The sequence below is a fragment of the Arachis stenosperma genome, chromosome 2 (assembly GCF_014773155.1).
Source record: "Arachis stenosperma cultivar V10309 chromosome 2, arast.V10309.gnm1.PFL2, whole genome shotgun sequence".
In the NCBI taxonomy this organism is placed as follows: domain Eukaryota; kingdom Viridiplantae; phylum Streptophyta; class Magnoliopsida; order Fabales; family Fabaceae; genus Arachis; species Arachis stenosperma.
This window is the reverse complement of record NC_080378.1, coordinates 98,445,468-98,517,556: the sequence shown is the minus strand read 5'-3', so window position 1 is coordinate 98,517,556 and position 72,089 is coordinate 98,445,468. Positions and strand designations below refer to the sequence as shown.

The window sequence follows — 72,089 nt, the reverse complement described above, 5'->3', positions numbered from 1 at the left end:
CGGGTCCCCATGGGGGCGGAGACATGCCCCTCACCTCCGCCCCTGCTTCCATTATCCGTCTCCGTTCTTGTTCCGTTCCTGCAACGAGTAATGAGGATCTCGTATCCGTCGGTGATCTAGGTCTCTACGGATATCCGCAGATTTTTATAAAAAATAATAAAAATTAAAAAATTAAGATAATCTTCAATTATCATTACAAACATAATTTTCATAATTTTTCAAGACTTAATAGCAATAACCAACAAACACAAACATCCAAACATATTCATAAACTATCAAATATTTCATAAACAACCATATAAAAATCAAACAAAGTTCACCACATTGTAAAAACATATTTTCAATCTTCCTTTCATCCGGTAGTGATAGTAAATCCTGATTTACTTGAATCCTACATCGAAAAGAAAATAAATTAAAATTAAAATCGTATAATAACTGAATAATAAGTCAATAATATTAAAAAATGGTATTGTATATAATTTAGTTTTTTACTTACATCAATATTTTCTTCAATGTTATGAATTGTATAGCACTCAAATGCTTAACCAAAGATTCAAAATCAAAGTAAAATAATAAGAATTCCAGAATAATTATAACAAATGTTTAACCAAATCACAGTAATTATAACAAAAAAAGTAAACAAAGATAATGAAGATAATAACAAATGCTTAATTATAATCATATAAATTATACTTAACCTAACTCAGTAATTATAACAAATGCTTAACAAAATCACAATCATAAACACAAAAAATTTCAGAATAACATCATAAATATATAATATAACAATTCTTGAAAATTACAATAAATAATAAAAAATTCATAGCCAAAGAAACCAGAATCAACAACTCAGAAAAATAATCATATAAATTATACAATCAACAACTCATGAAAATTATAACAAATGCTTAATTATAATCATATAAACTATACTTAAAGTAAATCATGAAAAAACGGAGTTCTATGACTTACCCAATTACTCGACGGCGAAGAGGTGACAACTGGCGAAAGCGTGACGACCAGAGAAGAGGTGACGACTGGTATGCGAAATTGTGATCATCAATGGCGCCATCAACATGGTACGCTCATTGCAATCTCAACTCTTTATCACAATTCCGCACAACTAACCAGCAAGTGCACTGGGTCGTCCAAGTAATAAACTGATGAGCGGATAATTTGTACGCTTTTTGGCATTGTTTTTAGTATGTTTTTAGTAGTTTTAGTTGAGTTCTTAGTATATTTTTATTAGTTTTTAGTTAAAATTCACTTTTCTGGACTTTACTATGAGTTTGTGTGTTTTTCTGTGATTTCAGGTATTTTCTGGCTGAAATTGAGGGATCTGAGCAAAAATCTGATCCAGAGACTCAAAAGGACTGCAGATGCTGTTGGATTCTGACCTCCCTGCACTCGAAGTGGATTTTCTGGAGCTACAGAAGCCCAATTGGCGCGCTCTCAACGGCGTTGGAAAGTAGACATCCTGGGCTTTCCAGCAATATATGATAGTCCATACTTTGCCCAAGATTTGATGGCCCAAACCGGCGTTCAAAGTCACCTCAAGAAATTCCAGCGTTAAACGCCGGAACTGGCACCAAAATGGGAGTTAAACGCCCAAACTAGCATAAAAGCTGGCGTTTAACTCCAAGGAGAGTCTCTACACGAAAATGCTTCATTGCTCAGCCCAAGCACACACCAAGTGGGCCCGGAAGTGGATTTTTATGTCATTTACTCATCTTTGTACACCCTAGGCTACTAGTTTTCTATAAGTAAGACCTTTTACTATTGTATTTTAGACATCTGGGTAGCTATCTTCTAATTTTATGCTATCTTAGATCACTTTGGGGAGGCTGGCCATTCGGCCATGCCTAGACCTTGTTCTTATGTATTTTCAACGGTGGAGTTTCTACACACCATAGATTAAGGTGTGGAGCTCTGCTGTACCTCGAGTATTAATGCAATTACTATTGTTCTTCTATTCAATTCCACTTGTTCTTGTTCCAAGATATCACTTGTTCTTCAACTTGATGAAGGTGATGATTGACACTCATCATCATTCTCACCTATGAACATGGTGACTGACAACCACTTGTGTTCTACAAGTAACCAAGGCTCTAGTGAATATCTCTTGGATTCTTTAAAAGGAATCTTCGTGGTATAGGCGAGAACTGATGGCGGCATTCAAGAGAATCCGGAAGGTCTAAACCTTGTCTGTGGTATTCTGAGTAGGATTCAATGATTGAATGACTGTGACGTGCTTCAAACTCCTGAGGGCGGGGCGTTAGTGACAGACGCAAAAGAATCACTGGATTCTATTCCGGCCTGATTGAGAACCGACAGATGGATAGCCTATGCTGTGACAGAGCATCAGGGACGTATTTCCAATGAGAGGATGGGAGGTAGCCACTGACAACGGTGAAACCCTACACAAGCTTGCCATGGAAAGGAGTAAGAAGGATTGAAGATGAAGACAGTAGGAAAGCAGAGAGACGGAAGGGAAGGCATCTTCATACGCTTGTCTGAAGCTCTTACACCAATGATATACATAAGTATCTCTATCTTTATCTTTTATGTTATTTTCGTTCATCACTATACCCATTTGAGTCTGCCTGACTGAGATTTACAAGGTGACCATAGCTTGCTTCATACCACCAATCTCCGTGGGATCAACCCTTACTCGCGTAAGGTTTATTACTTGGACGACCCAGTGCACTTGCTGGTTAGTTGTGCGAAGTTGTGTTTATGCCATGGTATTGAGCACCAAGTCTTTGGAGCCATTACTAGGGATTGTTTATGTTTTGAAAAGTATTGATCACAATTTCGTGCACCAAGTTTTTGGCGCCGTTGCCGGGGATTGTTCTTGTGTATGGACAACTGACGGATCATCTTGTTGCTTAGATTAGGCATTTATTTTTCTTCAGAGTTCTTAAGAATGAATTCTAGTGTTTTAAGGTGATGTTCTTATCATCACCAAAGCTGATTGATCATCATCAATTTAGCTCTTGAATGCAATGTCCTGCTGAAGCTTAGCTAGCTATGTCTAATTCCTTTAGACTAAAGCTTTAGACTAACATTGCATGATTCCTGGAATTCTCATTAAGAATTTTGATACCTTTATTTTCCTTTTCACTTAATTTTCGAAAAAAGCACAAAAAAATTTTAGAAAATCATAAAAACCAAAAATATTTGATGTTTCTTGCTTGAGTCTAGTGTCTCATTTTAAGTTTGGTGTCAATTACATGCATTCATTCATGTGTCTTATGGATCTTCAAGTAATTCTTGATGATTTCTTACTCTGATCTTTGAATTCTCTTGACTTGAGTGTTTATGTGTCTCATATGCATTCTTATTAGTGTCAGTAGTATACAAACTTCTAAGTTTGGTGTCTTGCATGCATTGTTATTTGATTCTTGTTGCATTTTGATTATTTAAAATTCCAAAAATATTTTTAATTTGTGTCTTTTCAAGTCAATAATACAGAGAATTGAAGATTCAGAACATACTGCAGAGGAATTATACAGAAAAAGCTGGGCATTCGAAAATGCCCAGTGAAGAAGGCAGACTGGCGTTTAAACGCCAGCCAGGGTACCTGGTTGGGCGTTTAACGCCCAAAAAGGGTGCATTTTGGGCGTTAAACGCCAGAATGGATACCATTCTGGGCGTTTAACGCTAGGATGGCAAAGGGGGAAGATTTTGTTTTCAAAATCAATTTTTTTTCAAGTTTTCAAAGTTTTTCAAAATCAAATCTTTTTCAAATCATATCTTTTCAATCAAATGTTTTCAAAATCAATTTCTTTCCTTTTTCAAAGATACTTACTAACAATTAATGATTTGATTGAACATTTTTTGCCTTTTCTGTTGAGGAAGGTTTTATGTTTGAATCATATCTTTTCTTGTTAGGCAAGTCATTAATTTTTAAAATCAAATCTTTTTAAATTGTTTTCAAATCAAATCTTTTTAAAATGTTTTTCAAATCATATCTTCTCAATTACATCTTTTTAAAACCAATCATATCTTCTTAACCACATCTTTTTCAAAATAAGTTTTCAATCAAATCTTTTTAATTTCTAATTCCAAAATCTTTTTCAAAAATCAATTTACTTCTTTCCCACTTTTGTTTTCGAAAATCAATTGGTGTTTTTCAAAATGTTTTCAAAATCTTTTACTTAATTTTCGAAAATTACTTCCCTTCTTCTCACATCCTTCTATTTTTGGACTAACACTATCCCTTAATGCAAAATTCGAACTCCATCTTCTTTGATAAGTTCGAATTTTCTACCTCTGTCTTCCATTTTTCTTCCTCTGACACCTCAAGGAATCTCTATACTGTGACATAGAGGATTCCATATTTTCTTGTTCTCTTCTCTTTCATATGAGCAGGAACAAAGACAAAGGCATTCTTGTTGAAGCTGACCCTGAACCTGAAAGGACCTTAAAGCAAAAACTAAGAGAAGCTAAAGCACAACTCTCTGTAGAGGACCTAACCGAATTCTTCAAAGAAGAAGAAGACATGGCAGCCGAAAACAACAACAATGCAAACAATGCAAGGAAGGTGCTGGGTGACTTTACTGCACCTACTCCCGACTTCTATGGGAGAAGCATCTCTATCCCTGCCATTGGAGCAAACAACTTTGAGCTTAAGCCTCAATTAGTTTCTCTAATGCAACAGAATTGCAAGTTCCATGGACTTCCATTGGAAGATCCTCATCAGTTCTTAGCTGAGTTCTTGCAAATCTGTGACACAGTCAAGACTAATGGGGTAGACCCTGAGGTCTATAGACTAATGCTATTCCCTTTTGCTGTAAGAGACAGAGCTAGGACATGGTTGGACTCACAACCTAAAGAAAGTCTAGACTCATGGGAAAAGCTAGTCAATGCCTTCTTGGCAAAGTACTTTCCACCTCAAAAATTGAGTAAGCTTAGAGTGGAAGTCCAAACCTTCAGACAGAAGGATGGAGAGTCCCTCTATGAAGCTTGGGAAAGATACAAACAATTAATCAGAAAATGTCCCTCAGACATGCTTTCTGAATGGAGCATCATAGGTATTTTCTATGATGGTCTCTCTGAACTGTCCAAGATGTCTTTGGATAGCTCTGCTGGAGGATCTCTTCATCTGAAGAAGACGCCTACAGAGGCTCAAGAACTAATTGAAATGGTTGCAAATAACCAATTCATGTACACTTCTGAAAGGAATCCTGTGAACAATGGGACTAGTCAGAAGAAAGGAGTTCTTGAGATTGACACTCTGAACGCCATTTTGGCTCAGAACAAGATATTGACTCAACAAGTCAATTTGATTTCTCAGAGTCTGTCTGGAATGCAAAATGCACCAAGCAGTACTAAGGAGGTTTCATCTGAGGAAGAAGCTTATGATCCTGAGAACCCTTCAATGGAAGAGGTGAAGTACCTAGGAGACCCCTATGGTAACACCTATAATTCTTCATGGAGAAATCACCCAAATCTCTCATGGAAGAATCAAGAGAGACCTCAACAAGGTTTCAATAATAATGGTGGAAGAAACAGGTTTAACAATGGCAAACCTTTTCCATCATCTTCTCAACAACAGACAGAGAATCCTAAGCAGAACCCCTCTGACTTAGCAACCATGGTCTCTAATCTAATTAAAACCACTCAAAGTTTCATGAATGAAACAAGGTCTTCCATTAGGAATTTGGAAGGACAAGTGGGACAGTTGAGCAAGAAAGTTACTGAACTCCCTCCAAGTACTCTCCCAAGCAACACAGAAGAAAATCCAAAAGGAGAGTGCAAAGCCATAAACATGGCCGAATTTGGAGAGGAAGGGGAGGAAGTGAACGCCACTGAGGAAGACCTCAATGGGCGTGCACTAGCCTCCAATGAGTTCCCCAATGAGGAACCATGGGAATCTGGGACTCAAAATGAGACCATAGAGATTCCATTGGACTTACTTCTGCCTTTCATGAGCTCTGATGAGTATTCTTCCTCTGAAGAGGATGAGTATGTCACTGAAGAGCAAGTTGCTAAGTACCTTGGAGCAATCATGAAGCTAAATGACAAGTTATTTGGAAATGAGACTTGGGAGAATGAACCTCCTTTGCTCACCAAAGAGCTGGATGACTTGTCTAGGCAGAAATTACCTCAAAAGAGACAAGATTCTGGGAAGTTTTCCATACCTTGTACCATAGGCACCATGACCTTCAAGAAGGCTCTGTGTGACTTAGGGTCAAGTGTAAACCTCATGCCTCTCTCAGTAATGGAGAAGCTAGGGATCTTTGAGGTACAAGCTGCCAAAATCTCACTAGAGATGGCAGACAACTCAAGAAAACAAGCTCATGGACTTGTAGAGAATGTTTTGGTAAAGGTTGAAGACCATTACATTCCTACTGATTTCATAGTCCTAGAGACTGGGAAGTGCATGGATGAAACCATCATCCTTGGCAGACCTTTCCTAGCCACAGCAAAGGCTGTGATTGATGTTGATGGAGGTGAACTGATCATTCAAGTGAATGAAGAATCCCTTGTGTTTAAGGCTCAAGGATATCCCTCTGTCACCATAGAGATGAAGCATGAAGAGCTTCTCTCAAATCAGAGTCAAGAAGAGCCCCCACAGTCAAACTCTAAGTTTGGTGTTGGGAGGCCACAACCAAACTCTAAGTTTGGTGTTGAACCCCCACATTCAAACTCTAAGTTTGGTGTTGGGAGGTTCCAACATTGCTCTGAGTATCTGTGAGGCTCCATGAGAGCCCTCTGTCAAGCTACTGACATTAAAGAAGCGCTTGTTGGGAGGCAACCCAATGTTATATTTTATATATTTTCCTTTGTCATTTTATCTTATTTTGTAGGTTGATGATCATGAGAAGTCACAAAATCAATTGAAAAAGCAAAAACAGAATGAAAAACAGGAAGAAAAACAGCACACCCTGGAGGAAGAACCCACTGGCGTTTAAACGCCAGTGAGGCTAGCAGTTGGGCGTTTAACGCCTAGTCTGGCACCATTCTGGGCGTTTAACGCCAGAAAGGGGCACCAGACTGGCGTTAAACGCCAGAAAGGGGCAAGAACCTGGCGTTAAACGCCAGGAATGGGCACCAGCCCGGCGTTTAACGCCAGAAATGGCTCAAAACGTGATTTTGAGTGCCATTTGGTGCAGGAATGACTTTTCCTTGACACCACAGGATCTGTGGACCCCACAGGATCCCCACCAACCCACCACACTCTCTCTTCTTCTTCACCCATTCACCAAACACCTCAATACCTCTTCCCCATAAACCCTTCTTCACCCCTTCATTTTCACACCACCTAAACACCACTTCTCCCCCTCTTTGGCCGAACATAAAGCCATTCCCTTCTTCCTCATTTCTTCTTCTTCTACTCTCTTCTTTCTTCTTTTGCTCGAGGACGAGCAAAACTTCTAAGTTTGGTGTGGTAAAAGCATTGCTTTTTGTCTTTCCATAACCATTTATGGCATCAAGACCACTTCTATGAAGTTGTGGCCATGGAGAAGGGTCAACTTTGATCAAAAGGTTGGACCAAGTCCTCATAGATATCTGTGAAGAGGACGCCCAATGGAAGAGAAATTCAAGAGGGAAGCCGGTTCAACTGAGAAGGCATGACCTCAAGCCCATCACTAAGAAAAGGATGGAGCAAACAAGAGACCCCTCTCATCATGAGAGAGGAGCAACAAAGACAAGGAAGAGACATTGAGGAGCTCAAGCACTCCGTAAGACCTTCAAGAGGAAGAACAAGCCGCCATCACTAAGGTGGACCCGTTCTTTAATCTCCTTGTTCTTTAATTTTCTGTTTTTCGAATTTTAGTGCTTTATGTTTGTCCATGTTTGTGTCTTGTGATCATTAGTGTCTTAGTGTCTATGCCTTGAAGCTATGAATATGAATCCATCACCTTTCTTAAATGAAAACTGTTTTAATCACAAAAGAACAAGAAGTACAGGATTTCAAATTCATCTTTAAAACTAGCTTAATTAGTTTGATGTGGTGACAATACTTTTTGTTTTCTGAATGTATGCTTGAACAGTGCATATGTCTTTTGAATTTGTGGTTCATGAATGTTAAAATTGTTGGCTCTTGAAAGAATGATGAAAAAGGAGACATGTTACTGAGGATCTGAAAAATCATAAAAATGATTCTTGAAGCAAGAAAAAGCAGTGAAAAAAAAAGAGAAGCAGAAAAACGAAAAGGGGAGAAAGAAAAAGAAAAGAAAAAGAAAGAAATAAAGTTGTGATCCAAGGCAAAAAGAGTGTGCTTAAGAACCCTGGACACCTCTAATTGGGGACTTTAGCAAAGCTGAGTCACAATCTGAAAAGGTTCACCCAATTATGTGTCTGTGGCATGTATGTATCCGGTGGTAATACTGGAAGACAGAGTGCTTTGGGCCACAGCCAAGACTCAATAAGCAGCTGTGTTCAAGAATCATCATACTTAACTAGGAGAATCAATAACACTATCTGGATTCTGAGTTCCTAAAGAAGCCAATCATTCTGAATTTCAAAGGATAAAGTGAGATGCCAAAACTGTTCGGAGGCAAAAAAGCTACTAGTCCCGCTCATCTAATTTGGAGCTTAGTTTCATTGATAATTTGGAGTCTATAGTATATTCTCTTCTTTTTATCTTATTTGATTTTCAGTTGCTTGGGGACAAGCAACAATTTAAGTTTGGTGTTGTGATGAGCGGATAATTTGTACGCTTTTTGGCATTGTTTTTAGTATGTTTTTAGTAGTTTTAGTTGAGTTCTTAGTATATTTTTATTAGTTTTTAGTTAAAATTCACTTTTTTGGACTTTACTATGAGTTTGTGTGTTTTTCTGTGATTTCAGGTATTTTCTGGCTGAAATTGAGGGATCTGAGCAAAAATCTGATCCAGAGACTCAAAAGGACTGCAGATGCTGTTGGATTCTGACCTCCCTGCACTCGAAGTGGATTTTCTGGAGCTACAGAAGCCCAATTGGCGAGCTCTCAACGGCGTTGGAAAGTAGACATCCTGGGCTTTCCAGCAATATATGATAGTCCATACTTTGCCCAAGATTTGATGGCCCAAACCGGCGTTCAAAGTCACCTCAAGAAATTCCAGCGTTAAACGCCGGAACTGGCACCAAAATGGGAGTTAAACGCCCAAACTGGCATAAAAGCTGGCGTTTAACTCCAAGGAGAGTCTCTACACAAAAATGCTTCATTGCTCAGCCCAAGCACACACCAAGTGGGTCCAGAAGTGGATTTTTATGTCATTTACTCATCTTTGTACACCCTAGGCTACTAGTTTTCTATAAGTAGGACCTTTTACTATTGTATTTTAGACATCTGGGTAGCTATCTTCTAATTTTATGCTATCTTAGATCACTTTGGGGAGGCTGGCCATTCGGCCATGCCTAGACCTTGTTCTTATGTATTTTCAACGGTGGAGTTTCTACACACCATAGATTAAGGTGTGGAGCTCTGCTGTACCTCGAGTATTAATGCAATTACTATTGTTCTTCTATTCAATTCCACTTGTTCTTGTTCCAAGATATCACTTGTTCTTCAACTTGATGAAGGTGATGATTGACACTCATCATCATTCTCACCTATGAACATGGTGACTGACAACCACTTGTGTTCTACAAGTAACCAAGGCTCTAGTGAATATCTCTTGGATTCTTTAAAAGGAATCTTCGTGGTATAGGCGAGAACTGATGGCGGCATTCAAGAGAATCCGGAAGGTCTAAACCTTGTCTGTGGTATTCTGAGTAGGATTCAATGATTGAATGACTGTGACGTGCTTCAAACTCCTGAGGGCGGGGCGTTAGTGACAGACGCAAAAGAATCACTGGATTCTATTCCGGCCTGATTGAGAACCGACAGATGGATAGCCTATGCTGTGACAGAGCATCAGGGACGTATTTCCAATGAGAGGATGGGAGGTAGCCACTGACAACGGTGAAACCCTACACAAGCTTGCCATGGAAAGGAGTAAGAAGGATTGAAGATGAAGACAGTAGGAAAGCAGAGAGACGGAAGGGAAGGCATCTTCATACGCTTGTCTGAAGCTCTTACACCAATGATATATATAAGTATCTCTATCTTTATCTTTTATGTTATTTTCGTTCATCACTATACCCATTTGAGTCTGCCTGACTGATATTTACAAGGTGACCATAGCTTGCTTCATACCACCAATCTCCGTGGGATCGACCCTTACTCGCGTAAGGTTTATTACTTGGACGACCCAGTGCACTTGCTGGTTAGTTGTGCGAAGTTGTGTTTATGCCATGGTATTGAGCACCAAGTCTTTGGAGCCATTACTAGGGATTGTTTATGTTTTGAAAAGTATTGATCACAATTTCGTGCAACATAAACCTTACGCGAGTAAGGGTCGATCCCACGGAGATTGTTGGTATGAAGCAAGCTATGGTCACCTTGTAAATCTTAGTCAGGCAGACTCAGATGGTTATAGATGAAATATGAATAAAAGATAAAGATAGAGATACTTATGCAATTCATTGGTAAGAACTTCAGATAAGCGAATGGAGATGCTTTGTCCCTTCCGTCTCTCTACTTTTCTACTGTCTTCATCCAATCCTTCTTACTCCTTTCCATGGCAAGCTTATGCAAGGGTTTCACCGTTGTCAGTGGCTACCTCCCATCCTCTCAGTGGAAATGTTCAACGCACCCTGTCACGGCACGGCTATCCAGCTGTCGGTTCTCGATCATGTTGGAATAGAATCCAGTGATTCTTTTGCGTCTGTCACTAACGCCCCACAATCGCGAGTTTGAAGCACGTCACAGTCATTCAATCATTGAATCCTACTCAGAATACCACAGACAAGGTTAGACCTTCCGGATTCTCTTGAATGCCGCCATCAGTTCTGGCCTATACCACGAAGACTCTGATCTCACGGAATGGCTGGCTCGTTTGTCAGGCGAGCGCTCGGTTGTCAGGCGATCAACCATGCATCGTGTATCAGGAATCCAAGAGATATTCACCCAATCTAAGGTAGAACGGAGGTGGTTGTCAGTCACACGTTCATAGGTGAGAATGATGATAAGTGTCACGGATCATCACATTCATCAAGTTGAAGAACAAGTGATATCTTGGAACAAGAACAAGCAGAATTGAATAGAAGAACAATAGTAATTGCATTAATACTCGAGGTACAGAAGAGCTCCACACCTTAATCTATGGTGTGTAGAAACTCCACCGTTGAAGATATATAAGAACAAAAGTGATCATTGGCTTCGGTCCCAGAGAGGGAACCAGAAAAACCAAGATGAAAATACAATAGTAAAAGGTCCTATTTATAGGGAACTAGTAGCTTAAGAATTACAAAGATGAGTAAATGACATAAAAATCCACTTCCGGGCCCACTTGGTGTGTGCTTGGGCTGAGCATTGAAGCATTTTCGTGTAGAGACTCTTCTTGGAGTTAAACGCCAGCTTTTGTGCCAGTTTGGGCGTTTAACTCCCACTTTGGTGCCAGTTCCGGCGTTTAACGCTGGGAATTCTGAAGGTGACTTTGAACGCCGGTTTGGGCCATCAAATCTTGGGCAAAGTATGAACTATCATATATTGCTGGAAAGCCCAGGATGTCTACTTTCCAACGCCGTTAAGAGCGCGCCAATTGGGCTTCTGTAGCTCCAGAAAATCCACTTCGAGTGCAGGGAGGTCAGAATCCAACAGCATCTGCAGTCCTTTTCAGTCTCTGAATCAGATTTTTGCTCAGGTCCCTCAATTTCAGCCAGAAAATACCTGAAATCACAGAAAAATACACAAACTCATAGTAAAGTCCAGAAAAGTAAATTTTAACTAAAAACTAATAAAAATATACTAAAAACTAACTAAATCATACTAAAAACATACTAAAAACAATGCCAAAAAGCGTACAAATTATCCGCTCATCACAACACCAAACTTAAATTGTTGCTTGTCCCCAAGCAACTGAAAATCAAATAAGATAAAAAGAAGAGAATATGCAATGAACTCCAAAAACATCTATGAAGATCAGTATTAATTAGATGAGCGGGGCTTTTAGCTTTTTGCCTCTGAACAGTTTTGGCATCTCACTTTATCCTTTGAAATTTAGAATGATTGGCTTCTTTAGGAACTCAGAATCCAGATAGTGTTATTGATTCTTCTAGTTAAGTATGATGATTCTTGAACACAGCTACTTTATGAGTCTTGGCCGTGGCCCAAAGCACTCTGTCTTCCAGTATTACCACCGAATACATACATGCCACAGACACATAATTGGGTGAACCTTTTCAGATTGTGACTCAGCTTTGCTAGAGTCCTCAATTAGAGGTGTCCAGGGTTCTTAAGCACACTCTTTTTGCCTTGGATCACAACTTTATTTCTTTCTTTTTTTCTTTCTTTTTCTCTTCCTTTTTTTTTTCGTTTTTCTCCTTCTCTTTTTTTTTTTTTTTGTATTCACTGCTTTTTCTTGCTTCAAGAATCATTTTTATGATTTTTCAGATCCTCAGTAACATGTCTCCTTTTTCATCATTCTTTCAAGAGCCAACATTCATGAACCACAAATTCAAAAGACATATGCACTGTTCAAGCATACATTCAGAAAACAAAAGTGTTGCCACCACATCAAAATAATTAATCTGTTATAAAATTCAAAATTCATGCAATTCTTCTCTTTTTCAATTAAGAACATTGTTTATTTAAGAAAGGTGATGGATTCATAGGACATTCATAACTTTAAGGCATAGACACTAAGACACTAATGATCATAAGACACAAACATGGATAAACATAAGCATGAAAATTCGAAAAACAAGAAAATAAAGAACAAGGAGATTAAAGAACGGGTCCACCTCAGTGATGGCGGCTTGTTCTTCCTCTTGAAGATCTTATGGAGTGCTTGAGCTCCTCAATGTCTCTTCCTTGTCTTTGTTGCTCCTCTCTCATGATTCTTTGATCTTCTCTAATTTCATGGAGGAGGATGGAATGTTCTTGGTGCTCCACCCTTAGTTGTCCCATGTTGGAACTCAATTCTCCTAGGGAGGTGTTAATTTGCTCCCAATAGTCTTGTGGAGGAAAGTGCATCCCTTGAGGCATCTCAGGGATTTCATGATGAGGGGGGTCTCTTGTTTGCTCCATCCTTTTCTTAGTGATGGGCTTGTCCTCATCAATGAGGATGTCTCCTTCTATGTCAACTCCTACTGAATAACAGAGGTGACAAATGAGATGAGGAAAGGCCAACCTTGCCAAGGTAGAGGACTTGTCCGCCACCTTATAGAGTTCTTGGGCTATAACCCCATGAACTTCTACTTCTTCTCCAATCATGATGCTATGGATCATGATTGCCCGGTCTAGAGTAACTTTAGACCGGTTGCTAGTGGGAATGATTGAGCGTTGGATAAACTCCAACCATCCTCTAGCCACGGGCTTGAGGTCATGCCTTCTTAATTGAACCGGCTTCCCTCTTGAATCTCTCTTCCATTGGGCGCCCTCTTCACAAATGTCAGTGAGGACTTGGTCCAACCTTTGATCAAAGTTGACCCTTCTTGTGTAAGGATGTTCATCTCCTTGCATCATGGGCAAGTTGAATGCCAACCTCACATTTTCTGGACTAAAATCTAAGTATTTCCCCCGAACCATTGTAAGCCAATTCTTTGGGTTCGGGTTCACACTTTGATCATGGCTCTTGGTGATCCATGCATTGGCATAGAACTCTTGAACAATTAAGATTCCGACTTGTTGAATGGGGTTGGTGAGAACTTCCCAACCTCTTCTTCGAATCTCATGTCGGATCTCCGGATATTCACTCTTTTTGAGTTTGAAAGGGACCTCGGGGATCACCTTCTTCAAGGCCACAACTTCATAGGAGTGGTCTTGATGCACCCTTGAGATGAATCTCTCCATCTCCCATGACTCGGAGGTGGAAGCTTTTGCCTTCCCTTTCCTCTTTCTAGAGGTTTCTCCGGCCTTGGATGCCATAAATGGTTATGGAAAAACAAAACGCAACGCTTTTACCACACCAAACTTAAAAGGTTTGCTCGTCCTCGAGCAAAAGAAGAAAGAATAGAGTAGAAGAAGAAGAAAATGGAGGAGATGGAGGAGGCTGTGTGGTTCGGCCAAAGGGGGAAGAAGTAGTGTTTAGGGTGTGTGAAAATGAAGGAGTGAAGATGGGTTTATATAGGGGTGAGGGGAGGGGTAGGGTTCGGCCATTATGGGTGGGTTTGGGAGGGAAAGTGGTTTGAATTTCGAATGGTGAGGTAGGTGGGGTTTTATGAAGGATGGATGTGAGTGGTGAAGAGAAAGATGGGATTTGATAGGTGAAGGGTTTTTGGGGAAGAGGTATTGAGGTGATTGGTGAATGGGTGAAGAAGAAAGAGGGTGGTGGGGTTGGTGGGGATCCTGTGGGGTCCACAGATCCTGAGGTGTCAAGGAAAAGTCATCCCTGCACCAAGTGGCATGCAAAAATGCGTTTTGAGCCAATTCTGGCGTTAAACGCCGGGCTGGTGCCCATTTCTGGCGTTTAACGCCAAGTGCTTGCCCATATCTGGCGTTTAACGCCAGTCTGGTGCCCCTTTCTGGCGTTAAACGCCCAGAATGGTGCCAGACTGGGCGTTAAACGCCCATCTGCTAGCCTTACTGGCGTTTAAACGCCAGTAGGTTCTTCCTCCAGGGTGTGCTATTTTTCTTCCTGTTTTTCATTCTGTTTTTGCTTTTTCAATTGATTTTGTGACTTCTCATGATCATCAACCTACAGAAAACATAAAATAACAAAGGAAAATAGGTAAAATATAACATTGGGTTGCCTCTCAACAAGCGCTTCTTTAATGTCAGTAGCTTGACATAGGGCTCTCATGGAGCCTCACAGATACTTAGAGCAATGTTGGAACCTCCCAACACCAAACTTAGAGTTTGAATGTGGGGGTTCAACACCAAACTTAGAGTTTGGTTGTGGCCTCCCAACACCAAACTTAGAGTTTGACTGTGGGGGCTCTGTTTGACTCTGCTTTGAGAGAAGCTCTTCATGCTTCCTCTCCATGGTGACAGAGGGATATCCTTGAGCCTTAAACACAAAGGATCCTTCATTCACTTGAATGATCAATTCTCCTCTGTCAACATCAATCACAGCCTTTGCTGTGGCTAGGAAGGGTCTGCCAAGGATGATGGACTCATCCATGCACTTCCCAGTCTCTAGGACTATGAAATCAGCAGGGATGTAATGGTCTTCAATCTTTACCAAAACATCCTCTACAAGTCCATAAGCTTGTTTTCTTGAATTGTCTGCCATCTCTAGTGAGATTCTTGCAGCTTGTACCTCAAAGATCCCTAGCTTCTCCATTATAGAGAGAGGCATGAGGTTTACACTTGACCCTAGGTCACACAGAGTCTTCTTGAAGGTCATGGTGCCTATGGTGCAAGGTATTGAAAACTTCCCAGGATCTTGTCTCTTTTGAGGTAATTTCTGCCTAGACAAGTCATCCAGTTCTTTGGTGAGCAAAGGGGGTTCATCCTCCCAAGTCTCATTACCAAACAACTTGTCATTTAGCTTCATGATTGCTCCAAGGTATTTAGCCACTTGCTCTTCAGTGACATACTCATCCTCTTCAAAGGAAGAATACTCATCAGAGCTCATGAATGGCAGAAGTAAGTCCAGTGGAATCTCTTTGGTCTCATTTTGAGCCTCAGATTCTCATGGTTCCTCATTGGGGAACTCATTGGAGGCCAGTGGACGTCCATTGAGGTCTTCTTCAATGGCGTTCACTGCCTCTTCCTCCTCTCCAAATTCGGCCATATTGATGGCCTTGCACTCTCCTTTTGGATTTTCTTCTGTATTGCTTGGAAGAGTACTAGGAGGGAGTTCAGTAACTTTCTTGCTCAACTTTCCCACTTGTGCCTCCAAGTTCCTAATGGAGGACCTTGTTTTAGTCATGAAACTTTGAGTAGTTTTGATTAGATCAGAGACCATGGTTGCTAAGTCAGAGTGATTTTGCTTAGAATTCTCTGTCTGTTGCTGAGAAGATGATGGAAAAGGCTTGCTATTGCTAAACCTGTTTCTTCCACCATTATTGTTGTTGAAACCTTGTTGAGGTCTCTGTTGATCCTTTCATGAGAAATTTGGGTGATTTCTCCATGAAGAATTATAGGTGTTTCCATAGGGTTCTCCCATGTAATTCACCTCTTCCATTGAAGGGTTCTCAGGATCATAAGCTTCTTCTTTAGATGGAGCATCCTTAGTACTGTTTGGTGCATTTTGCATTCCAGACAGACTTTGAGAAATCAAATTGACTTGCTGAGTCAATATCTTGTTCTGAGCCAATATGGCATTCAGAGTATCAATCTCAAGAACTCCTTTCTTCTGATTTGTCCCATTGTTCACAGGATTCCTTTTAGAAGTGTACATGAATTGGTTATTTGCAACCATTTCAATGAGCTCTTGAGCTTCTGTAGGCGTCTTTTTCAGATGAAGAGATCCTCCAGCAGAGCTATCCAAAGACATCTTGGACAGTTCAGACAGACCATCATAGAAAATACCTATGGTGCTCCATTCAGAAAGCATGTCAGAAGGACACTTTCTGATCAATTGTTTGTATCTTTCCCAAGCTTCATAGAGGGATTCTCCTTCCTTCTATCTGAAGGTCTGGACTTCCACTCTAAGCTTACTCAATTTTTGAGGTGGAAAGAACTTTGCCAAGAAGGCATTGACTAGCTTTTCCCAAGAGTTCAGGCTTTCTTTAGGTTGTGAGTCCAACCATGTCCTAGCTCTGTCTCTTACAGCAAAAGGGAATAGCATAAGTCTGTAGACCTCAGGGTCAACCCCATTAGTCTTGACAGTGTCACAGATTTGCAAGAATTCAGCTAAAAACTGATGAGGATCTTCCAATGGAAGTCCATGGAACTTGCAATTCTGTTGCATTAGAGAAACTAATTGAGGCTTAAGCTCAAAGTTGTTTGCTCCAATGGCAGGGATAGAGATGCTTCTCCCATAGAAGTCGGGAGTAGGTGCAGTAAAGTCACCCAGCACCTTCCTTGCATTGTTGGCATTGTTGTTGTTTTCGGCTGCCATGGGTTCTTCTTCTTTGAAGATTTCTGTCAGGTCCTCTATAGAGAGTTGTGCCTTAGCTTCTCTTAGCTTTCGCTTCAAGGTCCTTTCAGGTTCAGGGTCAGCCTCAACAAGAATGCTTTTGTCTTTGCTCCTGCTCATATGAAAGAGAAGAGAACAAGAAAATGTGGAATCCTCTATGTCACAGTATAGAGATTCCTTGAGGTGTCAGAGGAACAAAAAAATAGAAGGAAGAGGTAGAAGAATTCGAACTTAGTGAGATAGAGTTCGAATTGTGCATTGAGGAGGAGTGGTACTCCATAAATAGAAGGATGTGAGAAGAGGGGAAGAGATTTTTCGAAAATTAAGTAAAAGATTTTAAAAACATTTTGAAAAAGATTTTGAAGAAGATATGATTGAAAACTTTTTTTTGAAAAAGATGTGATTTAAAAGTTATGGTTTTAAAAAGATGTGATTGAGAAGATATGATTTGAAAAACAATTTAAAAAGATTTGATTTAAAAAATTAATGACTTGCCTAACAAGAAAAGATATGATTCAAACATTAAACCTCTCTCAGCAGAAAAGGCAACATACTTAAAATGTTCAATCAAATCATTAATTGTTAGCAAGTATCTTTGAAAAAGGAAAGAAATTGATTTTGAAAAAGATTTGATTGAAAAGATATGATTTGAAAAAGATTTGATTTTGAAAAACTTTGAAAACTTGAAAAAAATTTGCATTAAAAACAGAATCTTCCCTCTTGTGCCATCCTGGCGTTAAACGCCCAGAATGGTATCCATTCTGGCGTTTAACGCCCAAAATGCTACCTTTTTGGGCGTTAAACGCCCAGCCAGGCACCCTGGCTGGCGTTTAAACGCCAGTTAATCCTTCTTCACTGGGCGTTTTGAACACCCAGCTTTTCTGTATAATTCCTCTGTTGCATGTACTGAATCTTCAGTTCCCTGTATTATTGACTTGAAAATAGAACCAAGATCAAATAAACAATGCATGCAAGACACCAAACTTAATATAAGACACTAGACTCAACAAGAAACATAAAATATTTTTGGTTTTTTATGATTTTGTAATTTTTTTGGTTTTTTCGAGAATTAAGTGAAAAAGAAAATAAAGGTATCAAAATTCTTAATGAGAATTCCAGGAATCATGCAATGTTAGTCTAAAGCTTCAGTCTAAAGGAATTAGACATGAATAGCCAAGCTTCAGCAAGACATTGCATTCAAGAGCTAAAAACTTGGTGCACGAAATTGTGATCACTACTTTTCACAACTCAAATAATCCCTAGTAATGGCCCCAAAAACTTGGTGCTCAATACCATGGCATAAACACAATTCCGCACAACTAACCAGCAAGTGCACTGGGTCGTCCAAGTAATAAATCTTACGCGAGTAAGGGTCGATCCCACAGAGATTGTTGGTATGAAGCAAGCTATGGTCACCTTGTAAATCTTAGTCAGGCAGACTCAGATGGTTATAGATGAAATATGAATAAAAGATAAAGATAGAGATACTTATGCAATTCATTGGTAAGAACTTCAGATAAGCGAATGGAGATGCTTTGTCCCTTCCGTCTCTCTGCTTTCCTACTGTCTTCATCCAATCCTTCTTACTTCTTTCCATGGCAAGCTTATGCAAGGGTTTCACTGTTGTCAGCGGCTACCTCCCATCCTCTCAGTGGAAATGTTCAACGCACCCTGTCACGGCACGGCTATCCAGCTGTCGGTTCTTGATCATGTCGGAATAGAATCCAGTGATTCTTTTGCGTCTGTCACTAACGCCCCACAATCGCGAGTTTGAAGCACGTCACAGTCATTCAATCATTGAATCCTACTCAGAATACCACAGACAAGGTTAGACCTTCCGGATTCTCTTGAATGCCGCCATCAGTTCTGGTCTATACCACGAAGACTCTGATCTCACGGAATGGCTGGCTCGTTTGTCAGGCGAGCGCTCGGTTGTCAGGCGATCAACCATGCATCGTGTATCAGGAATCCAAGAGATATTCACCCAATCTAAGGTAGAACAGAGGTGGTTGTCAGTCACACGTTCATAGGTGAGAATGATGATGAGTGTCACGGATCATCACATTCATCAAGTTGAAGAACAAGTGATATCTTGGAACAAGAACAAGCGGAATTGAATAGAAGAACAATAGTAATTGCATTAATACTCGAGGTACAGCAGAGCTCCACACCTTAATCTATGGTGTGTAGAAACTCCACCGTTGAAGATACATAAGAACAAAAGTGATCATTGGCTTCGGTCCCAGAGAGGGAACCAGAAAAACCAAGATGAAAATACAATAGTAAAAGGTCCTATTTATAGGGAACTAGTAGCTTAAGAATTACAAAGATGAGTAAATGACATAAAAATCCACTTCCGGGCCCATTTGGTGTGTGCTTGGGCTGAGCATTGAAGCATTTTCGTGTAGAGACTCTTCTTGGAGTTAAACGCCAGCTTTTGTGCCAGTTTGGGCATTTAACTCCCATTCTTGTGCCAGTTCCGGCGTTAAACGCCAGAATTCTTGAGCTGACTTGGAACGCCTGTTTGGGCCATCAAATCTCGGGTAAAGTATGGACTATTATACATTGCTGCAAAGCCCAGGATGTCTACTTTTCAACGCAATTAAGAGCGAGCCAATTGGGCTTCTGTAGCTCCAGAAAATCCACTTCGAGTGCAGGGAGGTCAGAATCCAACAGCATCTGCAGTCCTTTTCAGTCTCTGAATCAGATTTTTGCTCAGGTCCCTCAATTTCAGCCAGAAAATACCTGAAATCACAGAAAAACACACAAACTCATAGTAAAGTCCAGAAAAGTGAATTTTAACTAAAAACTAATAAAAATATACTAAAAACTAACTAAATCATACTAAAAACATACTAAAAACAATGCCAAAAAGCGTACAAATTATCCGCTCATCAACGACCGGCAAAGACGCGAAGACAGTGAAGATGACGGACTCCCTGCTGCGGTGTGCATGATGTATCATGACCTGACTGACCTCCACTCCACAGTGCGTGAGAGGTGGCGGTGACGGACCGAGGGGGTGAGAGGTAGGGCCGTAGTGGTGAAGGACTGAGAGGGTGGGAGGTGGCAGTCGGTGGTGGTGATGGTGCGACCGTGCGTGGTTCAGAGAGGGCGAGAGACTGAGGTTTGAGGGTGGTGAAGAGTTCAGAGACTAGGTTGAGGATTGTGGATTGTAAGTGTGACGGATAGGGTTTGCACTTTCCTTCATATGATATATATATATATATATATATATATATATATATATAAACAGATTTAAACGGATCTCCACGAGGCAGGGACCTCTATCCCCGCTCCCGCCCCGTTTAATATACAGGGCCCGTCTCCCGACTCCCGTCCCCACGGATACAAAATCGTCCCCATATCCATCCCGTGACGGGTAAATCCCCGTGGGTACCTTTCCCGCTGGAGATTTTTGCCATCCCTAGGCAATACGCACCCTACGTGTTGAACCAGCACAGATTTTTTGCATGGTTATGAGATATCTTTAGTCGTGATTTCTAACTACGTGTCACAACACGTATCCTGTGTGTTGGAAGAGCAGAAATTTTTCACATGGTTCCAAGACACTTTTATTAGTGTCTCTATACCACATGTCAACTCTCGAGCAACATGCATCCTGCATGTTGATCACTTGTGCAACTGGTCTCCATGCATCTATCATACATGCTCCAAGAATTCTAATATACTAATGTGTTGGTGCCTTTAAAGGGAAGGGAAGAGAGAACGGCCTTGCATGCTTTATTAAGGAAACTTCATTTTTCACTCTTCATTTCAAAAGGCTTTTAAGAGAATTTGAGAGGGAAAAAAGTGATCTTTGGTGAGGATGAGAGTAAGTAGTGTGTTACTTGAAAAAATGGTACATAATTATATGTCTACAAGGCTGCGTTTGTTTTGTATATGTATTAAGACATAAACATTGAGGCATAGACACTTAAGACATAGACATAAAATATTTGTATTTATGTATGCTGTTTGGATATGATAGACATGTTATTAGTATAATGTCTAATATTATGTTTGGTTTACAAAGAACTGGACACTACCTAAATAAAAATGATCGTTTTGTCCTCTTAATTTAAATTAAAAATTAAATAATTAAAAGAAAAAAAGGCAAAAGCTATTCAGATTCCCACTTTTTTTTCAAATTGGTTCGAGGGTTCCCCCCTGTACCCCTAAAAATCTCTCTTCTTCCTAGTTGGTGTTGTTGAGTTAAGAAATTAACTAAATTAATTAGTGATAACAAACATTATTTTTGGGCAAAATAAATAATTAGTGTTGAGTTCTAATAATTATATGTTGCTAATTATTTATAAAATGTTCCAGGCCAAAATTCAATTTTATAGCCCAAATGGAATGAAAAGTAAATAGAAAGAATGGTGGGCTGAAAACAAAAATAGAAGCCTAAAGAAAAACAAAGAAAGAAATTAGATGGGCCAAAACTGGTTGCATGAATTAAACCCGATCCAAGCTCGATTGCCTATCTCATTCAAATCTCTCCATTTTGCTCTCACCCAAAAGCAACGTTCATCTGTTCCATCATGGTCAGAAATCAGAAGTGAGAGAGAGAGAACTTCTTCCCTACGCTACTCACAGAAGAAGAAAGAAAGAGAAGATTAGGCAAGAAAGGCTGAGGTCAAATCAACAAGTTCAGACCAAATCAAGCTTAGGTTAAAGGTAACTCATTTCCTTATACATGCATCACACTTTCTTCTCGTCATCTTCAACTCTCTGCCACTCTGTTTTGAGCTATATGGAAAAGAGGATTTCTGTTCTTCTCTGCTGTAAATCCACGGTCTCAAACATGTCTTGGGGACCAAGTTGGTTTTCAAGGGTTTAGATTCAGTTTACCGTTGGAAGATTTTTGTGGTTGCTATTTTATGGCTTTCGGTCAAGATGGAGAAGTCAGAAGCAAACTACTCTGAGGTTTAATGAGAAAAAGTGAGTTTGTGGGTTGGTGAAGCTCAAGGCTCAAGAAGTTGACCCAGGGAGAGCAACCAAGCAACATGCAAGGAGATAAAAGAGGTTTGCTGTTCATTCAGAAACCAAGGAGAGAAAACCAGAGTTTGGTGAGTTATGTTCTGTGAAGAGTTCCCTGTGAAGTTCATCTACTTGGATAATGCTCTCTATCAAAGAAGCATTTGGCCAACACTGAAGAACTAAATCAGAGGCTTGCAAAGCTGGTTTATCACATAGCAAAGAGGCTGTTGATGAAGTCAATCTCCTTCATATTTTACAGATTGTGATGTACTTTTCTATGTTTATCTTTCTGTAATTTCTTGTGAGAAAAGGCATAGTGAGAAAGCTCAAGTAAAAGCCATGAGTGGAAAAAGGCTGAGTGATACACTTGAGAGAAAAGTCTAGAGTTATTTTCTGATTTCTTTAGGTATGTCAATGTCTTGTATCTTGTACCTGTGAGGTATCCCTTTCTTAGTTGGGTTAGCATTAAGAGTGAATAGTTAGGTATTAGCATAGCCAATGTCAAGTTAGGTTAGAACTTGAGTATGAAAGGATTGTGTCAATCCTGTGAAATTGGTGTATGTAATACTTTTAACTATAGTGGAAATTCCTCTATTGTTGTGGAGGAGACTGGACGTAGATTGCATAGCACAAGGCAACCAAACCAGGATACATGCTGGTGTTAGCTTTTCTCTTCTCTGCAGTATCCTATTTTCTGATATTCATGAGACAAAAATAAATTGTCTCATAAATTTCCGCTACTGAGTACAAACAGAATCAAAATTGAAAGTTTGTTTTAAAAGGGTCATAACATCAACCAAAAAGGAAGGCATAAATTCAACCCCCTTCTCTAAGCCTACCACAACCTTCAATTGGTATCAAGAGCTAGGGTCTCAAGAATCAAGCTTAACCGCTTGGAGCAAAGATCCAATGGTAAACAACTTGGGCACAACCACAGTTGCCTACACTCTCATTGAAGGTCAATCAAACAACCGGCCACCTTTCTTCAACGGGAAGAACTATGCCTACTGGAAAGAAAGGATAAAGATCTTCATCCAATCCATTGACTACAACATATGGAAGATTGTTGTGAGCGGTCCCAAGATCCCAACAAAAACAAGTGCTGATGGAGTGGTGACTCCAAAAGAAAAGCTGAATGGAATGAAGATGATAAGAAAAAGATGGAGCTGAATGCTAAAGCAATCAACCTTCTTCACTGTGCTATCAGCTTTGAAGAGTACCGAAAGGTGTTTAGATGCAAGACAGCCAAAGAAATCTAGGAAAAACTCCAGGTTACACACGAAGGCACTAAACAAGTCAAAGAAACGAGGATTGATATGCTGCGAAAAGAGTACGAGATGTTTAACATGAAGGATGGAGAAAGCATTGATGAAGTGTTTGAGAGATTCTCAATCATAATCAACAACCTTGATGCTATGGGTACAAACTATGCAGAACAAACCTTGGTGAGAAAACTCCTTAGAAGCCTCACAAAAGAAAACCACTGCCACTGTGCTAACTGAGAGCAACAACCTAAGTCCCATAACCTATGATGAGTTGAGAGAAAAATTCCTTTCCTATGAAACCACATATACAAACCCAGACTCAAAGAAAAAGGGAATATCCCTCAAGTCAAAAGTAGAACCAAAAGAGAGTGAGTCTAGTGATGGTATTTCAAATGATAGACTCTTGTTTTTTGCTAGGAGATTTAGAAGGATGATGAAGAACAAGGGCAAATACAAGGGTTCAAGCTCAAAGGAACACAAGATGGACTTAAGCAAGGTGACGTGTCATCGTTGCAAGGAGGCTGGACACTTCAAGCTAAACTGTCCAAAGCTCAAGAAGGAGGACAAAGGAAAGAAAGAAATGAAAAGAGTTGATGAGCGGATAATTTATACGCTTTTTGGCATTGTTTTTAGTATGTTATCAGCATCTTTTAGTTAGTTTTCATTATATTTTTATTAGTTTTTAGTTAAAATTCACCTTTCTGGACTTTACTATGAGTTGTGTGTTTTTCTGTGATTTCAGGTATTTTCTGGCTGAAATTGAGGGACCTGAGCAAAAATATGATTCAGAGGCTGAAAAGGACTGCAGATGCTGTTGGATTCTGACCTCCCTGCACTCGAAGTGGATTTTCTGGAGCTACAGAAGCCCAATTGGCTCGCTCTTAATTGCGTTGAAAAGTAGACATCCTGGGCTTTGCAGCAATGTATAATAGTCCATACTTTACCCGAGATTTGATGGCCCAAACAGGCGTTCCAAGTCAGCTCAAGAATTCTGGCGTTTAACGCCGGAACTGGCACAAGAATGGGAGTTAAATGCCCAAACTGGCACAAAAGCTGGCGTTTAACTCCAAGAAAAGTCTCTACACATGAAAGCATCAATGCTCAGCCCAAGCACACACCAAGTGGGCCCGGAAGTGGATTTTTATGTCATTTACTCATCTTTGTAAACCCTAAGCTACTAGTTCTCTACATATAGGACCTTTTACTATTGTATTTTCATCTTGGTTCTTCTGGTTCCCTCTCTGAGGCCGAAGCCAATGATCACCATTATCACTTATGTATTTTCAACGGTGGAGTTTTTACACACCATAGATTAAGATATCACTTGTTCCTCAACTTGATGAATGTGATGATCCGTGACACTCATCATCATTCTCACCTATGAACGTGTGCCTGACAACCACCTCCGTTCTACCTTAGATTGAGTGAATATCTCTTGGATTCCTTAATCAGAATCTTCGTGGTATAAGCTAGAATTGATGGCAGCATTCAAGAGAATCCAGAAAGTCTAAACCTTGTCTGTGGTATTCTGAATAGGATTCAAGGATTGAATGACTGTGACGAGCTTCAAACTCGCGATTGTGGGGCGTCAGTGACAGACACAAAAGAATCAATGGATTCTATTCCGACATGATCGAGAACCGACAGCTGAATAGCCGTGTTGTGACAGAGCGTGTTGAACATTTTCACTGAGAGGATGGGAGGTAGCCATTGACAACGGTAAAACCCTACATACAGCTTGCCAAGGAAAGGAGAAAGAAGGATTGGATGAAGACAGTAGGAAAGCAGAGAGACGGAAGGGACAGAGCATCTCCATACGCTTATCTGAAATTCTCACCAATGAATTACATAAGTATCTCTATCTTTATTTTATGCTTTATTCATAAATCATCCATAACCATTTGAATCTGCCTGACTGAGATTTACAAGATGACCATAGCTTGCTTCATACCAACAATCTCCGTGGGATCGACCCTTACTCGCGTAAGGTTTATTACTTGGACGACCCAGTGCACTTGCTGGTTAGTTGTGCGAAGTTGTGATAAAGATTTGAGATTGCAATTGAGCGTACCATGTTGATGGCGCCATTGCTAATGCAACAGAATTGCAAGTTCCATGGACTTCCATTGGAAGATCCTCATCAGTTTTTAGCTGAATTCTTGCAAATCTGTGACACTGTCAAGACCAATGGGGTTGACCCTGAGGTCTACAGACTTATGCTATTCCCTTTTGCTGTAAGAGACAGAGCTAGAATCTGGTTGGACTCACAACCTAAAGAAAGCCTGAACTCTTGGGAAAAGCTAGTCAATGCCTTCTTGGCAAAGTTCTTTCCACCTCAAAAATTGAGTAAGCTTAGAGTGGAAGTCCAAACCTTCAAACAGAAGGAAGGTGAATCCCTCTATGAAGCTTGGAAAAGATACAAACAATTGATCAGAAAGTGTCCTTCTGACATGCTTTCTGAATGGAGCATCATAGGTATCTTCTATGATGGTCTATCTGAACTGTCCAAGATGTCATTGGATAGCTCTGCTGGAGGATCTCTTCATCTGAAGAAGACGCCTGCAGAAGCTCAAGAACTCATTGAAATGGTTGCAAATAACCAATTCATGTACACTTCTGAAAGGAATCTTGTGAACAAAGGGACGAATCAGAAGAAAGGAGTTCTTGAGATTGATACTCTGAATGACATATTGGCTCAAAACAAAATATTGACTCAGCAAGTCAATATGATTTCTCAAAGTCTGTCTAGAATGCAAGCTGCACCAGGCAATATTAAGGACGCTTCATCTGAAGAAGAAGCTTATGATCCTGAGAACCCTTCAATGGAAGAGGTGAATTACATGGGAGAACCCTATGGAAACACCTATAATCCTTCATGGAGAAATCATCCAAATCTCTCATGGAAGGATCAACAGAGACCTCAACAGGGTTTCAACAACAATAATGGTGGAAGAAACAGGTTTGGCAATGGCAAGCCTTTTCCATCATCTTCTCAGCAACAGACAGAGAATTCTAAGCAGAGCCACTCTGACTTAGCAACCATGGTCTCTGATCTAATCAAAACCACTCAAAGTTTCATGACTGAAACAAGGTCCTCCATTAGGAATTTGGAGGCACAAGTGGGACAGCTGAGCAAGAAAATTACTGAACTCCCTCCTAGTACTCTTCCAAGCAATACAGAAGAGAATCCAAAAGGAGAATGCAAGGCCATTAACATGACCCACATGAACGAACTTGGAGAGGAGGAAGAGGCAGTGATCGCCACTGAGGAAGACCTCAATGGACGTCCACTGGCCTCCAATGAGTTCCCTAATGAGGAACCATGGGAATCTGAAGCTCATAATGAGACCATAAAGATTCCATTGGATTTACTTCTGCCATTCATGAGCTCTGATGAGTATTCTTCCTTTGAAGAGGATGAAGATGTCACTAAAGAGCAAGTTGCTAAATATCTTGGAGCAATCATGAAGCTAAATGACAAGTTATTTGGTAATGAGACTTGGGAGGATGAACCCCCTTTGCTCACCAAAGAACTGGATGACTTGACTAGGCAGATATTACCTCAAAAGAGACAGGATCCTGGGAAGTTTTCAATACCTTGTACCATAGGCACCATGACTTTTAAGAAGGCTCTGTGTGACTTAGGGTCAAGTATAAACCTCATGCCTCTCTCTATAATGGAAAAGCTAGGGATCTTTGAGGTGCAAGCTGCAAGAATCTCACTAGAGATGGCAGACAATTCAAGAAAACAAGCTTATGAACTTGTAGAAGATGTTCTGGTAAAGGTTGAAGACCATTACATCCCTGCTGATTTCATAGTCCTAGAGACTGGGAAGTGCATGAATGAATCCATCATCCTTGGCAAATCCTTCCTAGCCACAGCAAAGGCTGTGATTAATGTTGACAGAGGAGAATTGATCATTCAAGTGAATGAAGAATCCTTTGTGTTTAAGGTTCAAGGATATCCCTCTGTCACCATGGAGAGGAAGCATGAAGAGCTTCTCTCAAAACAGAGTCAAACAGAGCCCCCACAGTCAAACTCTAAGTTTGGTGTTGGGAGGCCACAACCAACTTCTAAGTTTGGTGTTGAACCCCCACATTCAAACTCTAAGTTTGGTGTTGGGAGGTTCCAACATTGCTCTGAACATCTGTGAGGCTCCATGAGAGCCCACTGTCAAGCTACTGACATTAAAGAAGCGCTTGTTGGGAGGCAACCCAATGTTATATTTATCTATTTTCCTTTGTTATTTTATGTTTTCTATAGGTTGATGATCATGGGAAGTCACAAAATCAATTGAAAAAGCAAAAATAGAATGAAAAACAGAAAGATAAATAGCACACCCTGGAGGAAAACCTTGCTGGCGTTTAAACGCCAGTAAGGGCAGCAAATGGGCGTTTAACGCCCAGTCTGGCACCATTCTGGGCGTTTAACGCCAGAAAGGGGCACCAGACTGGCCTTTAACGCCAGGAATGGGCAAGAAGCTGGCGTTAAACGCCAGAAATGGGCACCAGCCCGGCGTTTAACGCCAGGATTGGCAAAAAGAGCATTTTTGCTCGCCACTTGGTGCAGGGATGAATTATCCTTGACACCTCAGGATCTATGGACCCCACAGGATCCCCACCTACCCCACCACTCTCTCTCTTCTTCACCCATTCACCCATCACCTTAACACCTCTTCCCCAAAAACCCCTCACCTATCAAATCCTACTATTCTCTTCACCACTCACATCCATCCTTCATAAAACCCCACCTACCTCACCATTCAAATTCAAACTACTTTCCCTCCCAAACCCACCCATAATGGCCGAACCCTACCCCTCTCTCCACCCCTATATAAACCCATTTTCACTCCTTCATTTTCACATAACCTACACACTACTTCTCCCACTTGGCCGAACCACAAAGCCCCCTCCATCTCCTCTATTTCTTCTTCTTCTACTCTCTTATTTCTTCTTTTGCTCGAGGACGAGCAAACCTTCTAAGTTTGGTGTGGTAAAAGCATTGCTTTTTATTTTTTCATAACCATTTATGGCATCTAAGGCCGGAGAAACCTCTAGAAAGAGGAAAGGGAAGGCAAAAACTTCCACCTCCGAGTCATGGAAGATGGAGAGATTCATCTCAAGGGTGCATCAAGACCACTTCTATGAAGTTGTGGCCATGAAGAAGGTGATCCCCGAGGTCCCTTTCAAACTCAAAAAGAGTGAATATCCGGAGATCCGACATGAGATCCAAAGAAAAGGTTGGGAAGTTCTTACCAACCCCATTCAACAAGTCGGAATCTTAATGGTTCAAGAGTTCTATGTCAATGCATGGATCACCAAGAACCATGATCAAAGAGTGAACCCGGACCCAAAGAATTGGCTTACAATGGTTCGGGGGAAATACTTAGATTTTAGTCCGGAAAATGTAAGGTTGGCATTCAACTTGCCCATGATGCAAGGAGATGAACACCCTTACACTAGAAGGGTCAACTTTGATCAAAGGTTGGACCAAGTCCTCATAGACATTTGTGAAGAGGACGCTCAATGGAAGAGAGATTCAAGAGAGAAGCCGGTTCAACTGAGAAGGCATGACCTCAAGCCCGTGGCTAGGGGATGGTTGGAGTTTATCCAACGTTCAATAATTCCCACTAGCAACTGGTCCGAAGTTACTATAGACCGAGCTATCATGATTCATAGCATCATGATTGGAGAGGAAGTAGAAGTTCATGAGGTTATATCCCAAGAACTTTATAAGGTGGCGGACAAGTCTTCTACCTTGGCAAGGTTAGCCTTCCCTCATCTCATTTGTCACCTCTGTTATTCAGTTGGAGTTAACATAGAGGGAGACATCCTCATTGATGAGGACAAGCCCACCACTAAGAAAAGGATGGAGCAAACAAGAGATCCCACTCATCATGAAATCCCTGAGATGCCTCAAGGGATGCACTTTCCTCCACAAAACTATTGGGAGCAAATCAACACCTCCCTAGGAGAATTGAGTTCCAACATGGGACAACTAAGGGTGGAGCACCAAGAACATTCCATTCTCCTCCATGAACTTAGAGAAGATCAAAGAATCATGAGAGAGGAGCAACAAAGGCAAGGAAGAGACATTGAGGAGCTCAAGCACTCCATAAGATCTTCAAGAGGAAGAACAAGCCACCATCACTAAGGTGGACCCGTTCTTTAATTTCCTTGTTCTTTATTTTTCTGTTTTTTGAATTTTCATGCTTATGTTTATCTATGTTTGTGTCTTATGATCATTAGTGTCTTAGTGTCTATGCCTTAAAGTTATGAATGTCCTATGAATCCATCACCTTTCTTAAATGAAAAATGTTCTTAATTGAAAAAGAGAAGAATTGCATGAATTTTGAATTTTATAACAGATTAATTATTTTGATGTGGTGGCAATACTTTGACTTCTGAATGTATGCTTGAACAGTGCATATGTCTTTTGAATTTGTTGTTCATGAATGTTGGCTCTTGAAAGAATGATGAAAAAAGGAGACATGTTACTGAGGATCTGAAAAATCATAAAAATAATTCTTGAAGCAAGAAAAAGCAGTGAATACAAAAAAAACCGAAAAAAAAGGGGAAAAAGAAAAAGAAAAAAAATAATAAAGTCTTGATCCAAGGCAAACAGAGTGTGCTTAAGAACCCTGGACACCTCTAATTGGGGACTCTAACAAAGCTGAGTCACAATCTGAAAAGGTTCACCCAATTATGTGTCTGTGGCATGTATGTATCCGGTGGTAATACTGGAAGACAGAGTGCTTTGGGCCACGGCCAAGACTCATAAAGCAGCTGTGTTCAAGAATCATCATACTTAACTAGGAGAATCAATAACACTATCTGGATTCTGAGTTCCTATAGAAGCCAGTCATTCTGAATTTCAAAGGATAGAGTGAGATGCTAAAACTGTTCAGAGGCAAAAAGCTAAAAGCCCCGCTCATCTAATTAATACTGATCTTCATAGATGTTTTTGGAATTCATTGCATATTCTCTTCTCTTTATCTTATTTGATTTTCAGTTGCTTGGGGACAAGCAACAATTTAAGTTTGGTGTTGTGATGAGCGGATAATTTATACGCTTTTTGGCATTGTTTTTAGTATGTTTTCAGCATGTTTTAGTTAGTTTTCATTATATTTTTATTAGTTTTTAGTTAAAATTCACTTTTCTGGACTTTACTATGAGTTGTGTGTTTTTCTGTGATTTCAGGTATTTTCTGGCTGAAATTGAGGGACCTGAGCAAAAATCTGATTCAGAGGCTGAAAAGGACTGCAGATGCTGTTGGATTCTGACCTCCCTGCACTCGAAGTGGATTTTCTGGAGCTACAGAAGCTCAATTGGCGCGCTCCCAATTGCGTTAGAAAGTAGACATCCTGGGCTTTGCAGTAATGTATAATAGTCCATACTTTGCTCGAGATTTGATGGCCCAAACAGGCGTTCCAAGTCAGCTCAAGAATTCTGGCGTTTAACGGTGGAACTGGCACAAGAATGGGAGTTAAACGCCCAAACTGGCACAAAAGCTGGCGTTTAACTCCAAGAAAAGTCTCTACACATGAAAGCTTCAATGCTCAGCCCAAGCACACACCAAGTGGGACCGGAAGTGGATTTTTATGTCATTTACTCATCTTTGTAAACCCTAAGCTATTAGTTCTCTACATATAGGACCTTTTACTATTGTATTTTCATCTTGGTTCTTCTGGTTCCCTCTCTGGGGCCGAAGCCAATGATCACCATTATCACTTATGTATTTTCAATGGTGGAGTTTTTACACACCATAGATTAAGATATCACTTGTTCCTCAACTTGATGAATGTGATGATCCGTGACACTCATCATCATTCTCACCTATGAACGTGTGCCTGACAACCACCTCCGTTCTACCTTAGATTGAGTGGATATCTCTTGGATTCCTTAATCAGAATCTTCGTGGTATAAGCTAGAATTGATGGCGGCATTCAAGAGAATCCGAAAAGTCTAATCCTTGTCTATGGTATTCTGAGTAGGATTCAAGGATTGAATGACTGTGACGAGCTTCAAACTCGCGATTGTGGGGCATTAGTGACAGACGCAAAAGAATCAGTGGATTCTATTCTGACATGATCGAGAATCGACAGCTGAATAGCCGTGCTGTGACAGAGCGCGTTGAACATTTTCACTGAGAGGATGGGAGGTAGCCATATACAACGGTGAAACCCTACATACAGCTTGCCATGGAAAGGAGTAAGAAGGATTGGATGAAGACAGTAGGAAAGCAGAGAGACGGAAGGGACAGAGCATCTCCATACGCTTATCTGAAATTCTCACCAATGAATTACATAAGTATCTCTATCTTTATTTTATGCTTTATTCATAAATCATCCATAACCATTTGAATCTGCCTGACTGAGATTTACAAGATGACCATAGCTTGCTTCATACTAACAATCTCCGTGGGATCGACCCTTACTCGCGTAAGATTTATTATTTGGACGACCCAGTGCACTTGCTGGTTAGTTGTGCGAAGTTGTGATAAAGAGTTGAGATTGCAATTGAGCGTACCATGTTGATGGCGCCATTTCTGATCACAATTTCGTGCACCAAGAGTGCTCATGGCAGCTTGGGGGGATCTCAAGAACGACTCCAATGAAGAAGAATCTGAAGGTGAAGACAAAGACTGTTTCTTGGCTGGAAACAACAATCTTGATGAGGTAAATTACTATGATTTGACCATAGATGATTTACATGCTATTATTGATGATCTCACTTTAAATACATCAAAGTTGCTAGATAAATACAATGAGTGCAGATCTGAAAGAGATGTGTTAAGAGATGAAAATGATTTTTTAAAAGAAAAAGTGAAGGAAATTGAATGTGCTTTGGATATTATTGAAGACAACAGATTTTTAAAATCTGAACTTGAAAAATTAAAAGGAAAGCACATTGTGGATCCTTCTCATGAGCTAATTGCTAAAAATAAAAGATTAAATGATATGATTAAAAGGCTGAATGGTGACTTAGCAAAATTTGCTTAAAGTTCTAGCAACTTAGACAAATTACTTGCAAGTCAAAGACCATTATTTGAAAAATCTGGTTTAGGTTATACAGCCAAGGAAGATGCAGTTTTTAATGATTCCTCTATAAAATTTGTGGCTTCTTCATCGAATGTTAAATCCACACCAATCAAATCTGGTATTGGATATGTTCCAATATTTGAAGAAAAATTTGATGAAGTATACACAAGTGAAACTGAACCTTCACCAAGAACCGAACCTAGTTCAAATAAGCCAGGTTTGGCATTCAACTCGAAAAATGAGGTAGCTTTCAAGAAACCACCTTTTTACAACAAAATCTCATTTTCAAAAAATCCAAAGGTTTTAAAAAATTCTGGTGAAAATGCTTTTGCAACGAGGAATAATTATAACAAAAATCAGTTTGTCAAAAGAAATGCACCTCTTCCAAAAACTAGAAAATTTCAATCATTTAATCATTTCCAGCATGGTAGCTCATCAAATTTTTAGCAACATGCATAAAAAAATTACTGTTTTAATTGCAAAAAATTTGGTCACTCATATGCACAATGTTTCATTGAAAAGGAGTTGTGGGAAACCAAATTTATAATGTTGTTTGTGATTTCAATGCACTTGGGCAACCAAGATGGATTAACTTCAAAGGATCCAAATTAATTTGGATACCTAAGGCTACTTTAAACTCTTCATGCAGATTTGCCTAGCATCCAAGAACAAAAAGGACATGTGGTACATGGATAGTGGATGCTCAAGGCACATGACTGGAAGGTCAACCTATTTCTTCAAACTAATCAAGTATGATGGAGGTTTTGTGACATTTAGAGATGATGGTAAAGGTAAAATCATTGCTGTTGGAAAAGTAGGTAATGAACAATCTACTTTCATTGATGATGTATTTTTGGTATGTGGTTTGAAGCACAATCTTTTGAGTATAAGTCAGCTGTGTGATTTAGGTTATTTAGTGACTTTCAAAAGACTTGAATGTTGTGTTGTTAATGAGAAAACAAATGAAGTGCTTTTTGTTGCCAAGCGTTTTAATAATGTGTATGAACTTACCCTTGATGAACTAAAGGATCAAAATGTAGCTCGTTTTCATTCTAAAGATTCTGAAAAGTGGATATGGCACAAGAGATTGGGCCATGCAAGTATGTTTCAAATAAATAAACTTGTAAAGAAAGGGTTAGTAAGAGGTCTTCCTTTGATAAGGTTTGACAAAGACATCACTTGTGATGCTTGCTAAATGGGAAAACAAACAAAAAGTTCTTTTAAACCAAAGGAACACATCTCTACTAAAAGGCCACTTGAGTTACTACACATTGATTTATTTGGTCCAACAATAACTCAAAGCCTAGGTGGTAAACATTATGGTTTAGTGATTGTGAATAACTATACTAGGTTTGGTTGGGTTTTATTTCTTGCACACAAAAATGAAGCCTTTTCGGCCTTTGAACATTTTTGCAAGAAAATTCAAAATGAAAAGGATTTAAAAATCTCTTCTATAAGAAGTGATCATGGAACTGAATTTGAAAATAATTTATTTGAATCCTTTTGTGAAGAATTTGGAATATCTCACAACTTCTCTTGTCCAAGGACACCACAACAAAATGGTGTTGTGGAAAGAAGAAATAGAAGCATACAAAAAATGACAAGAGCTATGCTTTGTGAGAGTAATGTTCCAAAATTCCTTTGGGCTGAAGCGGTTAACACAGCTTGCCACATTTTGAATAGAACAATCATAAGGAAATTTTTGAAGAAAACCCCTTATGAACTTTGGAAAGGTTACCCACCAAACTTAGACTACTTGCACATCTTTGGATGCAAATGTTTTGTTTTAAATAACAATGATAATTTGGGGCGTATGAGTGTTTGTTTGTAGGATATTCCACAACTAGTAAAGGATATAGAGTTTATCATCAAGATGCTAGGATTATTGAAGAGTCCATACATATTACATTTTGTGATACTAACTTGGTGCAAAGTATTTTGGAAGATTGTGATGCAGGAAATCAAGCTCACAAGGAAGATGAAACTGCTCAAAATCATGAAAAAGAGAATTCTGGTCAAGCTGAACCAGAAACTACAGATGCTGAAAATTCAAGAGACAATTCTATTTTGTCTCATGAATTTGAAGGAAATCCTGAAACCAGCAGCACCCAGATTCCCTTGGTGACTGAATCTGCCTCCAAGTCCAACAGACCTCGTGAATGGAGATTCTTGAAGAATTATCCTGAAGAATTTGTCATTAGAGACGTCTCTCATGGAGTGAAAACACGATCTTCCACTAGAAAGGCAAATGAAGGATCAAACATTTCCGTTCTTTCACAAATGGAGCCTCAAAATGTCAAGGAAGCTCTTAGTGACCCTTCTTGGGTTAAAGCAATGGAGGATGAGCTTCTTGAGTTTGAGAAGAACCAAGTGTGGACGTTGGTTCCAAGGCCAAGTGGAAAGAAAGTAACCGGCACCAAGTGGATATTTCGGAACAAGTTAGGAGAAGATGGCAGCATTGCAAGAAACAAGGCAAGGCTCGTGGCACAAGGATATGATCAAGAAGAAGGAATAGACTTTGATGAATCCTTTGCCCCTGTTGCCCGAATGGAAGCCATAAGACTTCTCTTAGCTTATGCTGCATTTTGTGGTTTTAAATTATATCAAATGGATGTGAAATGTGCATTTTTGAATGGTGTGATAGATAGAGAAGTGTATGTGGAGCAGCCACCTAGTTTTAAAAATAAAGAGCATTCTAACCATGTTTTTAAATTATCAAAAGCTCTCTATGGTTTAAGACAAGCTCCTAGAGCTTGGTATGAGAGACTTAGCTCTTTTCTTTTGAAAAATAATTTTTAAAGAGGCACCACAGACACAGCTCTATTTATCAAGAATTCTAATGATTCTTTTATTCTAGTCCAAATATATGTTGATGACATTATTTTTGGATCAGTCAATGAATCCCTTTATTCTGAATTTGGAAAACTCATGACAAGTGAATTTGACAAGAGTATGATGGGTGAGCTTAATTTTTTCCTTGGGCTGCAAATTAAACAAATTGAAAATGGTATTTTCATTCATCAAGAGAAGTATTCCAAGAAATTAGTTAAGAAATTTGGTATGGAAAATGCCAAACCCATGGGAACTCCCATGCACCCTAATTCTAAATTAGATAAGGGAGAAACTGAGAAAGATATAGATGAGACTAGGTATAGAGGAATGATTGGTTCTCTTATGTACTTAACTTCCTCTAGACCCGATATTGTGCAAAGTGTTGGATTGTGTTCAAGGTTCCAATCCAAACCTAAAGAGTCACATCTTTCTGCAGTTAAAAGGATCATTAGATATGTTCATGGCTCATCCAATTTTGGTCTTTGGTATCCTAAGATTGATGATTTTTCTGCAGTTGGTTATTGTGATGCAGATTTTGCCGGTGATAGAGTTGATAGAAGGAGCACTTCAGACTTATGTTGCTTTCTTGGAAAGTCCTTAAATGTTTGGTCAAGTAAGAAACAGCCAACAGTGGCGTTATCCACTGCTGAAACTGAGTATATAGCTGCTTCTTCATGTTGTTCTCAGCTTTTATGGTTAAAAATACAGCTTGCTGATTACAAGTTAAATGCTGAAAATATTCCCTTATTGTGTGATAATATGAGTGCCATTAATATTTCTAAAAATCCAGTTTTGCACTCTAGGACTAAACATATTGAAGTTAAATTTCATTCAATAAGAGAACATGTTCAAAAAGGGGATATTAGCATTCAATTTGTTAAATCAGAAGAGCAATTGGCAGATATTTTCACTAAACCACTGCCTGAGGACAGATTCTGCATGCTTAAGACTAGTCTAGGTATTTTAAGTTATGATTCTTTGTTTGAAAGTTGCTGATGTGTTTGTTGGAGTTTTTGTCTCATAAACAGGTATGAGACAATTCTAGGCAAGTGATGAACGTTACCTTCAATCAGCATGTTCTGGGCTTGCTTCAAGTGAAAGCTAATCTGGGCCAACCTCAAAAAATTCAGATTATGGGTGGTCCTATGTGTTTCCTTAAATCCAACCATCTCTAGGCCCAAATATGAATGTTACATTTTTGTTTGGATAATTATTTGTTGGCTTGAGTGCTTATTTTTGAATGGGCTTTCATTTAATGTTTTCTGGTCCAAAAAGATTTTTAGTTTGATTTAAATTTTTTAAGGGTTTTTGATATTTAAAAATAATTTTTACATCAAATCAAATCTTTCTTTTATGAGGTCATGTCTTTTCACGTCATATCACAAGGTGATGCAATTGCATGGTTTAAGAAATTTTCTTTTGGGTACGGTTACCAATAATTCTTCTCTTCCCTCCATAACTCCTTCTCAAACCCTTCGATTTCCTCCACTACCTCCATTACTCCTTTTTTTTCTTTTTAAGCCAGAAACCACCAAATGAGGAAGAAAACCATTGTGCAAAAACCCCCTAGAGAGAAGATACACAAGCTTCCTGCAAAGTCTAAACCCTCAACTCGTTCTCAGGACAAAACCTTCACTCCATCTCCTTCTCCTCCTACCTCACCTCCTAAAACCGATCCAATGGCTCGCACCAAGAACCCTTCAAGGTTCCCTTCCTCAGCCAAGTCGACGCCAAACCCTCAACCTCCAAAGGAACCTTCATCAAAACCAGGGTCGTCAAAGCCTAGTACCTCGAAAGGGAAACAGCCAGCCACAACTGAACCTGCCTCCGAGCCACTACAACCTAGGTCAAGGTCTGTTCCTGTGCGTTCTCAGCGAGGTAAAACTCGAGTTCCTCTTAAATCAGTTAGTGAACCTGACATTAGGCCTTTTGATCACAAATCTCATTTTTGACCTCTCATTCGAACTATAACCCATATAGATTCAAATCTGCCATGAATAATGACTTTTATGATAGAGTTATTAAGTATCGTACCCTATGTCCCTCCTTTCTTGCTGATTTGCCTACTTTGAAAAGAAAAGGTTTTCCTTTTGTTGAAAATTTGGAATTTCTGGACTGGAATCATCTTTTTGACATCAAAAAGCATGTTTATCCTCTTTTGGTCAAAGAATTTTATGCAAACATGACATATCATGAAGGCACTATTCACTCATATGTAAAGAGCCGAGACATAGTTCTAAATAATGACATAATCAGTGATTCATTGAAGTATACTGATGTTGGGCCTTGTGCTTATGTGTCTGTTAAGTGGGATGAAGGAGTTGGTATTTCCTACCATGATGCCTTGGCTAATATTTGTGAACATGTTTCCTTGATTGATGGCATTACACCAACTCACAAAGCCCTAGGATATGAACGTGCTCAGTTGCACCGAATGGTCAACCACATCATACTTCCTTAAAGTGGTTCATATCAAAGGGTTTCCTACACTGATAATCTTGTTTTATATGCCCTTCTCACCAAAACTGAAATTTCATTTGCATATTTGATGGTAAGATACATGTTTGACTCTGTTAGGAGTGAAAAAGACAAAGCACTTCCTTATGGCATATTTCTAACCTGTATTTTTGAGTATTTGGTGTTGACTTAACCAATGAGGATTATCAAAATAGACATTCATATCTAAAGGGAGGTGGTGCAGTGAAACAGCAAAACGGACCTACTTGATCTGAGAGGGTGGTCTTAGATGATGAAGATGATGAATTTGTCCCTAAGGAATCTCTTGCTCCTTCCACCGAGGGTACTTCCATATCTACTGGGAAGAAATTCGCTCTGCTGAATGTGGTCAAGGATGTTGTTCAGGAATTTGTCTCCCAATCCAATCATATGATTGCAATGAGTAAGGAACAAAGGAAGCTAGCTAGCAAGCATGAGAATTTCCTAAGGAAATTAAGGGATAGAGTGGCTGTGTTCATGACTTTTATTGATAACATTCAAAAAGATGAAGACCCTGCCACTGATGATGAAGAGGAAGCTGGTTCGGAGGGGAATGGTTCTTATGCCTAGAATTTGTCTCATGAAAAATGCTGCTGCTGCTCACTTTTTGTCTCATGAATTTTGTTTCTTTTACTACTGTTGAACTGTTCTTTTTGGATAACTGTAATAACTTTAAATACTGCTGCACTTTTGGTTGTTTAGTTAGTACTTTGAACTGTGCTCTAACTCTTTCCTACAGGTTTATAGGGAGGTGTTTTTGTTGTTCTTGCTTATTTTCTGCCCTTGATGCAAAAGGAGGAGTAATAGATAGGGTCAGGAAATGTTATTTTTTGACTGCCTTTGACTGATGAAGTTCATTGGTATTACTGCAGCCATTAGTATTATTTTGTTTTGTGACTTTGTTTGACTGCTATATTAGAACTTGCTTTCACGATATGTTGGGCTGTTTCCGTGGTGTTGTTAGTTCTACATCCCTTAGACAAGATAAATGTGTGTAGCTCTTTATTATGTTCTCTTTAAGTACAATGTAAAACAGAAACAAAAAGGAAAGCATAAATCCAGAGGGAGCTACCATTGAAAAAGAAAGGGGGAGCAACACAAAAGCAAGAAACATCAATCAAAGGGAAGTTTTCCAAATTTACTAAATTTCAATTCCTTTTGGTTATTGCTTAAATATGTTTGTCATTAAGGGGGAGATTGTTGAGTTAAGAAATTAACTAAATTAATTAGTGATGACAAACATTATTTTTGGGCAAAATAAATAATTAGTGTTGAGTGCTAATAATTATATATTGCTAATTATTTATAAAATGTTCCAGGCCAAAATTCAATTTTATAGCCCAAATGGAATGAAAAGCAAATAGCAAGGATGGTGGGCTGAAAGCAAAAATAGAAGCCCAAAGAAAAACAAAGAAAGAAATTAGATGGGCCAAAACTGGTTGCATGAATTAAACCCGATCCAAGCTCGATTGCCTATCTCATTCAAACCTCTCCATTTTGCTCTCACCCAAAAGCAACGTTCATCTGTTCCATCATGGTCAGAAATCAGAAGTGAGAGAGAGAGAGAACTTCTTCCCTACGCTACTCACAGAAGAAGAAAGAAAGAGAAGATTAGGCAAGAAAGGCTGAGGCCAAATCAACAAGTTCAGACCAAATCAAGCTTAGGTTAAAGGTAACTCATTTCCTTATACACGCATCACACTTTCTTCTCGTCATCTTCAACTCTCTGCCACTCCATTTTGAGCTATATGGAAAAGAGGATTTCTGTTCTTCTCTGCTGTAAATCCACGGTCTCAAAGATGTCTTGGGGACCAAGTTGGTTTTCAAGGGTTCAGATTCGGTTTACCATTGGAAGATTTTTGTGGTTGCTGTTTTATGACTTTCGGTCAAGATGGAGAAGTCAGAAGCAAAGTTTCTACTCTGAGGTTTAATGAGAAAAAGTGAGTTTGTGGGTTGGTGAAGCTCAAGGCTCAAGAAGTTGACCCAGGGAGAGCAACCAAGCAACATGCAAGGAGATAAAAGAGGTTAGCTGTTCTTTCAGAAACCAAGGAGAGAAAACCAGAGTTTGGTGAGCTGTGTTCTGTGAAGAGTTCCCTGTGAAGTTCATCTACTTGGATAATGCTCTCTATCAAAGAAGCATTCGGCCAACACTGAAGAGCTAAATTAGAGGCTTGCAAAGCTGGTTTATCACATAGCAAAGAGATTGTTGATGAAGTCAATCTCCTTCATGTTTTACAAATCGTGATGTACTTTTCTATGTTTATCTTTCTGTAATTTCTTGTGAGAAAAGGCATAATGAGAAAGCTCAAGTAAAAGCCATGAGTGAAAAAAGGCTGAGTGATACACTTGAGAGAAAAGCCTAGAGTTATTTTCTGATTTCTTTAGGTATGTCAATGTCTTGTATCTTGTACCTGTGAGGTATCCCTTTTATAGTTGGGTTAGCACTAAGAGTGAATAGTTAGGTATTAGCATAGCTAATGTCAAGTTAGGTTAGAACTTGAGTATGAAAGGATTGTGTCAATCCTGTGAAATTGGTGTATGTAATACTTTTAACTATAGTGGAAATTCTTCCATTGTTATGGAGGAGACTGGACGTAGGTTGTATAGCACAAGGCAACCGAACCAGGATACATGCTGGTGTTAGTTTTTCTTTTCTCTGTTGTGTTCTGTTTTCTGATATTCATGAGACAAAAATAAATTGTCTCATAAATTTCCACTGCTGAGTACAAACAGAATCAGAATTGAAAGTTTGTTTTAAAAGGGTCATAACATCAACAAAAAAGGAAGGCATAGATTCAACCCCCCTTCTCTAAGTCTACCACAACCTTCAGAAGTCCTATTTCTTCGCCTTTTCTTGGATCTTTTCTGTGCGGTTCTTCTTTGTCAAGGATTCTTCTTCTTCAAGGTGAATCTCTATGGTTCTTCTTCTTTTATTTTTTTCTTCTTCTCCTTCTTCTTCTTAATTGTTGTGCGGGTGTTTGCAGATCTACTTTTCTTACAGTGTGTTTGATGATTTGTTTCTGGATTTAGGATATCGGGTTCAAGAATGGACTCAATGTGGACTTTAAATTGACCGGCATCTGCCCTCTTGCCTTCAACAACCAATTCCTCCATGAACACCACAAATTGTTCAGTTTTTTGTTCAGTCTCTTGGTGGGGGTATGGAGGCCATTTCCTGCTAGATAATATTTATGCACAATAACAAATAAAGTAAACTATGGCAGCAGAATTACTATGCCGATGACAGCAAAATTATATTTAGAATTACAGTAGAATTGCTATGCCGATGACAGCAGATTTACAGCAGATTAAAACAATTAAAACAAACACTTGTCTAATTATATGTTTAGTTAGAGTACAAGTTATGAATATGAATTGGCAAATACATATTGCACAAAGAAAAAAACTCAAATGAATTCGAATACAATAATTTATAATCTAGGACAATTGCATACATAACAAAACTTGCAAAGATAAAAACTCTACACGCCACGTTCTCCTCTCCATATTTCCCGCATCTCGGTTGCTAGGTCCTCACGCCATTGAGTTCACTCATGGCTACTTTCCACAACATCAATTGTGTCAGCTTCATCAACTATAGTGTCATCTCCTACGGGTATATGTTCTGGTAACAGAGTTGTATCTTATTCAGGATCAACATCCATGTTCATACGAATAAAATTTTATAACAAACAACAAGAAATAATAATGTGGCTTTGAACCCTAATAGGATAGAACGAGGGACTTCGTAGAATTGTCCATCTTTTCTTAAGCAACCCAAAACACTGCTCAATCACATTTCTGGCCGAAGAGTGCTTCTTATTAAATAACTCTAGACGATTTTGTGGTGTCCGATGACCTTGAACCCACTCATTCACATTATAGCGGACATTTCTATAAGGAGATAAAAATCCTCTTCCATTAGTATAGCCAGCATCCACTAAATAATAACAACCTAAAATGGAAGGATTGGAGAAATATAAGAAATACATTGTAATTCTCATAATAAATAGTTATTATTCTTTTCAAAAGATTGATTTAAACATACCAACAGGTATTTTCAAGCCATTACGTCAAGTAATAGCATCCCTAAGTATCCTTGGTATCTACCTACACGACCTACCTTGAACCATTTCCATCTGGGATCTACACAATCTTCCGGTACAGAGTCTGCATTTGCAAATAAGATATTTTGGACACGCAAAGTCGAACACAATACCTTGTGAAAATACCTACTAATAGTTTCACCAGACCTATAGAACCTAACTTGTACGCTGCGATTTTTGGTATGGTGAGCTAATATGATTAAGAAAGTAGCTACTTGCTCGCCTATGCCAACATGACCGTCTTCGTCTAATCCACCTTGAACTTATAGCAATTCACATAAAGTTGCAAATGCTTTTAAACTCATTCTAAACTCTCATATGAAATTTCTATCTCCACCCTCCCCAATGATATTATCTAATGCATCTCGCCTTAATGACAATGTGTTCACTCTTCGACCAATCAAAGAATGACCCCGCCTTCTATTCCTAATATACATATATAAAGTAACTAAAAAAAGCAGCATTAACGTGTCAAATTGCATTCTCATAATCCAGTAATATCCAATACATAGCCTAATTTGTTTAGAACGATCCATCATCACTTTCTAAGAAACAATAACAAGTAAATACATAAATGAAGAACTCTAATAATTTGTACGAATAGGAAAAACACTCAATTAAACTAAAAATAGGAAAAACACTCATTATATAAACATATGTAATTTTATTAAATAGCGATGAACAAAATAGAAAAGACATGATTGCAATCTAATTAAATACATATCAATAAAAATATCAGCTAAAAAATAATTAAGCGTTTTAATATGTAATTTCTATTAAGTAAAAGAAAGGAAATAATACTTTGAGATAGGTGATTGATAACTTTGTAAGACAAAATCGACTCTGACTACTATTACAATGAAAAGAGATCTAAACTTGTAAATTAACATGTCAATTTCTACAAATAATTATCATCCAACTTTTTCAATTTTTACATCACATAATACAAAGAATTTGATCAACAACTTAGTAAGCAGTTTAATAAGCAATTTTATAAACATAATACAAACAAATTGCCCTCTTTGAATTAGACACATGGCTTTTTTCATGATTTTTCCTCTTCGATTAGGAAAAATAACTTATCAAACTTCAAAATCATTAAAACAACCACCACCAAGATTATCCATTGCCTATTGAAGAATTCAGATGAAAATAAAATCAGTAATTACAAAGAATTCCTGGGTGTACCTACAATTCGATCAGCCACATACCCAAACACTAGAATAGCACTCAATCAATAAATAACACATCTTATCAATAATCAAAATTAAAACAAAAATATCACAAGAGAAAAATACCAGAGGCAACGAGGCAAAGCATAGCTAGGAGGAGGCTAATGCGGCTGCGGGATGGAGAGGCAAAGGCGGCCGAGTAGCAACACAAGCTCACCGCGACCGGAGCACAGCACGCAATAATCAGAGAGGAGAGACGGCGGGAAACGGAGACGATGTGCGGCGGTGGTACAACATCGATGGTGCAGAACAATTGCAGAAGAAATCACTGGTTAGGGTTTGTAACAAAAACAGGGAGATATTTGGAATTTCAGAAAATAAATGAGGATAAAATAGTCTAAAAAAAAGAATACAAATCCGTGTCCATCACCCAAAATTCGTGTCTTACTATTTTACTGAGACATGAAATACATATATCTTGTGTATGTTTGTGTATAAGCGTGTCCTTCTTATTTTTGTGTCTCACAAACCAAACAATAGACACGTCCCACTGTGTCTATGTCTTGGCAAGACACAGATATCAAATAAACGGGACCCAAAAGAACACCTTATTAATTATTTGGGACAACCTAATTATGTAAGTTTAGTATTTTTACTAATTTAGAGGTTAGTATTTAAAATATATTAGTGTAATTATTTTGGTTAATATTATTATTAACCATTGTAGTAAATTAAATAATTTGAATACTTATTTTTTTATAATAATATTAATAATTTTATTTATTTTTTGTTATTTATTATTTTTTTGTTATAATATTATTGTAACTTAATCTGTTAATCTGTAATTATTGAAACTAATAAGCATAGAAATATTGATAATTTTTTTTAGAAATTTTATTATTATATATTTATTTCCTTTTATGTTAAAAATTATTTTTATTGAAATTATTAAATAAGATAATTTTTTCGGATATTCTATTATGATGTTACTATTAATCGAAAATAATATCATTTTAATTTATCCTGTAATTTTAAAATTAATAAATAATATAAATTATTTTTTTGAATTTTTTGTAATGATGTTATTTTTGTTTCTATTTTAATGTTATTTTTATTTATCGTAATTATTTTTATTCTATTTACTGTAGTTATTTTTGTATTAGTTATTCAAATTTTATAATTAGTTTTATTTTATTTTTTGGAATTAATTTTTAGTTTTTTTATTTTATATAATTATTTTTTATTTTTTATTTTCTATTTTTTATTTTCTACTTTCCACTTTCTGTTGTCCTGTATCACGCTAACATGAATCTTCTGCCCGTAAACTTGATCCGTCAGAAATGTAGCATTCGGCGGTTGACTAGGCCTTACGAACAACGAAATTTTACCATATCTCGAGAGTTCGAGAGATAAGAGAAAATTCTGTGTTGCTATCTACTCTTGTGGAAAGGTGGAGGTGGGAGACTCATACATTTGTATTGCCAGTCAGGGAGGTCACAGTGATATTCAAGGACGTGTTACACATATTTGTCCTACCGATTGATGGAGAGGTTATGACTGATTAGACCAATAGCAGTCATGACTTCTTGGTCACCCAGAGCCTGGCGATTTTCGGCAGCGAACCCGTTGTAAGTAGTTCCTTTAAAAGCTACATAAATCTGACTTGGGTTCGCCATATCAGAGACACAAAAGTTTTAGACACTGGAAAGTTTGTTCAATGATACGTTAGGTGTCACATCTTCTGTCTACTGGGTAACACCCTCTTTGCGGATAAATCGACGGCACATGCTCACGCAAAGTATCTACCACTGCTCCAAAATTTTGATCAGATCGACACTTACAGTTGGGGGTTAGCAACTCTCGCGCACCTTTACAAGTAATTGTGTCGTGCATCACGGTACGATTGCAAAGAAATGGATGGACCGCTTGATTTGTTGTTTGTTTAGGCCTGGGAGCGAATGTCGTGGCTTGCGCCTATTCCACGACAGCAACTTGCACCGGCTAATATAACGGCTGCACGCAGGTAAAAGTACATAATTTATTGAAATTTGACTCGTATTTTATTTATGTTTTACTAGTAATACGTAACTTAAACTCTGTTTTAACGTTGTGTGTTGCAGGTGGAGTCATCATCCACTAACTAGAGTATGGATGTCAAGGAGCGCGACGTCTATTAGGCACGAAATAAACTACATGGAGATACCCATTTTGGTCCCTGAGATTCATGCGATTACTCAATTTGGTCACTGAAATCCAAAATTACCTATACTAGGCCTCTAGATTCAAGTCCGGGCACCAATATGGTCCCTTGACTCTTTTCGGCGATGACTAGGCAAACAGAATGCTGGTATAGCACCCTCCCTACTCCGTTGAATGATGAGTAAATGACGTCGTTTACCCTTGGTGTCCAAACAAGTCAGAAATGAAGAATAGTGAAAGTAGAGAAGAAGAATAATAATTTATTTTGGGTCTCCATCATTTCTTCTCCCTTCATATACGAAGCGACGACATTTCTAATTTGTTTGGGTGTCAAGGGTAAACGACGTCGTTTACTCATCATCCAGCGTGGTAGGGAGGATGCCATCTCAATATTTCGTTTGTCTAGTCATTGCCGGAAAGAGTCGAGGGACCACATTGGTGCCCGGGCTTGAATCTGGAGGACCAGTATAGGTAATTTTGAATTTCGAGGACCAAAATAGGTAATCGCGTGAATCTCAGGGACCAAAATGGAGATTTAGTTGGTTAATATGGGTATTAATTTACGAGAATAATTTACAGTATTATTAATAATCAATGGCTCATGCAATATTTTATAGTTTGTCTAGTGGCCGTACATCGGCATCCTCATACCTGCCGAGCTACATGCACACCTTGATGTGTGTGACACGGTAAGACCGTTGCTTTCATTCGAGTGTATCGAATGGCATCCTGTGGACCGAGTGGTTTGCCAATACGGGTATGCATAGTCCCCCCTCTGCCTGCAGAAGTCATTCTAGTTGATCAGCATTGCTACACTCTTTGGAGAGTACAGTGCCATGATTGGAGCGGGATACATGATGAATGGATAAAGCAATGGGGGAACTGTCGTAGCAGTTGATTGCGAGAGAGGCATCTGCAACCAATCGCTGACTTTAGCCGTTGTGCCTATTACCGGAGTTGGTACCTTGGTTTATTTTGGATGTACTTGAGGTTGTCGGTCGAAATACATTTCTCAAGAGCCACCCCAGCATCCACCCTAGCAGCCAGCACAAACTTATGCAGTGTTTTAACTATTTTCTTATCATCGCCCACATCTATCTCAGGCATCACAACACAGCCATCACAGCCAGCACCACAACTCGCATCATAGCCAATCGAGCCATCACAGCTCACATCACAGCCAACAATCGCATCACAGCTAGCACCATAGCTCGCATCATAGCTAGCAGAGCCATCACAGGCAGCAGCAGAGACATCTTGGATTCGAGTTCGCATACTTTCTCCCATTCTCACCATAGGTAGATATGTTTGCGGATGATAATCTAATCTATCAATTTCTTGCTAGTGGTGGTCGTCTTGAGGAGGATCTCATCCCATCACAGCAATCGTTGCAGTTACACCGGGTATCGGTCGATGGTTCGTCTCGTCGAAGCCATCATACCACCACACCCAATAGTTGAACAAGTGGTTGCATCAATCCGCATCTTGAGATTGATCGAGGTTGTCTGAATGTGCCAACAGATGTTTCCTACACAACGATGTTTCCTGTATCTCGTTTCTTCTATCAAACCGGTGCACAACGATATTTTCTTCACGTTGCTTATTTGCCTCTACCCACTGAGTGGCAAACTCAGAGTAAGTAAATCCAGCACGCTTGAGCTAGTGAGCCTCAGTACTCTTCCGCCTAAATAGCTCATTCAACCGATAATATGTTGCTCGGACAAGCGCCAAGACAGGAATATTTTGGGCACCCTTTAGCACTGAATTAATGCACATGACAAGGTTCATCATCATGTGACCTCATCGATGTCCCTCGTAAAATGCCAATACCCAGTGGGGACGTTCAAACTTTTGCAAATACGGGACCTTGAATTCCTTTAAGAAGTTACTACTAATGTGCCGAATACAAAACATCCACCATGCCCTTGGAGGTTTCCAATCACCTCCGCTATGAATTACTGCTACCCAGATTGATTTATGAGGATCGGAGATTATACCCACGCCGTCTCTTCTTACAACATGCCTTCGTAAATTACTGAGAAAAAGTGTCACGCATCAGCGGTCTTACCCTCCACAATGGCAAAAGCAATCAGTACAATATTTTGATTCCCATCTTGCACAACGGTAAGCAAAAGGCAACCTTTATATTTTTTATATAGGTGGATGCCGTCAACCTAAACCAGCGGCTTGCAATATTTGAAAGCTCTTATGCATTGAAATTCCAGAATACCTGATGAAGTATCCTAATATCGTCTACCTCTTCACTCCCGTTATATAGGGGCCGTATTTCTATTTGGAATTGTGAACTATGCATCTTTTGAACCATTGTTGAGAACCACAACGGCAAAGTTTGGTAAGATTCTTCAAATTCATCGAAAACTTTGGCTATCGACTTCTGTTTTGCTAACCAAGTCTTTCGGTAATTAATAGTGTAATTGAATCTTGCTTGGACTTTCGCAATTATAAATTTTACCTTTATGGATGGGTCGGATTCAATCAATGGCTTCATAGCCTCAACAATTGTGTTCGAGTCCAACTTGGAGTGATCCTGTGAAATCGTTTCCACGGAACACATGTGCCTCCTGTTGTATCTCTGAATCTCCTAACAAGCTTTCTTCTGTATCAAATTACCTCGGATAAGCCAATCGCACTCACCTGCATAAGTCTTGCATTTTACATAGAACGTCTGTGGCTCGAATTCATAAACAATGTAATCAACTCCTCTGGAGATAGTGTAACTCCGAATTGCTGTGATGAATGATTTTCTAGAACTGTATGTCATTCCAATCCTGAAGTCCCCATCCTCAGAATCAGCAACACCTATAAAAAAATGAATTTTCACTCTTCGATCTGTCAAAATAAAATTAAGGAAACATATTACACATTCCTCATGTACCTATGTTCGCATATTCGAAGAACTTCAGTGCATGCATGACGTCAAGATCCAAGCTACGCATAAAAGACGGAACATCCATCGATTAACTAACTGTGGGTGGAACCAATAAAGTTTCCACGACTGTCTCACCTCCCCCATCGCCATCCTTGTCCTCGTCACCAGCTTCATACATAGCTTCGAACTCATCGTCATTATCATTGTTCATTCCTTCATGCGCTTCAACTCTATCATTTTGCACATCTGAATCATGTTGAATCTCATCCGCAACTATATGTTCAAACTCAACATACAACTTAATCTTTGGGTATTGCACTTGAGTTTACTGGTGAATATGAAACATCTGTTGAATACTTGTTTCATCAATGATCGGTGTAATCTCAAACTATATTAGGCCGCCAAATATGAAAACCAGACTCCTGTAGAGAATGCTACTCACCCTCTTTAAAATATCACTCTTTATGATCTGACAGAGATCGTACTATAGTTTCACGAACGTTATAGTGCAAAGAACCACAAATAAAAATGTATTCTCACATGCAAAGCTCACCCCCCTCATATGTATTTCGTATATCCTCACCATTGTGGTAAACCACTATATTTGCAATGTCCTCTATCATACCAACAATGCAGTAAAACACCTCTTTCGCAATGAAGTAAAATGGTAGCGAGTTTCAGTTTTTATAGACAGAAGACTCATCTCGCAGGTTACATATTGCAATGACATCCAACCTGCATTTGACACGTGTACAACATGCAGGGTGTGTGTTGCTTGCATGTTTAACACGTGTGCAACACGCATGGTGCGTGTTGCTTCTTATTAGAACACGTGTTCATCACGTTGCATGCATGCTGAGTCAACACGTGACCTGTGTGTTGCACCTGCTATATTTGCAACATCCACTCACTTGTATATATGAAAAAAATTTTATTTCCAGCAAAAACTCACATCTTTTCTCCATATTAAATTTTTTTAGCCCCATTTTGACATTTGATCTTTTAAAAAGTAAATATATATATATATATATATATATATATATATATATAATACTTATCAATTACTGCAAATTTTTTTAGCCCCATTTTGACATTTGATCTTTTAAAAAGTAAAAAAAAAAAAATATATAATATATATATATATATATATATATATATATATATAATACTTATCAATTACTGCAAATTCGTTAGTATTTATATTTTTATTATATTATTTACTTTATTATCTATATCTATAACAATATATAATGGCAAAATATGGAATAACTAACCTTAACAGAGTATTGGATAAGTTTAAAGAAAATTTTATGTATTTATGTGTTATATTTTATTTTTGTGGTTGACAAGGCTTGCATCAGAATATCATAATTCATTTTGCATCTATATTCATTCATCTAAATTCATTTATGGAATACCTTACAAAAATCATATTTAAAATCTTATAATTATTTTATATTTTGAAATTCAAAATTTTGTATTTTTGTTTTTATTCAAGGTTTATTTTTGTATTTTATTTTGGTTATATTAATGAAAAAGTATTAATATTAATTTTAATTTTTAACTTTTAGGATAAATAAAAAGACGTGACCTTCTTAAAATTAGATTATTCAAAAATTACTTATTATAGAAGAAGTTAAGTTTATTTTTTCACTATACGAGTAAATATGATTTACTTTTAAATGTAATAAAAATAAATATGAATTTATTTTATTTTTTAAAATTTACATTCATTATTAAAATTACGATGTAATGGATGTACTCTTATAAAAAATAAAAAAGACTCAATAATTATTTTTTTTGTCTAAAAAAATATGACTCAATAATTATAAAGTTTAATTTAAACAACCATAGATAAATAAAATAAGTAATAAAAAACAAACATAAAATTTAACTTTTTTTTAATTATGTGGTTAAATCATAATATTCTCATATATAAATGACATAAAATTCAATATTATCTTTTTTTAGAGCCTTCTATTTTTTTTTTCAGTTTTTATGCTTATTTTTGTCCTTTATTTTAATTTTATTAAAACAAAAGTATTAAACTAAAAGAATTGTTGTGATGACTAAAAGTGATGACAAAAAATAATAAAATCTGATAGGTTCTAGTATTTTTTATTTTTGAAGTAGTATTTTTAAGGTAGTGTTCACTTTTGAGCGTAATAATTATGAACTAATATATAGTGGTAATTAATTGTGATCAAAGAAGAAAAGATGGAAGGAGAATAAGAAAAGGGGAAAATAAAAGAGAACAAGCTAATGCAGTGTGTGATTGGATTACAGTTTGTAAATGAAAATTTGCATAAAATTGATTTTGCAAACTTGATTTTGATGGAAAGTAAGTTTGTGTTAACGTGATTTATATTTGACAATCTTTATATCAAAATGGATTATAGTAAAATAAATATTGTTTGAATTATACTACTCAAAATCACTTTTAAATGAAAAATTAATAAAAGAGACATCAATTTAAATAATTTTTTATATTATCCTATCATTTTACTTTAGATATTTGAATAGATCTTATTAATTCATTTTATAATAAAATTAATATTTACTTACTAAATTAAAGTAACATATAAAAGTTGTCAAAATGTATTTTAATAATAAAACCACTAATAAATATTAAATTAAAAGATAAAATACTAATAAAATACATACAAATAATATCTTATACCAAATTAGTACATAAGAACTTTAATATTTCTACTGCATGTGATTAATAATTGGATGTCTATTCGAGTCTCGAACACGGTCTATTTCTGCAGAAGAGCTAATGGTTAAAGTTTGATCTTAGCTTTCACCAATATAACTATTATCTTCTCCATCAAAAATGTTTACATGTTCATATTGATTAAATTCAGTATTTGTTTCAGAATGTCTTCTAATAAGATTATGAATAGCCATTAATAAAAATAAGTAAAAAAATATAAAAAGGTCAATGTAAAAATAAGTAAAATAGTGGTGGTGAGACAATGATATATATGTGTATAGAAAATAGTAAAAAAAAAAATAAAAAAAATTTAAAAATTATGAAAGAATAATCAAACTAAAGATAATTTAAGATGTTGAATATAAAATTTAAAAAAAATAAAAATTTTTAGCCATTAAAATTATACAAAAAAAAGAGTGCTTTTAAATATAAATTTTTATATATGTTTTAAATTAAATAAGATTGAAAAAATAAATAAATTTATAAACATTTATAATTTTTTGTCTTGATTATTACATATAATAACAACACAATAATTTTAGTATTGTTGAGGTTGAGAACAACAATAATAATAATTTTTTTTTCGGTAAACAATAATAATAATTTGATAATGACAAAACATTATTTATTAGATTAAAAGGTCAAATATTTTGTAATGTGTGTGGTTATTGTGCAAAAAAAAATAAAAGACAACCAAACAAGCCCAAGTTCCATGGCAAACAATCTCTCTTCTCCTAGAACCCGTAATTCACGTGAAATATCCTCAAAAATAAGGATGAAAAGATGTTTCACAAGCTAAATGACATATTCAGAAGTGAGTTCAAGTAAAGTAAAAAAATGGTCTACCAAACTTAAGCATTGAAAAGGACAACAAAAAAAAAAAAAGAGGTTAAAATTAGAGGCAAAAAAAAATCGAAATCAGATTTAGTACAGAAGCTAATTAAGAAAGCTGAGTTACCATTTATGTAACCATCCTAACTTGTTGAAATAACCATATTTTCTGTTGCACATTTTCGCATAAGAAGAAGAAAATGGAGATTGCCTTTCTTTACTGTAAATCAAAGAATAAAATTGAAACTTGGAGCCAAAAAATGGATCAATGATTCAGATCTTTGAAGTCAAAAAAAAAAGAAAAAAAAAGCAGTTAGGTCAAAATTTAAGCTAATTTTACCAGCTATGAAACTCCGCTATTGTCCCATTTTTTTCTACATCTCTATTCTGATTTTTGCAGAAGAACACAAAGTCAAAGGTGCTCTCCTATTTAAAATTGGTATCCTCACCAAACTTAAATTTTGCAAGCTTTACTCTTATATAAAAGGGTAAATGGCCAGAAATTGAATTAAGGAGAGAGAACACATTATTTGGGTCTTCATGGCTTTTGCATGATACCTTTTTCTCTTTCATGGTTTTACATTGAATTTTCTGTTCTTCAATTTTATCTTTCTTTGTTTCAAATCAATGAAAAAAAAAAAGCAAATTAGTGAGGAATCGGTAAAAGCCCTTGAGAGAAAAGGTAAAGAGAGTAAGCTTGGAAAAAAGTCAAAAATTATGTCAATATCTTTTTTTATTATTTTTATTTTGTGTTCTTAAACTTGAGAGGTTTCCTTACTAAGTTGAGTGAGAACTTAGTGTTGAGAGTCTAAAGAATAAACCTAGCCAAATCAAGCTTGGTTAGAAGTTTGGTTTGTCCCTGATAGGATTAGGTTGAATCTTTGGGAATTGGTGTTTGTAAATCTTTGACAAAAATAGTAGAAATTTCACCACAATTGTCGTAGAGACTGAATGTAGGTCACATTGCACATGGTGATTAAACCAGGCTATATGGCTGTATTATTTTCTCTTCTCTGCGCGCTCTTTCTATTTTGCTCGTTACAAGACAAAATAAATTTGTCTCCTGCTCAATCAACTTCACAGAAGTCACTACAACACAAAGTATTAACTTCTCATCATTGCTTTCAGTAAAAAACAAAATGAATTTGTCTCCTGCGTAATTAATGTTACAGATTTCATAGCAACTTGATCTTAAATCCTGGTATAAAATTTAAAGTGTATAAGATTAAAAAAAGACTATAGATTCAATATCCATTTTTCTTGGTCATTGAGAACTTTCAATTGGTATCAAGAGCATGATCTCAAGGAATTAAGCCTCACATGTTGGAACAAAGATTTAATGGGCAACAACATGGGTGTAAACATTCTGGCTTACACACTCACTGAGGGTCAGTCCAATAATAGACCTCCTTTTTTTAATAGCAAGGACTACACTTACTAGAATGAGAGAATACGATTTTCGCCAGTCCAACAATTTCCGTCGACTACAATATCTGAAAAATAATTGTGAATGGTCCACAAGTCCCAACAATCACAACTGCTGAATGAGTTGTCACTCCTAAAGAAGAATCTGAATGGAATGATGAAGATACGAAAAAAGTGGAGCTAAATGTCAAAGCAATCAACATGACGTATTGTGATGAGCGAATAATTTATACGCTTTTTGGCATTGTTTTTAGGTAGTTTTTAGTAGGATATAGCTACTTTTAGGGATGTTTTTATTAGTTTTTATGCAAAATTCACATTTTTGGACTTTACTATGAGTTTGAGTATTTTTCTGTCATTTTAGGTATTTTCTGGCTGAAATTGAGGAACCTGAGCAAAAATTTGATAGGAGGCTGACAAAGGACTGCTGATGCTGTTGGATTCTGACCTCCCTACACTCAAAATGGATTTTCTGGAGCTATAGAACTCCAAATGACGCGCCCTCAATTGCGTTGGAAAGTAGACATCCAAGGCTATCCAGCAATATATAATAGTCCATACTTTATCTGAGTTTAGATGACGCAAACTGGCGTTCAACGCCAGTTCCATTCTGCATTTTGGAGTAAAACACCAGAAACACGTCACAAACCAGAGTTAAACGCCAAAAACACGTTACAACTTGGCGTTTAACCCCAAGAGAAGCCTCTACACGTGTAAAGCTCAAGCTCAGCCCAAGCACACACCAAAGTGGGCCCCGAAAGTGAATTTCTACACTTAGACTTATTTCTGTAAACCCTTGTAACTAGTTTAGTATAAATAAAACTTTTTACTATTGTACTGACATCTATCTTTGGACGAGCTTTTGGAACATCTTTGATTATTGTTAGTCCTTAGACATTGGGGGCTGGCCTCACAGCCATGCCTACCTTATTTTCACTTATGTATTTTCAACGGTGGAGTTTCTACACACCATAGATTAAGGTATGGAGCTCTGCTGTACCTCGAGTATTAATGCAAAGTACTATTGTTCTTCTATTCAATTCATGCTTATTCTTATTCTAAGATATTCGCTGCACTTCAACATGATGAATGTGATGATCCGTGACACTCATCATCATTCTCACCTATGAACACGTGACTGACAACCACTTTCGTTCTACCTTAGAACGAGTGTGTATCTCTTAGCCTCCATTCCGAAAGATCAGAGTCTTCGTGGTATAAGCTAGAATTATTGGCGGCCATTCCTAAGATCTGGAAAGTCTAAACCTTCTCTGTGGTATTCCGAGTAGGATCTGAGATGGGATGACTGTGACGAGCTTCAAACTCGCGAGTGTTGGGCGTAGTGACAGATGCAAAAGAATCACTGGATTCTATTCCGACATGATCGAGAACCGACAGATGATTAGCCGTGCTGTGATAGAGCATTTGGACCATTTTCACTAAGATGATGGGAAGTAGCCATTGACAACGGTGACGCCCTACATACAGCTTGCCATGGAAAGGAGTAAGAATGATTGGATGAAAGCAGTAGGAAAGCAGAGATTCAGAAGAAACACAGTATCTTCATGCGCTAATCTGAAATTCCCACCAATGAATTACATAAGTATCTCTATCTCTATTTTATGCTTTATTTATTTTTATATTCGAAAACCATTATAACCATTATAATCCGCCTGACTGAGATTTACAAGATGACCATAGCTTGCTTCATACCAACAATCTCTGTGGGATCGACCCTTACTCACGTAAGGTTTATTACTTGGACGACCCAGTGCACTTGCTGGTTAGTTGTGCGAAGTTGTGAAAAAGAGTGATATTACAATTGTGCGTACCAAGTTGTTGGCGCCATTGAGATCACAATTTCGTGCACCAAGTTTTTGGCGCCGTTGCCGGGGATTGTTTGAGTTTGGACAACTGACGGTTCATCTTGTTGCTCAGATTAGGTAATTTTCTTCTTATTTTGTTTTCAAAAAGTTTTCAAAAATCTTTCAAAATTTTTCTTCTTTTTCGTGTTTCCACAATTAATTTTTGAAAAAAAAAACCAAAAAAATTATAGAATCATAAAATCAAAAATATTTTTTGTGTTTCTTGTTTGAGTCTAGTGTCAATTTTTAAGTTTGGTGTCAATAGCATGTTTTTAAAATTTGTGCATTTTTTTCGAAAAACTCATGCATGGTGTTCTTCATGATCTTCAAGTTATTCTTGATGAGTCTTCTTGTTTGATCTTCATATTTTCTTGTTTTGTGTTTTTTCTTGTTTTTCATATGCATTTTTTAATCCATAATGTCTAAACATTGAAAATTTCTAAGTTTGGTGTCTTGCATGTTTTCTTCTCTTGAAAATTTTTCAAAAAAATAAATCTTGATGTTCATCTTGATCTTCAAAGTGTTCTTGGTGTTCATCTTGACATCCATAGTGTTCTTGCATGCATCATTGGTTTTGATCCAAAATCTTCATGTTTTGGGTCATATTTGTGTTTTTCTCTCTCATCATTAAAAATTCAAAAATAAAAAAAATTTATATCTTTTCCTTATTTTACTCATAAATTTCGAAATCTTGGGGTTGACTTAGTCAAAAAATTTTAAAATTAGTTGTTTCTTGTTAGTCAAGTCAAGATTTCAATTTTAAAAATCTTATCTTTTCAAAACTTTTTCAAAAATCAAATCTTTTCCATTTTTCTTTTATATTTTCGAAAATTTTAAAAATTGTTTTTCAAAATCTTTTTCTTAAATTCATTTCAAATTTTCGAAAACTTTACTAACAATCAATGTGATTGATTAAAAAATTTGAAGTTTGTTACTTTCTTGTTAAGAAAGGTTCAATCTTTAAATTCTAGAATCATATCTTTTAGTTTCTTGTTAGTCAAGTAGTCAATTTTAAATTTTAAAAATCAAATCTTTTCCAATCATATCTTTTTCAAAAATCTTTTCTAACTTCCTATCTTTTCAAAATTGATTTTCAAATCTTTTTCAACTAACTAATTGACTTTTTGTTTGTTTCTTATCTTTTTCAAAACCACCTAACTACTTTCCTCTCTCTAATTTTCGAAAATCACCTCCCTCTTTTTCAAAATTCTTTTAATTAACTAATTATTTTAAATTTTAATTTTAATTTTATTTCTTCTCTTAATTTTCGAAAATCACTAACCATTTTTCAAAAATAATTTTTGAAAACTTCTCTCTCTCATCTCCTTCTATTTATTTATTCATTTACTAACACTTCTCTTCATCTCAAAATTCGAACCCTCTCTTTTCCTCTGTGTTCGAATTTTTCTCATCTTTCTTCTATTCTTTTCTTCTTCTACTCACATAAAGGAATCTCTATACTGTGACATAGAGGATTCCTCTTCCTTTTCTGTTCTCTTCTTTTTCATATGAGCAGGAGCAAGGACAAGGATATTCTTGTTGAAGCAGATCCTGAACCTGAAAGGACTCTGAAGAAGAAGCTAAGAGAAGCTAAAGCACAACAATCCAGAGAAAACCTTACGGAGAATCTCAAAAAAGAAAGAGACATGGCCGAACCCAATAACAATGCAAGGAAGATGCTTGGTGACTTTACTGCACCAAATTCCAACTTCCATGGAAGAAGCATCTCAATCCCTGCCATTGGAGCAAATAATTTTGAGCTGAAACCTCAACTAGTTGCTCTAATGCAACAGAACTGCAAGTTTCATGGACTTCCATCAGAAGATCCCTATCAGTTTTTAACTAAGTTCTTGCAGATATGTGATACTGTTAAGACTAATGGAGTAGATCCTGAAGTCTACAGGCTCATGCTTTTCCCTTTTACTGTAAGAGACAGAGCTAGAACATGGTTGGACTCACAACCTAAAGATAGCCTGGACTCTTGGGATAAGCTGGTCACGGCCTTCTTGGCCAAGTTCTTTCTTCCTCAAAACCTGAGCAAGCTTAGAGTAGATGTTCAAACCTTCAAGCAAAAAGATGGTGAATCCCTCTATGAAGCTTGGGAAAGATACAAGCAGTTGACCAAAAAGTGTCCTTCTGACATGCTTTCAGAGTGGACCATGTTGGATATATTCTATGATGGTCTATCTGAATTCTCTAAGATGTCACTGGACCATTCTGCAGGTGGATCCATTCACCTAAAGAATATGCCTACAGAAACTCAAGAACTCATTGACATGGTTGCAAATAACCAATTCATGTACACCTCTGAGAGGAATCCTGTGAGTAATGGGACGCCTCAGAGGAAGGGAGTTCTTGAAATTGATGCTCTAAATGCCATATTAGCTCAGAACAAAATATTGACTCAGCAAGTTAACATGATTTCTCAAAGTCTGAATGGATTGCAAAATGCATCCAACAGTACTAAAGAGGCATCTTCTGAAGAAGAAGCTTATGATCCTGAGAACCCTGCAATGGCAGAGGTGAATTACATGGGTGAAGCCTATGGAAACACCTATAATCCCTCATGGAGAAATCATCCAAATTTCTCATGGAAGGATCAACAAAAGCCCCAACAAGGCTTTAATAATGGTGGAAGAAACAGGTTTAGAAATAGCAAGCCTTTTCCATCATCTTCTCAGCAACAGACAGAGAATTCTGAGCAAAGCCCCTCTAGCTTAGCAAACATAGTCTCTGATCTATCTAAGGCCACTTTAAGTTTCATGAATGAAACAAGGTCCTCCAATAGAAACTTGGAGGCACAAGTGGGTCAGCTGAGTAAGAAAATCACTGAAACTTCTCTTAGTACTCTCCCAAGCAATACAGAAGAGAATCCAAAAAGGAGTGCAAGGCCATTGATATAATCAAAATGGCCGAATCCAAAGAGAAATGGAAGGACGTGAATCCCAATGAGGAAGACCTCTGGAGACGTCTCCCAGACAGAAAGGAGTTCCCTATTGAGGACCTAAATGAATCTGAGGCTCATATAGAGACCATAGAGATTCTATTAAACTTCCTTCTGTCATTCATGAGCTCTGAGAACTATTCTTCCTCTGAAGAGGATGAAGATGTAACTGAAGAGCAAGTTGCTCAATATCTAGGAGCCATCATGAAGCTGAATGCCAATTTGTTTGGTAATGAGACTTGGAAAGATGAACCTCCCTTGCTCATTAGTGAACTAAATACATAGGTTCAGCAAACTTTACTTCAAAAGAAATAAGATCCTGGTAAATTCTTAATACCCTGTACCATAGGCACCATGACATTTGAGAAGGCTCTGTGTGACTTGGGGTCAGGTATAAATCTTATGCCACTCTCTGTAATGAAGAAACTGGGGATCTTTGAGGTACAAGCTGTAAAAATCTCATTAGAGATGGCAGACAAGTCAATAAAACAAGCTGATGGATTGGTAGAGGACGTGTTAGTGAAGGTTAAAGGCCTTTACATCCCTGCTGATTTCATAATCCTAGACATTGGGAAGGATGAGGATGAATGCATCATCCTTGGAAGATCCTTCTTAGCCACAGCAGGAGCTGTGATTGATGTTGACAGAGGAGAGCTAGTCCTTCAATTGAATGGGGACTACCTTGTGTTTAAAGCTCAAGGATCTTCCTCTGCAACCATGGAGAGGAAGTATGAAAAGCTTCTCTCAATACAGAGTCAAACAAAGCCCCCACAATCAAACTCTAAGTTTGGTGTTGGGAGGTCACAACCAAACTCTAAGTTTGGTGTTGAGAAGCCCCCACATTCAAACTCTAAGTTTAGTGTTGGGAGGCCCTCATCATGCTCTGAACATCTGTAAAGCTCCATGAGAGCTCATTGTCAAGCTATTAACATTAAAGAAGTACTTATTGGGAGGCAACCCAATTTTTATTTATCTATATTTCAATTGTTCTTTTATGTTTTATTAGGTTTATGATCATGTGGAGTCACAAGACAATTGCAAAAATTAAAAATAGAATCAAAAACAGCAGCAGAAACAACACACCCTGGAGGAAGAGCTTACTGGCGTTTAAACGCCAGTAAGGAGCATTTGGCTAGCGTTTAACGCTAGAACAGAGCATGAAGCTGGCGTTAAACGCCAGAAACAAGCAGCAGTCTGGCGTTTAAACGCCAGGATTGCACCCTGGGGAAAGCTGGCGTTTAATGCCAGAAACAAGCATCAGGCTGGCGTTAAACGCCTGAAACAGGCTACATTTGGGCGTTCAACGCCAGAAACAAGCATAAAGCTGGCGTTTAACGCCAGAAATAGGTAGCAGTCTGGTGTTAAATGCCAGGATTGCATACAGAGGGCATTTTACACGCCTAAATGGTGCATAGATGATTAATCCTTGACACCTCAGGATCTGTGGACTCCACAGGATCCCCACCTACCCCACTTCTCTCTTCTTCACACAATCCAATAACACTATACCCTTCACCAATCACCTCAATCTCTCTTCCCCATTACCCCTTCACCAATCACCTCAATCCACTCTTCCCTATAAACCCCTCCATCCTTCTTCATTTTCACACAACACAACCCTCTCTTCTCCCCCTTAGCCGAATACACACCTCTCTCCCTCTCCTCTATATCTTCTTCTTCTTCTTCTATTCTTTCTTCTTTTGCTCGAGGACGAGCAACATTCTAAGTTTGGTGTGGTAAAAGCATAGCTTTTTTTGTTTTTTCATAACCATTGATGGCACCTAAGGCCAGAAAAACCTCAAGAAAGAGGAAAGTGAAGACAATTGCTTCCCCCTCTGAGTCATGGGAGATGGAGAGATTCATCTCAAGGGTCCATGGCTCAGTAGTAGAGCATTTGACTGCACATCAAGAGAGCCCACTCATGGACCTCAACAAGAGCATGAGGAATTCCCTCATCAAGAAATCCTTGAGATACCTCAAGGAATATATTTTTCTCCACACAACTATTGGGAGCAACTAAGGATAGGAGCACCAAAATCACTTGGGATGAAGCAACAGAGGCAAGGAAGAGACATAGAGGAGCTCAAAGACACCATTGGTCCTTCAAGAAGAAGGCGCCACCCTCACTAAGGTGGACTCATTCCTTAACTCCCTTGTTCTTATCTCTCTGTTTTTCGATTTTATGCTATATGTTTGTCTATGTTTTGAGTCGTTACTACATGATCATTAGTATTTAGTAACTATGTCTTAAGGCTATGAATAATTCCATGAATCCTTCACCTTTCTTAAATGAAAAATGTTTTTAATACAAAAGAACAAAAAGTACATGAGTTTTGAATTCATCCTTGAAATTGGTTTAATTATATTGATGTGGTGACAATACTTTTTGTTTTCTGAATGAATGCTTGAACAGTGCATATTTTTTATCTTGTTGTTTATGAATGTTAAAATTGTTGGCTCTTGAAAGAATGATGAAAAAGAGAAATGTTATTGATAATCTGAAAAAATCAAAAAATTGATTCTTGAAGCAAGAAAAAGCAGTGAAGAACAAAGCTTGAAAAAAAAAAGAAAAGAAAAAAAGTGGCAAAAAAAATTAAAGAAAGAAAAAGAAAAAGCCAATAGCCCTTAAAACCAAAAGGCAAGGGTAAAAAGGATCCAAGGCTTTGAGCATCAATGGATAGGAGGGCCCAAGGAAATAAAATCCAGGCCTAAGCGGCTAAATCAAGCTGTCCCTAACCATGTGCTTGTGGCATGCAGGTCCAAGTGAAAAGCTTGAGACTGAGTGGTTAAAGTCGTGGTCCAAAGCAAAAAGAGTGTGCTTAAGAGCTCTGGACACCTCTAACTGGGGACTTTAGCAAAGCTGAGTCACAATCTGAAAAGGTTCACCCAGTCATGTGTCTGTGGCATTTATGTATCCGGTGGTAATACTGGAAAACAAAGTGCTTAGGGCTACGGCCAAGACTCATAAAGTAGCTGTGTTCAAGAATCAACATACTAAACTAAGAGAATCAATAACATTATCTGAATTCTGAGTTCCTATAGATGCCAATCATTCTAAACTTCAAAGGATAAAGTGAGATGCCAAAACTATTCAGAAGCAAAAAGCTACAAGTCCCGCTCATCTAATTAGAACTAATATTCATTGATATTTTGAGATTTATAGAATATTCTCTTCTTTTTATCCTATTTTATTTTCAGTTGCTTGGGGACAAGCAACAATTTAAGTTTGGTGTTGTGATGAGCGGATAATTTATACGCTTTTTGGCATTGTTTTTAGGTAGTTTTTAGTAGGATCTAGCTACTTTTAGGGATGTTTTTATTAGTTTTTATGCAAAATTCACATTTCTAGACTTTACTATGAGTTTGTGTATTTTTTTGTGATTTCAAGTATTTTCTGGCTGAAATTGAGGGACCTGAGCAAAAATCTGATAGGAGGCTGACAAAGGACTGCTGATGCTGTTGGATTCTGACCTCCCTGCACTCGAAATAGATTTTCTGGAGCTACAGAACTTCAAATGGCGCGCTTTCAATTGCGTTGGAAAGTAGACATCCAGGGCTTTCCACCAATATATAATAGTCTATACTTTATTCGAGTTTACATGACGCAAACTGGCATTCAATGCCAATTCCATGCTGCATTCTGGAGTAAAACGCCAGAAACACGTCACAAACCAGAGTTAAACGCCAAAAACACGTTACAACTTGGAGTTTAACCCTAAGAGAAGCCTCTTTACGTGTAAAGCTCAAGCTCAGCCCAAGCACACACCAAAGTGGGCCCCGAAAGTGGATTTCTGCACTTAGACTTATTTCTGTAAACCCTAGTAACTAGTTTAGTATAAATAGAACTTTTTACTATTGTACTGACATCTATCTTTGGACGAGCTTTTGGAACATCTTTGATTATTGTTAGTCCTTAGACATTGGGGGCTGGCCTCACGGCCATGCCTACCTTATTTTTACTTATGTATTTTCAACGGTGGAGTTTCTACACACCATAGATTAAGGTGTGGAGCTCTGCTGTACCTCGAGTATTAATGCAAAGTACTATTGTTCTTCTATTCAATTCATGCTTATTCTTATTCTAAGATATTCGCTGCACTTCAACATGATGAATGTGATGATCCGTGACACTCATCATCATTCTCACCTATAAACGCGTGACTGAAAACCACTTCCGTTCTACCTTAGAACGAGCGTGTATCTCTTAGCCTTCATTCCAAAAGATCAGAGTCTTCGTGATATAAGCTAGAATTATTGGCGGCCATTCCTAAGATCCGGAAAGTCTAAACCTTGTCTGTGGTATTCCGAGTAGGATCTGAGATGGGATGACTGTGACGAGCTTCAAATTCGCGAATGTTGGGCGTAGTGACAGACGCAAAAGAATCACTGGATTCTATTCTGACATGATCAAGAACCGACAGATGATTAGCCGTGCTGTGACAGAGCATTTGGATTATTTTCACTGAGAGGATGGGAAGTAGCCATTGACAACGGTGACACCCTACATACAGCTTGCCATGGAAAGGAGTAAGAATGATTGGATGAAAGCAGTAGGAAAGCAGAGATTCAGAAGGAACACAGTATCTTCATGCGCTTATCTGAAATTCTCACCAATGAATTACATAAGTATCTCTATCTCTATTTTATGCTTTATTTATTTTTATATTCGAAAACCATTATAACCATTATAATCCGCCTGACTGAGATTTACAAGATGACCATAGCTTGCTTCATACCAACAATCTCCGTGGGATCAACCCTTACTCACGTAAGGTTTATTACTTGGATGACCCAGTGCACTTGCTGGTTAGTTGTGCGAAGTTTTGAAAAAGAGTGATATTACAATTGTGCATACCAAGTTGTTGGCGCCATTGAGATCACAATTTCGTGCACCATATTGCACAATTAATTCATATTTAATTATTCTATACATTAAAAAAATTAAATGTCTTATAAGTTTTTTAATTTTTAATTTTTTAATATTTTATCATTTTTTGAATTTTATATCGCAAATTTATAATTTAAAAGCATAAAATTAATTTTTTTAAAAATATTAAAAAAAACTAACAATATAGTAGTTGCTATTCTGTTTTAAAATTAAATAAAATTTTAAGAAAATTTTAAAAATTTTATTATTTGGATAAATAGATAGACTTAGAAAAAAAAATTAAGAATGATTACAAATAGTGTTAAAAGCAGTAGAGTTAATTAACAATATCAACTTTTTTTATAAGTCAATTGTATATACTAATAGTAGATAAAACAGTAGTAACAATATAATATTATTCTTTTTAAGAAGATATAATAAATTTGATATTATTTTTTATAATTATTGATAAATTTTGATCATTTGAACAAAATTTTTGAATGTTTGATATTTTAATTTTTTCTTAGCATAATAAAAATATGATTTTATAAGTGGTGCACGAAATTGTGATCAACAATGGCGCCATCAACATGGTACACTCAATTGCAATTTCAACTCTTTATCATAACTTCGCACAACTAACCAGCAAGTGCACTGGGTCGTCCAAGTAATAAACCTTACGCGAGTAAGGGTCGATCCCACGGAGATTGTTGGTATGAAGCAAGCTATGGTCACCTTGTAAATCTCAGTCAGGCAGATTCAAATGGTTATGGATGATTTATGAATAAAGCATAAAATAAAGATAGAGATACTTATGTAATTCATTGGTGAGAATTTCAGATAAGCGAATGGAGATGCTTTGTCCCTTCCGTCTCTCTGCTTTCCTACTGTCTTCATCCAATCCTTCTTACTCCTTTCCATGCCAAGCTGTATGTTGGGCATCACCGTTGTCAATGGCTACAGTCCCGTCCTCTCAGTGAAAATGTTCAACGCGCTCTGTCACAGCACGGCTATTCAGCTGTCAGTTCTCGATCATGTCGGAATAGAATCCAGTGATTCTTTTGCGTCTGTCACTAACGCCCCACAATCGCAAGTTTGAAGCTCGTCACAGTCATTCAACCCTTGAATCCTACTCAGAATACCACAGACAAGGTTTAGACCTTCCGGATTCTCTTGAATGCCGCCATCAATTCTAGCTTATACCACGAAGATTCTGATTAAGGAATCTAAGAGATATCCACTCAATCTAAGGTAGAACGGAGGTGGTTGTCAGGCACACGTTCATAAGTGAGAATAATGATGAGTGTCACGGATCATCACATTCATCAAGTTGAGGAACAAGTGATATCTTAGAACAAGAATAAGCCGAATTGAATAGAAGAACAATAGTAATTGCATTAATACTCGAGGTACAACAGAGCTCCACACCTTAATCTATGGTGTGTAGAAACTCCACCGTTGAAAATACATAAGAACAAGGTCTAGGCATGGCCGTGATGCCAGCCCCATGATCTAAGATAGCATAAGACTACTCAAAGATAGCTACCTCGATGAGAATACAATAGTAAAAAAAGGTCCTATTTGTAGAGAACTAGTAGCTTAGGGTTTACAAAAATGAGTAAATGACATAAAAATTCACTTCCGGGCCCACTTGGTGTGTGCTTGGGCTAAACATTGAAGCTTTAATGTGTAGAGACTTTTCTTGGAGTTAAACGCCAGCTTTTGTGCCAGTTTGGGCGTTTAACTCCCATTCTTGTGCTAGTTCCGGCGTTTAACGCCGGGCAGTTTTGAGCTGATTTGGAACACCGGTTTGGGCCATCAAATCTCAGGCAAAGTATGGACTATTATACATTTCTGGAAAGCCTAGGATGTCTACTTTCCAACGCAATTAAGATCGCACCAATTGGGCTTTTGTAGCTCCAGAAAATCCACTTCGAGTGCAGGGAGGTCAGAATCCAACAGCATCTGCAGTCCTTTTCAGCCTCTGAATCAGATTTTTGCTCAGGTCCCTCAATTTCAGCAAGAAAATACCTGAAATCACAGAAAAACACACAAAATCATAGTAAAGTCCAGAAAAGTGAATTTTAACTAAAAACTAATAAAAATATAATAAAAACTAACTAAAACATACTAAAAACATACTAAAAACAATGCCAAAAATCGTATAAATTATCCGCTCATCAATAAGCAAGTATAAAAATAAGTATCCATATAATTATACATTCAGATATTTAAATTAGACAAGAAAATAATTCTTTTAGTAAATTTTCAACAACGGATTTGGATCTTCTAAAGTTTGAATTTCACTTTATAGAGTAAAGTGTAATCTTCTATCCTTGAATAGTTTCTCTTTCATATTTATTCTTGGCTCCACCTATAAAATCAATGGTGAGAGATCACACTTTACACTCTAAAGTGAAATTCAAACTTTAGAGGATCCAAATCATTCAACAACTCAAAAGTTAACATAATGTATAGTTATAGATGAAAGTGATAAACAAAAATGAGAGTTGCAATAATGATATGGTGGTAATTAATTGCGGCTAGAAGAAGAAAATAAAGAAGGAGAATAAAACAAGGCAACATAATAGTAATGGTGAGACAATAATTAAATTAAAAATAAAAAAAATAATAAAATTAAAGATAATTAAAGATATTTGATATAAGATTAAAAAAATAAATTTTTTATCTATTAAATTTGTACATGGAGATAAATAGTGTAACATCCTACCCCTCAAAGCTTTACACCTAGGATGTAAAGCAGAGGTGGTGTGGTATTACGACATCTAAAATAAAATATATATATATATATATATATATATATATATATAATAATACATAATAAAAGATATAGTATACTAGGAGCCTTGAAAAACGAGTAAAGCGAAATCGCAAAATAAAAAGAATGCAACACTCAGAAAACGGAATTACTTGCGTGATAAGAAACCTAAAGGTCATAGAGATGAATAAAGCGAAAGAGTGAGTAGAAAGTAAAAAATACAGTGTAAGTAGCTCCTGACTCAGCCTGCGAAGACAAGGTTGGCCAGAGAATGTTTACATACATATAAAAGTATCCCAAAATACCCAAATTACAGAAATAAAGCCCTAACTCTCCTTTAACCTCTACGAGGAACAAAATAATCAAGTTTGTTGGAGAGAAAGCTAAGTAGCTAAGTAGATATATACATAAACTGATAATCCAAAAGAACCCAGGAACCGCTCCACTTCAGGGATCCAGACGCCTAGCGAGGAGTCTCTCGACCTGAATCTAAAAACAACAACACAGTATGGAGTGAGAACCGAAGGTTCTCAGCATGGTAAAGGTGCCACGCACATAATATATAAGGTCCTGGGAATGTCAGAGGCAATCCTAGAACGCTGATACTCAAATTATAAAACTTAAATAACTAAAACAAAAACCATGAATCAGGGTAGTTTTCTAAGGCTTTCTAACTTAACTAATTCCTTAAATCCAATTAAAACTTGACTAATACCCGAAATCTCTCTACCTTCCCTCTGTTCCTCCATCTCCGGTGAAGTTACAAGGACAAACAAACAGACAATGGTAAACACAAGTAGGATACAAGTAATACATATAGCAAATATCAGAAATAGCATATTATAATCATTTAGGCAATCCCAATTAATGCACAAGAAAACAATTCAAACAATATGCATATGATGCATGCCTGTCCTATGGCTGATGATATCATCCGTCGGTTATATAGCCAACCCGACATGTCTTGGTAGCTAACCATGGAATGAAACACCCATTGCGGAGCAAGTTGGCTTGAGCTACAACCCCCTTGCTACTGCCCGCTCAACCCAGAGTCAGTGGAATAATTACTTCTGCGGCTACTACCTAGGCGGGTGTTTAAAAGCTCAACCTGAAACAAGTGGGACGAACCACCATCCTAGCTACTACCCAGGTGTCACAAACATACTTTGTTCAATTTAAATCAAGCATGATCATGATCAATTCTCAACATTAACCTGGAGCAAGCGGGACAAACCACCATCCTTGCTACTACCCAGGTATCTCAAACATACATTTATTCAATCTCAAACATACACATATTTATTCCATCTCATTTCATTCATTAAACATCATATCATTCACGGTCGTTCATCATTACTATGTCATCATCAACTTCTCATACCTTCAATTTATTCTCATACGATTCATCGTATTTACTCTTTACTTCACCCCCAAGCTACCTCAAATTCCTAACTTCTGCTAATTACTAAGCTTACTAGTAAAATCTAAGGTTAACAGGGCAAAAATAGAGGTTTAGGGGTTCGAAACCATATTTAGATCGTAAAACACAGGTGTTGAAAAATAGAGTAGTGTGTGTGCGCACGCACACAGCTTAATAAGAAAACAAAACGTGTGCGTGCGTACGAATGCGTGCATGCGCACACCAACCAGGAATTACTTGGTGTGTATGCGCTTCACCCATGCGAGCGCCACCAACAGAAAGCATGTCCTGGTGCGTGCGTGCGCACAAGAGCGTGCGTACGGACACTTCTTGGAAAACACCAGGTGTGCGTGCACACAAAGGCGGGAGTACGCACAGGTAGAATTTCTGCTTCTGTTGGGTGCGTGCGCACAACAGTGTGCATGGGCACACACCAGAAAATCTTATTCTGCTGCAACTTTGAAAATTTCAGTTTTTTGCACCAAATTTCCGGCATCCATAACTTCTTCTACAGAATTCGGTTTTCTGCAAATCTTATATCACTCTCAAGCTTATAAAACATTCTTTTAATTTAAAACAAACCTCATTTTCAACCAAAATTTGAGGAGCAAGTTATGAACTACCAAAGTTCATAAAAAATCAAGTTTTACCAAATTATATTAAACCCCCATTTTTACCAAAATCACATTTTCCTTTCAAAACTCATTTCTACTCAGCTCAACATACCATAACCATCAATATGACTTGCCATTAATTGTAGCACAACAATTCTTGCAACCTTAGCTCAATAACATCGTATTTTACCCAATTTTACAAGTTTTAGTCACAACTAACATATTACTCTACATACACATATTATTATTATCATGAAATTCTTCAACCATTATTACAACATTATTCATTATGTCAATACCAACAAATCCAAATAAACATCAACCATACCATTACATTGCTGGTGGACGAAATTGTGATCCATATTCTAATTATTTTGAGATGAAGGCTTCTAAGGGGCAACAGCTGAATTCACAACTCCGTTCAACTAACCAGCAAGTGTACTGGGTCGTCCAAGTAATACCTTACGTGAGTAAGGGTCGAATCCACAGAGATTGTTGGTATGAAGCAAGCTATGGTCACCTTGTAAATCTCAGTTAGGCGGATTAAAGGGTAATTGTGATTATTGGAATAAATAATAAATAAAAAGGAATAATAAAAGTGATAGAATACTTATGCAGATTCATTGGTGGGAATTTCAGATAAGTGCATGGAGATACTGTATGACTCAAGGACGCCTGCTCTCCTACTGCTTCTACTCAATCCTTCTTACTCCTTTCCATGGCAAGCTGTGTATAGGGGTTCACCATCAGCGGTGGCTACTTTCAATCCTCTCGGGAAAATGATCCTATGCGGCTGTCACTCGCACGGCTAATCGTCTGGAGGCATCACCCATGGTTGATGGCTACATCCCATCCTCGCAGTGAAAACTAATGCTCACGCACTCTGTCACAGTACGGCTAATCACTGGTTGGTTCCTGCGCCTACTGGAATAGAATCCCTTGATTCTTTTGCGTCTGTCACTAATGCCCAGCACTTGCAAGTCTGAAGCACGTCACAGTCATTCATTACCGGAATCCTACTCGGAATACCACAGACAAGGTGAGACTTTCCGGATTCCCAGGATCCTACTCGGAATACCACAGACAAGGTGAGACTTTCCGGATCCTCATAAATGCCGCCATCTATCTAGCTTATACCACGAAGATTCTGTTGGGGAATCTAAGAGATACACATTCAAGCTCTGTTGCATGTAGAACGGAAGTGGTTGTCAATCACGCGCGTTCATAAGTGAGAATGATAATGAGGGTTATTTACTCATCATCTTCATCATGTTCTTGGGTGCGAATGAATATCTTGGAATAAGAATAAGAGAGATTTGAATAAAAGAAAATAGAACTTCATTAATACTTGAGGTACAACAGAGCTCCACACCCTTAATCTATGGTGTGCAGAAACTCCACCGTTAAAAATACATAAGTAAAAGAGGTTCAGGCATGGCCGAATGGCCAGCCCTCTCCATGATCAAGTGACCGAATATTCAAGGAGATTAAACTGTCAAAAGATGTCTAATATAATAGATAAATGTCCTATATATACTAGACTAGCTACTAGGGTTTACATGAGTAAGTAAATGATGCATAAATCCACTTCCGGGGCCCACTTGGTGTATGCTTGGGCTGAGCTTGATCAATCCACGAGCTGAGGCTTCTCTTGGAGTTGAACTTTGAGTTATGACGTGTTTTGGGCGTTCAACTCCGGATCATGACGTTTTTCTGGCGTTTAACTCCAGAAAGGAGCATGTACTTGGCGTTCAACGCCAAGTTACGTCGTCATTCTTCGAATAAAGTATGGACTATTATATATTGCTGGAAAGCCCTGGATGTCTACTTTCCAACGCCGTTGAGAGCGCGCCAATTGGAGTTCTGTAGCTCCAGAAAATCCATTTCGAGTGCAGGGAGGTCAGAATCCAACAGCATCAGCAGTCCTTTTTGTCAGCCTTTTTCAGAGTTTTGCTCAAATCCCTCAATTTCAGCCAGAATTTACCTGAAATCACAGAAAAACACACAAACTCATAGTAAAGTCCAGAAATGTGAATTTAACATAAAAACTAAGGAAAACATCCCTAAAAGTAGCTTGAACTCATTAAAAACTACATAAAAACAATGCCAAAAAGCGTATAAATTATCCGCTCATCACAACACCAAACTTAAATTGTTGCTTGTCCCCAAGCAACTAAAAATCAAATAGGATAAAAAGAAGAGAATATACTATAAAGTCCAAAATATCAATGAATATTAATTTAATTACATGAGCGGGACTTGTAGCTTTTTGCTTCTGAATAGTTTTGGCATCTCACTTTTTCCTTTGAAGTTCAGAGTGATTGGCGTCTCTGGGAACTTAGAATTTGGGATAGTGTTATTGACTTTCCTAGTTAAGCATGTTGATTCTTGAACACAGCTACTTTTGAGTCTTGGCTGTGGCCCTAAGCATTTTGTTTTTCCAGTATTACCACCGGATACACAAATGCCACAAACACATAACTGGGTGAACCTTTTCAGATTGTGACTCAGCTTTGCTAGAGTCCCCAGTTAGTGGTGTCCAGAGCTCTTAAGCACACTCTTTTGCTTTGGATCACGACTTTAACCATTCAGTCTCAAGCTTTTCACTTGGACCTTCATGACACAAGCACATGGTTAGGGACAGCTTGATTTAGCCGCTTAGGCCTGGATTTAATTTCCTTGGGCCCTCCTATCCATTAATGCTCAAAGCCTTGGATCCTTGCTTTTTAAAATTTTCGCCCCCTTCTCTTTTTTTTTTTTTTGCTGCTTTTTCTTGCTTCAAGAATCAATTTCATGATGTTTTTCAGATCATCAATAACATTTCTCTTTGTTCATCATTCTTTCAAGAACCAACAATTTTAACACTCATAAACAACAAGATCAAAAGACATATGCACTGTTCAATCATTCATTCAGAAAACAAAAAGCATTGTCACCACATCAATATAATTAAACTAAATTCAATAATAATTTTGAAAATTATGTACTTCTTGTTCTTTTGAATTAAAACATTTTTCATTTAAGAGAAGTGAAGGACTAATGGAATTTATTCATAGCTTTAAGGCATGGTTACATACTAATGATCATGAAGTAGAGACACAAAACATAATTAAACATAGCATTAAAAACCGAAACAGAAAGAAATAAAGAACAAGGAATGAATCCACCTTTAGTGGCGTCTTCTTCTTGAAGGACCAATGATGTTCTTCAACTCTTCTATGTCCCTTCCTTGCTTTTGTTGCTCCTCCCTCATTGCTCTTTGATCTTCTCTTATTTCTTGGAGAATGATGGAGTGCTCATGATGTTCCACCCTTAATTGTTCAACATTATGGCTCAAATCTTCTAAGGAGGTATTAAGTTGCTCCCAATAGTTGTTGGGAGGAAAGTGCATTCCTTGAGGCATTTGTTGATGATGAATTTCCTCATGTTCTTCTTGAGGGCCGTGAGGAACTTCTCTGGTTTGCTCCATCCTTTTCTTGGTGATGGGCTTGTCTTCTTCAATGGAGACATCTCCATCTATGATAATTCCAGCTGAGTAACATAGATGACATATAAGGTGGGGGAAAGCTAGCCGTGCCATGTGTGAAGGCTTGTCAGCTATTTTGTAGAGTTCATTGGAGATGACTTCATGAACTTCCACTTCCTCTCCAATCATGATGCTATGAATCATGATGGCCCGATCCACAATAACTTCAGATCGGTTGCTTGTAGGGATGATGGATCTTTGAATGAATTCCAACCATCCTCTAGCTACAGGCTTGAGGTCCAGTCTTCTTAGTTGGACTGGCTTGCCTTTGGAGTCTATTCTCCATTGGGCTCCTTCCACACATATGTCCATAAGGACTTGGTCCAACCTTTGATTAAAGTTGACCCTTCTAGTGTAGGGGCATTCATCTCCTTGCATCATAGGCAAATGAAACGCCAAGCTCACATTTTCCGGACTGAAATCCAAGTATTTCCCCCTGACCATTGTTAGATAATTCTTTGGACTTGGGTTCATACTTTGGTAATGGTTCCTAGTGATCCATGCATTGGCATAGAACTCTTGAACCATCAATATTCCGACTTGTTGCATGGGGTTGGTTATGACTTCCCACCCTCTTCTTTGGATCTCATGTCGGATTTCCGGAAACTCATTCTTTTTGAGCTTGAAAGGGACCTCAGGGATCACCTTCTTCTTTGCCACAACATCATAGAAGTGGTCTTGATGGCTCTTAGAGATGAATCTTTCCATCTCCCATGACTCGGAGGTGGAAGCTTTTGCCTTCCCTTTCCCTTTTCTAGAGGATACTCCGGCCTTTGGTGCCATTGATGGTAATGGAGAAACAAAAAGCTTATGCTTTTTACCACACCAAACTTAAAATTTGCTCGTCCTCGAGCAAGAAAGAAAAGAATAGTAGAAGAAGAAGAAGAGAATATGGTAGAGAGGGGGAGAAGAAGGGGTTGTGTTGTGTGAAAATGAAGAAGAATGGGAGGGTATTTATAGTGAGAGGGGAGGGTTAGTGTTCGGCCATTTTGGGTGGGAATGGGTGGGAAATTGAATTTGAATTTTATGAGGGTAGGTGGGGTTTATGGGGAAGAGGAGGTTGATGTGAATGGTGAATGGGGTAATTGGGAAGAGGAATTGAGGTGATTGATG

The 72,089-nt window shown here is 37.8% G+C and overlaps 3 non-coding genes across 3 annotated transcripts; all 3 read right to left on the bottom strand.

Moving 5' to 3' along the window:
* Positions 1 to 4,909: 4,909 nt before the first annotated feature.
* Positions 4,910 to 5,017, bottom strand: LOC130964574 (small nucleolar RNA R71). The gene has a single exon (XR_009080662.1). It is a non-coding gene; the product is annotated as a small nucleolar RNA R71 (small nucleolar RNA).
* A 20,584-nt stretch (positions 5,018 to 25,601) lies between these two features.
* On the bottom strand, positions 25,602 to 25,709 carry LOC130964683 (small nucleolar RNA R71). Its single transcript, XR_009080768.1, has one exon. It is a non-coding gene; the product is annotated as a small nucleolar RNA R71 (small nucleolar RNA).
* Positions 25,710 to 56,865: 31,156 nt separating this feature from the next.
* Positions 56,866 to 56,973, bottom strand: LOC130964729 (small nucleolar RNA R71). The gene has a single exon (XR_009080805.1). It is a non-coding gene; the product is annotated as a small nucleolar RNA R71 (small nucleolar RNA).
* Between the last annotated feature and the right edge of the window lie 15,116 nt (positions 56,974 to 72,089).